This window comes from Bufo bufo, chromosome 4, assembly GCF_905171765.1.
Source record: "Bufo bufo chromosome 4, aBufBuf1.1, whole genome shotgun sequence".
NCBI classification, from domain to species: Eukaryota; Metazoa; Chordata; class Amphibia; order Anura; family Bufonidae; genus Bufo; species Bufo bufo.
Genome location: NC_053392.1, coordinates 234941895 through 235013983, shown reverse-complemented (window position 1 = coordinate 235013983; position 72089 = coordinate 234941895). Strand labels below are relative to the sequence as shown.

General features: G+C 42.9%; 1 protein-coding gene across 2 annotated transcripts; it reads left to right on the top strand.

Moving 5' to 3' along the window:
* The first annotated feature begins 13026 nt into the window (after positions 1-13026).
* Positions 13027-69262, top strand: CLDN16 (claudin 16). Of its 2 annotated transcripts, none has more exons than XM_040431078.1 (5): positions 13027-13393; positions 33128-33230; positions 51181-51345; positions 58317-58508; positions 69087-69262. In XM_040431078.1, the coding sequence occupies exons 1-5, from the start codon at positions 13250-13252 to the stop codon at positions 69215-69217; spliced, it is 735 nt and encodes a 244-aa protein (XP_040287012.1). In that variant the 5' UTR covers positions 13027-13249; the 3' UTR covers positions 69218-69262. The 2 variants fall into 2 exon arrangements, with proteins under 2 accessions (XP_040287012.1, XP_040287011.1); XM_040431077.1 differs by having other exon boundaries at positions 69084-69262.
* Positions 69263-72089: the final 2827 nt, after the last annotated feature.

Here is a 72089-nt window from a genome sequence, read left to right as displayed (position 1 = left end):
GGCTTCTGCTCATCGCCCAGGAGAATGTCATCCTCGGTCTCCTCCCCCCATCCATGGACAACACCAGGGATCCCAGAAAAGTTCAAAGTCTTCTCTTCGTGCTCCTCCTCCCCCCAGCCACCATCCTCCTCTGACTCCTCTTCAGACTCCTGCTGACTTGTCTCAGATGGAATAGCCCCCCTGGGAATTCATTCAGCATTGAGACTTCCTCATCTTCCTGCTCCTCGACGGCTTGATCAATGACACGACGCAATGCATGCTCCAGAAAGAAGGCGTAAGGTATGATGTTACCGATGGCGCCCTGGCTGCGACTGACCAGTTTGGTGATCTCATCAAATGGCCGCAGAAGTCTGCATGCATCGCACATAAGCAGCAACTGGCGCGGTTAAAAAAAAATAAGCTCCCCAGAACCTGTCCTGCCGCAGAGTTCATACAGGTAGTCGTTAACGGCACGTTTCTTCTGGAGAAGCCTGTCAAGCATATACAAGGTGGAGTTCCAGCGCGTCGGGCAGTCACAAATCAGATGTCTGACGGGCAATTGGTGTTCCCTCTGAATGTTAGCAAGGCGAGCCATGGCCGTGTAAGATCTTCTAAAATGGCCAGAGATTTTCCTGGCCTGCCGCAAGACGTCCTGGACCCCGAGGTGTTTGGCAACGAATCACTGCACGACTAAGTTCAGGATGTGTGCCATGCATGGCACATGTATCATTTTGCCCTGTTTCAGCGCGCTCAGCAGATTAGCACCGTTGTAGCATACCATTTTACCAACTGTCAAATTGATTGGGCTGTGACCACAGAGCTGAAAGGAGTGCAGGACCGGTGTGGCTCTTGGCTTCCAGGCACAACAGCCGCAGCACAGCATGGCAAGGTAACACCTGCAGCGGAAGAGGCAGTAGCAGTGGAAAAGGAGTAGTCAGCAGAGGAGGAGACAGAGGATGGAGTAGGAGGAGGAGAAGAAGAGGCAGGCCTGCATGCAATCCGTGGTGGTAACACCAAATCCACACGGGTGCCACGAGTTAAATGCTTGATGGCCGTCAGAAGGTTCACCCAGTGGGCAGTAAAAGTTATGTACCTTCCCTGCCTGTATTTGCTAGACCACGTGTCTGTGGTCAGATGTATCTTGGCACCGACACTGTGTGCCAGAGATCTATTAACTTGCCGCTGAACGTGGCCATATAGTTCAGGGATGCCCTTCTCGGAGAAATATTTCCTTTCGGGGACCTTCCATTGTGGTGCACTAATGGCCACAAATTTTCTAAAGGCCTCCGAGTCCACCAATTTATATGGCAGTAGTTCGCGGGCTAGCAGTTCTGGCGTCATCATTTTTTTACGCGCAAACATTTGGGCCACGGAAGCCTGTTTTGTGCTAGATGAACGCGACGATGGCATGGTGGAAGGTGTAGTGGAGGACAAATGGGAGGAGAGAGGAGAAGGAAAAGAGGCAGGACGAGGAGCACCAGGAGTGTGACTTTGTTGGTTCTGACGATATTGCTCCCACTGGGCTCGGTGATGGGAGGCCAGGTGCCTTCTTAAGGTGGTCGTCTATACATGAGTGTTGAGCTTACCACGACTTATGCGTTGACAGCACAGGCTGCAGATGGCAATACTATTATCAGCAACTGACACGTTAAAAAAAGTCCACACTGCGGAACCATGTGCCGGCGTCCTGGGAGCGCAAGATGTGACCGTGCATGGTGGATGGCTCGCTCCAGATACATTTACAGTCTGCTTTTTGCCTCCTGTGCACTGCGAGTTATGCCTGCTTCTCCTCCTTCTCCTCCCTATCCACTGCTTCATCTCTCTTTTTAAACTACCCTCCTCTTCCTCTCTTGTAGGCACCCACGTGACGTCCATCGACATGTCATCATCGTCACCTTCACCAACACTGACATTAGAGATCTCGGAGTAGGCAGCAACAGCGGGGACCACCCACTTTGGGCTGATCTGAGTACTGTCGTCAGACCGCTGGGTGGCATCCGATGCCAAGAATGTCTGCGCATCGGTAAAGTCTGGAAATTTATGGGAAACTAATACCTCTGACTGGAGTGGAGGGACTATGGTTGGTGGTGGTGGTGTCTTTGGGGGTGCACACAGCAGAGAGTGAGGAGGGTGCTGATACAGAGGATGAGGAGGCTGCAGAAGCGGAAGGCTGAGTGAGCCACTCAACCAAGTCTGGTGCGTCCTTTGACGTAATCACATGTACCTTCTTTAACTTCCCACTTAAGGCTCTGGCCTGGTGCACCTGCCCGACCCCTACCACCCCTGTGGAACGGCCTGCCTCTTCCTCTGCCTGTCATTTTCAAAATGACCGTGTGTCAAAGTCCCTAGAGAAGAGCAGTATTTGTGGAAGCAGGTATATAGAACTCCTTAATTCGTTTTTTGGGGGGGCAACTGGTATATCATGCTGCTGCCACCTCAACACTATGTCACTGGGCCACTCTATATAGTCTCCTCATACTACTGCCACATCACCACTCTGTGGTCTCCTCATGTTGCTGCCACCTCACCACTCTGTCATTGGGCCACTCTGTGGACTTCTCATGCTGTTCCCACCCTCCCCACTCCATAACTGGGCTACTATTTTGCCTTTTTGGCGTGGTTGACATCATCATTTATTTGACCCTTTTTCTGATCTTTCAGAAGGAAGGAAAAATTAGACACACAACCGATCCTGTCTATGTAGCAGCTGTAAGGCCTGTATGACATGGTCCCTATTTTGCATCAGAATTGGCTTATGATTTGACCAAAAGCAGGAGTGGGTACAAAACACAGAAGACATGCAAATATTCCATTCGCGTGTCATCTTTGTTTTGGATCCACTTCTGTTTTTTTTGGCTTTAGCAATACTGTTGGATTACTGACCAAATGCTGACCAAGTGAAGGTGGATGCTCAACAGACAGGATCCGTTTTTTGGGGGTTATTGTTCTGACAGATCAAGAAGGGCAAAAAAATCTGTGACGTCAACACAAACTTACTGCTGACACCCCCTCCACTCTGTCAGGGGTGCTCTACTTGTATAAGCATTTAATAGAACAGGTTCTGTAGACATCTATGTGGAATCAGCTGACGACGGTGTAAAAGAAGTGCGCTCCTTCATGCTATAGTAGGATCTTGGGCCTCTGCACGGTTCTTTATACCTGGCGCTAACATTGACCTGTAAGTCTGAGTTCACACTTGAGTTATTTGGTCAGTTTTGGCCCGTAACTGCCCAAATAAGTGTGCAGTGATTCTAAGTGCGACGCCTGTCATCTGCATGTCATACTGACTCACAGTATTGTTTCATTACCAGAGCAGACTCCCTATGTGTGTTACTGCAAGGCACTGTGTTCTACACCACTATAAAGGCTCTCTGCAGCCAGGAAATAGCCGTTTTTTAACGTGATTCGCCACAAATACATTCGGATTGAATTTAATCTTTTCAGAAAATTCGGCGAACCGACAGAATCGAATTTTTAAGAAATTCGCTCATCTCTATTAGTAAACACTAAAATGCTTTAATATGCATCTCAGATGCCGTGATCAGCGATGAACTGTGGTTCAGTGACGGGGGGAGGTGCAATCGACATTTCCTGTCATTACAGTCGCTATTTACAAAGAAATACGCTTTGTGACAAAGTAATTAATCACAAAGCAAATTTTTTTGTAAAATTCGGCAAAGCAGCCAAATCGAATATTTGGAAACTTCTCTCATCTCTACTGATGAAGGTAGACAGTTCACTTCAAAACAGTTCAGGAAATGGATGGCAGGACCAGCTATCAGGACTTCATTTCAAAACCTTTATACTAGTTGTAAGGCAGGACTCGTGATGTACAGCAATTGATGTGAATAGGGCAACCTAAGGTGCTATGGAAAATCCATGTGTAGCAGCCAGGAGCAGCTGTTACACACACTTTGGGTGTGTGTTCCTTATTCGCTTACTCAGCACAATTGGCAGGAGGAACAGCAGGGGGACTATGCAATAAGGTAGATTCCTTAGATTTCTTTCACATGAACTATACAGATTGTGTCGGGATGCGTTCAGGGTGCGTTCAGTGAAACTCAAACCATTTCGCAAGCAGTTCAGTCAGTTTTGTTTGCAATTGCATTTAGTTGTTCAGTTTTTTCCACGCGGGTGCAATCAGTTTTGGTGCATTTTTCACGTGTGTGAAAAAAACACGAAAAATTTGCAAACAACGTCTCCTAGCAACCATCAGTGAAAAACACATTGCATTTGGACATCATCCAGGTTACATCCCGATGCAATGCGTTTTTCACTGAAGCCCCATTCACAAAAGCCCAGGGCCACGTGAAAAACTCAGAATATACACCGCGTGCAGAATTATTAGGCAAATGAGTATTTTGACCACATCATCCTCTTTATGCATGTTGTCTTACACCAAGCTGTATAGGCTCGAAAGCCTACTACCAATTAAGCATATTAGGTGATGTGCATCTCTGTAATGAGAAGGGGTGTGGTCTAATGACATCAACACCCTATATTAGGTGTGCATAATTATTAGGCAACTTCCTTTCCTTTGGCAAAATGGGTCAAAAGAAGGACTTGACAGGCTCAGAAAAGTCAAAAATAGTGAGATATCTTGCAGAGGGATGCAGCACTCTTAAAATTGCAAAGCTTCTGAAGCGTTATCATCGAACAATCAAGTGTTTTATTCAAAATAGTCAACAGGGTCGCAAGAAGCGTGTGGAAAAACCAAGGTGCAAAATAACTGCCCATGAACTGAGAAAAGTCAAGCGTGCAGCTGCCAAGATGCCACTTGCCACCAGTTTGGCCATATTTCAGAGCTGCAACATCACTGGAGTGCCCAAAAGCACAAGGTGTGCAATACTCAGAGATATGGCCAAGGTAAGAAAGGCTGAAAGACGACCACCACTGAACAAGACACACAAGCTGAAACGTCAAGACTGGGCCAAGAAATATCTCAAGACTGATTTTTCTAAGGTTTTATGGACTGATGAAATGAGAGTGAGTCTTGATGGGCCAGATGGATGGGCCCGTGGCTGGATTGGTAAAGGGCAGAGAGCTCCAGTCCGACTCAGACGCCAGCAAGGTGGAGTACTGGTTTGGGCTGGTATCATCAAAGATGAGCTTGTGGGGCCTTTTCAGGTTGAGGATGGAGTCAAGCTCAACTCCCAGTCCTACTGCCAGTTTCTGGAAGACACCTTCTTCAAGCAGTGGTACAGGAAGAAGTCTGCATTCTTCAAGAAAAACATGATTTTCATGCAGGACAATGCTCCATCACACGCGTCCAAGTACTCCACAGCGTGGCTGGCAAGAAAGGGTATAAAAGAAGAAAATCTAATGACATGGCCTCCTTGTTCACCTGATCTGAACCCCATTGAGAACCTGTGGTCCATCATCAAATGTGAGATTTACAAGGAGGGAAAACAGTACACCTCTCTGAACAGTGTCTGGGAGGCTGTGGTTGCTGCTGCACGCAATGTTGATGGTGAACAGATCAAAACACTGACAGAATCCATGGATGGCAGGCTTTTGAGTGTCCTTGCAAAGAAAGGTGGCTATATTGGTCACTGATTTGTTTTTGTTTTGTTTTTGAATGTCAGAAATGTATATTTGTGAATGTTGAGATGTTATATTGGTTTCACTGGTAAAAATAAATAATTGAAATGGGTATATATTAGTTTTTTGTTAAGTTGCCTAATAATTATGCACAGTAATAGTCACCTGCACACACAGCTATCCCCCTAAAATAGCTAAAACTAAAAACAAACTAAAAACTACTTCCAAAAATATTCAGCTTTGATATTAATGAGTTTTTTGGGTTCATTGAGAACATGGTTGTTGTTCAATAATAAAATTAATCCTCAAAAATACAACTTGCCTAATAATTCTGCACTCCCTGTAGAACATGCTGTGATTCTCACGCAACGCAGAACTGATGCGGGAAAAACAACGCTCATGTACACAGACTCATTGAAATGAATGGGTCAGGATTCAGTACGGGTGCTATAGGTTCACTTCACGCATTGCACCCGCGCGGAAAACTCGCTCGTGTGAAAGCGGCCTTATACTTTCAGAACTGGCATAATTCTTTGGTCGTTTCATCATTTCTTCTCTTAGTATCTGCTTATGAATAAGGGTAAAATTGTTTCCTATGTATCTCGCACTAAGAGCCCATTTACATGGGAAGTTGCACAGGACAATGATCAGAAATGAGCCATTACTTCCGATAATTTCCTGATCATTCAGCTGTAGTAAAGCTGCTCAGAATAGGTCATCAGTACCTGATCGGTGGGAGTCCGACACCCGGGACCCTCGCCAATCAGCTGTTTAAGAAGGCAGTGGCGCTCACAGTAGTGCCACGGCATTCTCGCTGCTTTCTGTATGCCAATGATGACACGTCCATCAGTCATAAGGCCTGGGCACAGCTCAGCCCCACTGTGGGGTACTATATATTATATACTGTGAGGTGTTATACTATATATGTACTGTATACTTTGGGGTGCTATTCCACAGTATATACTGCATATTGTGGCATGCAATATACTATATACTGAGGTTCTGCAGATGTATTCGAATGTTCTGCAGCAGCTGAAGTATGTTATATTATGTTTTGCAGCTCATGAGGTGTGTATTATGATGTTCTGCAGCAGATGAGGTGTGTATTATGAGGTTCTACAGCAGTTGTGGTGTGTATTATGAGGTTCTACAGCAGTTGTGGTGTGTATTATGATGTTCTACAGCAGTTGTGGTGTGTATTATGAGGTTCTACAGCAGTTGTGGTGTGTATTATGAGGTTCTACAGCAGTTGTGGTGTGTATTATGATGTTCTGCAGCAGATGAGGTGTGTATTATGAGGTTCTACAGCAGATGTGGTGTATATTATGAGGTTCTACAGCAGTTGTGGTGTGTATTATGATGTTCTACAGCAGTTGTGGTGTGTATTATGAGGTTCTACAGCAGTTGTGGTGTGTATTATGAGGTTCTACAGCAGTTGAGGTGTGTATTATGAAGTTCTGCAGCAGCGAAGTTGTATATTATGATGTTCTACAGCAGATGAGGAGTGTATTATGAGATTCTGCAGATGTATTATGAGGTTCTGCAGCATCTGAGGTATGTATTATGACTTTCTACAGCAGTTGTGTTGTATATTATGATGTTCTGCAGCAGCTGAGGTGTGTATTATGAGGTTCTCCAGGTGTATTATGATGTTCAAAAGCAGATGAGGTGTGTATTATGATGTTCTGCAGCAGCTGAGGTGTGTATTATGAAGTTCAACAGCAGCAAAGTTGTGTATTATGATGTTCTGCAGCAGATGAGGTATATATTATGAAGTTATATTATATTAAGTATAATATGTAAAGGTTTAGGTACACGTTACATTCACTTTTAAAAAAGAAACAATGTGAGAACTTTATGTACTTTTTATTATAGATACCTCAAATGGATGTTGGAAATGCACATGTTTGCAGACTTTTTTGGAAAGTATACAGTATGTTATGGCAGTATCTGATAATAACCTCAGTCTTGCAATATATGTATGTACAAATAAGGAAAGAAAAGTCCTAAAAGTGACTGAATGAAATATTCAGTACATAAAATGATAAAAGAATGTGTGTGAAGGTCTGCATGCAGCAGTCATGGTGCCCCTCGGTGGTCACTCCAGAGAATCACATGTAGTGATGATCTGTGCTCCACCCTTGCTATAGAAACATGCAGTGCTCTGCATTAGAATCATGGATTAAATGTGAAGGGCGAGTTCACGTCTCCGTTCGAGGCCTCCATCACAGATTCCGTTAAAAAGGTTGAATGAAAAAGTTCTGCATGTGGGACTTTTTTGTTCTGTTAAAAAATAGGATTCCGAACAGAAGCTGTACAGAAGTCTTTTCAGCACCATGCGGGTCAGTTAACTATGTGAACTATCCGGTATTTTCGTTATTTCTAATGGAGCAGAACAATGTAAAAAATAGCGCAGGTGTGAGTGCGACCTTAGTCGTGTGTCATGAAAAGATGTGTATTTGACCACTGTATAAAATGACTCTGACTCGCGCTGGTTACATAAATCTGTTCGTTCACATGAAGAATCTGTGAATACAGATCCTTGTAATCTTTAGTATTTAATGATTTTACTGCAAACATAGCTAAACAGAGTTTATTACCCAGAATAAATCCTCATTCACATGGTCAGTATTTTGCATCAGGTATTGTAAGCCAAAACACTAAAGATTTTCTTTCCATTATGTTTTTTCAGTGAGTTTTGACTGAAAGGGGTTGTCTCACTTCAGCAAATGGCATTTATCATGGAGAGAAAGTCACTTACTAATAATGTGCAAGCACGACCACCACCGGTGGATTACAGGGTGGTCGTATCCATGAATACGAGCAGTATATAATGTGATGGAGAAACGAATGAACCCAGCAAAGGAGGCAACATGGACAATAACAATACATTAGTAAGTGTCTTGTATTAACTTTCTCTACATGATAAATGCCATTTGCTGAAGTGAGACAGCCCCTCTAAAGAGGACCTGTCGCCTTTCCTGACATGTCTGTTTTAGTAACTACTGCACTTCCCGTGTAACAATAGATCCAGGGAATTTATTCTTAAGACTCTCTATGTTATGTCGTCCCTCTGTTATTCATATTGGAATTATATGAATTGATAGAAGTCTTCAATAAAGGTCCAAGTGGGTGTTACAAGTCAGAGATGTGTCCCTGCACAGTTTGACACCCAATTAAATGTGTCAGACTGCACGGACGCACCCCCAACCGGTAAAATCCACATGGACCTTTATTGTAAATAGTCGCTAAAACAGACCCTTCAAGAGAAGTATCAGGTGCTCTTTAAAGGGGTTGTCTCAGCTCAGACATTGATGGCATATCACTAGGACAGAGGTCAGCAACCCTTGGCACTGCAGCTGTTGTGAAACTACAACTCCCAGCATGTTCCATTCATTTCTATTCGAGTTCTGAGAAGAACACAGCAAGTATGCATGCTGGGAGATGTAGTTTCACAGCAACTGGAGTGCCGGAGGTTACCTACCCCTAGAACAGAGCCTCTAATAGGGTGGTCCGGTTTTAGGCCGACAGTCTGGCTTTCTGAGCCCCCGTCCTCCGTCCAGTGCAGGGCCTGGACATACGCAGGGATGTCCTTTTTAGCAGCTCATGCTCAGATAGCAGCACTGTGCTGCCTGAGACTGAGCTGCAGGGAGAACGTCACCCTCCCACCCACCTCCTGCAGCTGACCTCGAGTTCCTTCTGCATTTCATGTTTTAGGCTACGTCTACATGACGACATTTGTCGCGCGACAGATAGGGCACAACTACACTGCAACATTTGTCGCTCTACATTTTTTTGCACCAATGTCGCACGACATTTTTTATAATGGCAGTCTATGGTGTCGCACGGCAACATGCAACATGCTGCGACGGTTACGCAGCAGTCGCAGAAAAATACATCTTGAATGGATTTTTTGCGAGCGTCGCAGTCGCAGCATGTTGCAGTGCGACACCATAGACTGCCATTATAAAAATTGTCGCGCGACATTGGTGCAACAAAATGTCGCACGACAAATGTCGTCCCGTAGAGCTAGCCTTAAATCTCCGTTGGCTGTGTGCATGGAGGGGGCGTGGCCTAACAGGATCGGAGAGTGGCTTAGCAGAGTCGGGGGGGGGGGGGGGGAGGTTGTAAAGTCCGGCTTTCGAGGGCGGTCTAAGTGGCCATCCCAGCCTCTAAGTAAATGAGAGCGCACCGAGCATGCACAGCCACTTTTTACAGCTTTTTTCCAGAACTACCATAGAAGTGAATGGAGGGCATCTGCTTATACTTGGTGTGCTCTGGTTCACGTTGGGGCCCCAGTTCTAGAGATAGGTGCAGGTCCCACAGGTGGCATAGACTAGAGATGTGAGGTGACACAACCCCTTTAAGGATAATGATGCATAATGCTGACCAAAATATGCAACCGTAAATGGTCTCTTACTGTAACATTTCATATTTTTAGAATGCTTTATATATTAAAGGTTTAAAGAGGCTGATGGGCAGCATGGTGGCTCAGTGGGTAGCACTGGTCCCTTGCAGGGAATTTGTCCTAGTGCAACATCTATATGGAGTTTGCAGGTTTCTGGGTTTGTGAGGGCGTTCTCTGGTTTCTTCTCTGACTCTATAACATACTCATTTCTTTGATAAATGAAGCCCCCAGTGACGGCCTAAGGGGATGCAAGCTGAATTTTATTACTTTTCCGTGTTCACAGCTGAAGTGGTTTATCATATTACATTTATAAGATACGTAATTGTGCTACTTGGATTTTATATCAGATACAGTTGGGGAAATATGAGATTGTAAAGGTTTATGAAACACAAGGAGCCAGTTATATGAAAAGCAGGATTTATTACCAAGCTGCTGCTACAAAGGGTTATAAAAATTGTAACAAGAAAAATACAAATGATAATGACAAATGTGAACATAACCCTACCGTTTTATAAATGACTGGAAATTAGAAATCTTATATGAAACAGAACCCCAGGAAGTCTTCAAGACGGCGTAAGTGTTAACTTTTGACAGGTCAGTAGTTATGATCAGTGGGGGTCTGGGTTCTGAGACCCCCACCGGTCACTAAAACAAGGAGGCAGAAGCACTCTCTCTCCTCCATAGCTGAACTGAGGCCTCATGCACACGACCGTTGTTCTGGTCCGCATCCGAGCTGCAGTATTTGCGGCTCGGGTGCAGACCCATTCACTTCATGTGCTGTCCGCATCCGTTTCTCCGTTCCGTAGCCCCGCAAAAATAGGCATTTCTACAATTGGCCGCCTGTTCCGTTCCGCAAATTGCGGAAGGCACACGTGCAGCTTCCGTGTTTTGCGGATCCACAATTTGCGGACCGCAAAAAAACGGAATGGTCGTGTGCATGAGCCCTTATTTCTGACACAAAGTCTATGGACCCGTCTTCAGCTATGAAGGAGAGACAGTGATCGGCTGAGCGATTCTGCCCCATAAGTTTGGTGATTGCTGGGGTTCGTAGCACCCAGGATCCCACCGGTCACACTTTCACAAGTCACTATGACATGTCAAAAGTTATTTGGAACGACTGTTCTGAATGATCTTAGGCTACTTTCACACTGCCGTTTCTGGGTCTGCCTGTGAGATCCGTTTCAGGGCTCTCACAAGCGGCCCAAAACTGATCAGTTTAGCCCCAATGCATTCTGAATGGGTAAGGATCCGTTCAGAATGCATCAGTTGGCTTTAGTTGCGCCTCCATTCCGCTTTTGAGGCGGACACCAAAACGCTGCTTGCAGAGCCAAACGGATCCGTCTTGACTTACAATGTAAGTCAATGGGGACGGATCTGTTTTCACTGACACAATATGGTGCAATTGAAAACGGTTTTGACTTAGACTTTTTTTGAAAGAATAATGCAAACGGATCCGCTCTGAACGGATACAAGCGTTTGCATTAACGGTGCAGATCCGTCTGTGCAGATACAAGACGGATCTGCACCGAACGCAGGTGTGAAAGTAGCCTAAGATGAACGGTTGTATTTCCTGTTGTGAATATTGCTGGTGGCGTATCAGAACAGATTATTTTCCGGAGTAGATTGTTTGACATGACTATCCTTTTTAGGGCTCATGCACACAACCGTTGGGTATTTTGCAGTTCTGCAAAACACGGATAACCGCCGTGTGCATTCCGTATTTTGCGATAGGACATGGTCTATCGTTTTGCAGAATGGCTATGCAGACACAGAATGCACAAGGAGTAGTTTCCGTTTTTTGCCGGCCCCATTGAAGTGAATGGTTCTGCATACAGGCCGCAAAAACACAAAACGGACATGGTAAAAAAATACCTTTGCGTGCAAGAGCCCTTAGGTTGAGTTAAAATGGTGATCAGCTGATTTATAATAGGTCCAGCTTCAGAATGCACAGGGGTAAGTTACCACCAGCCGTATATTTTTTCTGCAGTGGCTTAGGCCAGTTAAATGACCTCTTTCTGGAAATATACATAGGGGGAATTTATCATTTGCAGTGGTTTCGGTGTTAGTTTTAAGTTTGTCTTTGTTTTGTGAAGTTGCGCCAAATTTATGAAATGACACACGGTAATAATTTATTTGGCATAACTGCAATGTGGTGTAGGCCTATATCTGTACCACACCAGTGGTTGCCTGGGGGGTGGAGCTGCAACTTTTTTGCAACTTTTTAAAAAGTCCCACATCATAAAGGAGACACATGTTCGTAGAATGGGTCCGCGTCTGTTCCGCAATTCTGTGGAACGGGTACGGATTCATTAATTCTCAACGGGGACTGAAAGGATGCGGACAGCACATTGTGCTGTCCGCATCTCCGGTTCGAGGCTCCGTACTTCTGGTCCGCGGCTCCCTCAAAAAATAGAACATGTCCTATTCTTGTTCGCAATAGCGGACAAGAATAGGCATTTCTATAGTGGTGCAGGCCCGGTGTATTGCGAATCCGCAATTTGCTGATCGGCAATACACTACGGATGTGTGAATGGACCCTAAAAGGGGTTCTTCGGGCTTTTAATATCGATAACCTATCCTCAGGATAGGTCACCAATATCAGATTGGTGGGTAAATGAGCTGTATGAAGGGAAGGCGTCTGCGGTGCGCGTGTTCTGCCTCCTTTCTCTCGTCCTGCTCGCTGCTGCTTTGCCATAGACATATGGCGCGTGCTTTCTCTTCATACAGCTGATCGTCGGGTATGCCGGGTGTCGGATCCCCGCCAATCTGATATGGATGACCTATCCTGATGCACCAAATGTCGCACGCAGGCATCACTTGCAACTTTTTTACACCACAAAACTGGCATCACAGATTTGATAAATGACCCCATAGAGCATATCTATCTCATGTCTGTCTGTCTGTCTTTCTCTCAGATACATTTATAGTGGTTGTAAGCGCTCATGCAGCAGCTGCATTTGCATTAACAGTCAGTAGAGCTGTGAAGCAATACCGGTCAATAATTAACTGATCTTTCTAATGTGAATGTCTTTCTTTTTACGTATCCCCCATCCTACTCCCCTATGCCAAAATATATGTGGTGCAGTGTGAACCACACTGCTATTTCCAACTCAAACTCAATGTCTCATGACTACAGTGACTGACTGCTGTTTTGTAACCTACATCTTAAACCATCGCTTGCTCGCGGTTGTGGGACCTCTTAAGTGGTTTTCTTATTAGAAATTATCTTTTCACAGCTGCTATTATACATTGTAAACATTTAACCCTCATTTTTAAAGTGCTGCTATTCATCTGGTCACCGGATGTATGTAGTCTAATGATATGGACACCTCAAGTGCCAGTCTTGGCATTGTGAGGAACCTATCACAATACATGGGCTTTTTTCTTGCTTTTGTGTCTGCTGGCTTTCTGATTGTGGCCACTTGGACTGATTGTTGGATGCAAAACGCAGATGACTCTCTGGAGGTAAGACATAATAATACTCATCTAAAATGGGAATATTTAACTAGGTTTTTCATAATGAAGAGCAATTCTTTATATAACTTGGTGCATAGTGGGCAGCAGATGTGCCTCTAATTAATCTTTTATGTTGTAGATTGAAGTCCATTCAATTTTTGTCTGTACTCTTAAACAAAAGAGTAAAAAAAAAAACATGTCCTGTTTATCAGTATAATTATTTGATAGCTGATCTATGAAAAGTGTTGTTGAGGTCTTTTCAAATGAAGAGCTTGCATCAGGATGTTTAGTAAAATGTAAGAATTTTGAAACACAAAATTGGACCTTTTCTACTGAATTTAATACATGCCGCAGAATGTCTGTGAATTTGTTGGCAAATCATACCGGGGAGGGATATTTCAGAAATCTCAAAAATATTTGAAAATAATTCTTTGCATATGTCACATAGTCATATAGAAAAAGAAAACATTTTAAGTTCAATCTATTTACGCCTCCCACGACCATTGCAGCCAATTTTGTCTTTAGTCATGAGACACATATCTAGGATAAGGATGAACGAATTTCTCAAAAGTCTTTTTTATTCCTATTGGTCTGAAGAGTGGAACACAGTGAAAAAACTGACAATTTTCAGAGGAGCATTGCCTGGCCACAACATAAATGCTTCCTACATGTTATCCAATGGAGCTGAAAATTTTCAGTCTCTGTGTTGTTCTGCTGTGGAATTAACATTCTACGGTGTTGCGGATTTTCTGAAGCTGAATGTCTCCATTCATTACAGCATAGGATGTAGTCCGCACAGAAGTCCATCCTTAGATTTTTTTATCCTGTAGGAAGGAAAGTGAATTTGCATATTTCATTCCCCAAAACACAGAGACTTGCCTGGCCTATAATACTGCTCAAGCCTACTAGGTGCTCGGGTGCTCTCCATAAGGAGAAATAAGCACCCCCGGATCCCAACCAAGGCCTCTTGCCTAGCTAAGCCTGTTATCTTTGCACTCATGAGAGGTAATCTAAGTTATGCTCCAAGGTCTATTTAAAAGGATAAGTATTGACTCATTGGATTGATACCTAACATCTCGTGGCATCAGAAGCTTTCTGTTCCTTTTGGGAGGAAAGCTAATCTGTGTACCCACAAGAGGATTGTCTTGGCTTTAAAACTCTACACATTGGTGAATCTCTCTCCTGAATATTTTGGTTCAGTAGAATCGATTCGTTCATCTCCAGTCTTTTTTTATGCAGCCATTTTTGCCATTATTACCTCTTTGACTATGGCACTCCAAATATTTTCCACTTTCCTATATTAATGGAGACATATAAGCCTCCACACACAGCTTGTGTCTCCTAGTCACACAATTTAAAATAAAAAAAGGTTACTACAAATAAAACAATACAATTACAAATAAAAAGATTTTTTTTCTTTTCAGTTTTTGAACAATATATAACTTATTCCAGCATATAAAAAGGCCACATAAATATAGAATGTTCCTGTTATTATTGCAGATGGGCTAAGCACTGAAACAGCACGGGTACTTTAGGTAAACAAAAATGTCATGATCTTCATGATCCACTGGCTATCATAATAAGCAAAAAGATGCTGAACTATGTTTTCTTACTGAAATTCAGCACCATAATCCAGAAAAAATATGAGATCACGTTTCAAAACAATATAAGAAATACTAGGTTGTGCTGCTGCTATTACAATATAGAACAAACCATGATTTTCACTGGAAATGCAGCAAATAATTAATATCACATTTTGGAGATTTGTCTATTAAGTTGAACCACCAAAATAAATGTGTGCAAAGACTTTAGTAATCAATTTTCTTAAATCACTTTAAATCCATATAGCCAATGTTTATAGATGCAGAGTTGAGAAATATAGAAAATAAGACGAAAAAGAATAAATACAGTATTTGCAATAATATATAGTCATATTTGGCATGATAAAGGAGGTGACCAGCATACACAGTATATGATACAACTGAAAACCTGTCACACAGAATCTAGGCTAGAAAAGGGGAAGGATTGTTAGGTCTGTGATCCTTGCCCGCTGCCTTCCTACTGTCCCCTGTGGGCGCAGATGCCCTTCCACTTACCATGCTATCCAGTGTCTTAGTCGCTGATGTTCTTTCCATGCTACTGTCTCCATGCACCTGTCTGATGCTCCCCTAGGGTGCAAGCGCTCACCTTTGGCCTCTTAAAGGGCCAATGGCTGAGGGTCTCTGGGTATTTAAAGGGGTTATACAGGAAATGATAATAATAACCTATCCTCAGGATAGGTTATTATTATCACATCAACGGGGGTCTGAGTCTCTTCATCCTCACCAATTAGCTTTTTAGGAGCCACCGGAGCTCTGTGGACTCCCAGCAGCTTACCACGCACAGTGCCGTACGTAGTATAGCGGTTGTGCTTGATATAGCAGCTCAGCCCCATTCATGTCAATGTGGCTTAGCTGCAACTAGGCCATATGACAGATGTACGGTAACATCTCATGGGCTAGGAAGAGGCTGCAGCGCCCACGGAGTGCCCGACTTCTTCTAACAGCTGATCTGCAGTGGTCCCAGCAGTCGGATCCCACTAATCTGATATTGATGACCTATCCTAAAGATAGGAAAAAGTGTATAAATGGAGCAGCACAATAGTGCCTCACGGATTCTTTAGGAATGCATCAGCCAATCCACAACCCTGAATCCACGGTGGTCACCACAACAGTGAAGAAATAAAGAATGGTGGCAGCATCTCCAATCCAGAACAGTTTAGTCACATAGGGCCCATGAGACAGTACAAAAAAGGTCAAGCAAGGTGCGACGTTACGGCTTTAGCTTGAGAAAGGCTACCATGTAGCCGAAATATTGCACCTTGCTTGACTTTTTTTGTACTGTCTCATGGACCCTATGTGATTAAATTGTTCTGTAATGGAGATGCTGCCACCATTCCTTATTTCTTCATTATCCTAAAGATAGGTGATCAATATTATTTCCAAATAACCCCTTTAAGGTACCCTCTCCAGCAGGAGGATGCCTGAGCTTTAGGTTCCCTGGTGGCCAGCAAAGCTGTTTGATAGTCTAGTGCTATTGTCATTTACCTGAATTTATCCTGCGTTATCTTCTGTTTGTAATCTTTGAAGTGTGTGCCTTCCTGTCTGTGTGCCCATGCCCTTTCAAGTTCAGTTCTGTTCACTTTGTGTTTAAGTTAACTCAGTCTGTCTACCCTGTCTGTGCTCCAGTCATGTTTCTCATCACTATTCCGCATGCAGGTCTTTCCTGTGTCTGCCTGTACGCTGCCTGAATCTCTGAAAAAATGCATTCTAGTCTTTTTTAACTTTTCAGACTGTACTTGTTGTTTTCCTGCATTTTGGTGTGTTTTCTGTGCCCGGAGCTTCTGGTAATTGCGCCAGAGTCCCTGACTGCAGTGGTTCATCTGCCAACTATACTGGGACTTTTCTGTGCAGCGAATACCAGGTCCCTGTATAGCAGTTAAAGGGGGAATACCAGGAGAGCGCTGGAATAGCGCCCTTAGCCTAGTTAGTTTGTGCAGTGGGTTCAGAAAGAGGTGAATGGTCTTCTCAAAGAGGTGGTATTTTGGACAGATTTTACTGTACATGAAAATACCTTAGCATTCGAAACATGCCGAACTACATCGTATGTATATTGCGGTCTGCAAAATGCGAATCCACGAAATACGAAGGACGTCCATATGTCTGTTCCACAAAAGATGTCCTATTCTTGTCCACAAACCCACTGAAGTCAATGGGTCTGCAAAAAAAAATAAAAAATAGATGCAACACGGACATCAGATGAATATCATCTGTATTTTGTGGATCCGCCTTGTGCATGAGGCCTTATAATAATTTAATATTAAGCCTATAATAGTAGTTATCTTTGGTAAAGAAAAAATAGCAACCTTCTCAGCTACAGACAAAGGCACCTTTAGAGGGTATTGGGTGTAACAGCCTCATTAACAAAGTTCTTAGTTAATGACAGCTAATCTGGGAGTCGAATCAGTGCCAAAACCTCCAAGAACGGGCCCCAGGCATTAATATGTGATAGAGTGGGTTTCCTTCATTGCTGAATGACCTCAGAGACTTTTTACTAAGTACATGCAAGTAAATGACCCATAGCTGCAGCTCCTGCTGAGTTCTGAAACTACATCACATCTCTCGAGGATGGAAAGAAGTTTTCAGAATGTTCAGCCACCAACGGGTTCCCTATTATATTTACAATACTAATCTCATCAAGGTGCTAGGATTTCAATGTGCTCATTTTCTGCAGTAAGCAATGTGAATATTGATTATATGGAGTTACATGGTACACCAGGGAGACATTATTTAATACACCTGCTATGAAGGGATTTATAAAATGTGATACGGTCAGGCAGTACAGTCATTATGAGGAATATCTAGCAACAGGATGCATATTAAAACAGAGGCCTGCTCTGCTTGTTGCATATTTTTCCATCATGGCCACTGCTGTTTCTGAATTAGTATTAAAAACCTGCCATACTGGCAGATTAATGTTTAAAGACACTGTGAACATTATAACGACAAAGAATGCATAGGTTTTATATTAAACAGTATTCAAAGTTAAAATAAATGTTGGTGTGGGGGTGTGGGGTCATATATGAAATACATAGATTCAGAGCATTGATGAAAATGAGATTAAATGGTTTAGAATAGCAAGGTTTAACTATATAATGTCATTTCCAGAACTGTTTTGGATTCACGCAGGTTATTTTATCTGTTGAACTATAGTGTGCTGTATCTACAGTATATATAGTGAGGGGTGTAGATGCATCAAGGGTGGGTCATTGTATATATGTTGCTGTGCAGTGCTAGTATATTGATGGCCTATCCTCAGGAGAGGTCATCATTATGAGATTGGGGAGGTCCAACTTGGGGAGCCCCAGCCGATCAGCTGTGTGAAGAGACCATCGTGCCCACACAAGTACTGTTTAACTGCATGCTGTCTAACTTGTATTGGCGGTGTGTTGGGAACAGGACGAGCAGGTATACACTGTGTGCACAATTATTAGGCAAATGAGTATTTTGACCACATCATCCTCTTTATGCATGTTGTCTTACTCCAAGCTGTATAGGCTCGAAAGCCTACTACCAATTAAGCATATTAGGTGATGTGCATCTCTGTAATGAGAAGGGGTGTGGTCTAATGACATCAACACCCTATATCAGGTGTGCATAATTATTAGGCAACTTCCTTTCCTTTGGCAAAATGGGTCAAAAGAAGGACTTGACAGGCTCAGAAAAGTCAAAAATAGTGAGATATCTTGCAGAGGGATGCAGCACTCTTAAAATTGCAAAGCTTCTGAAGCGTGATCATCGAACAATCAAGCGTTTCATTCAAAATAGTCAACAGGGTCGCAAGAAGCGTGTGGAAAAACCAAGGCGCAAAATAACTGCCCATGAACTGAGAAAAGTCAAGCGTGCAGCTGCCAAGATGCCACTTGCCACCAGTTTGGCCATATTTCAGAGCTGCAACATCACTGGAGTGCCCAAAAGCACAAGGTATGCAATACTCAGAGACATGGCCAAGGTAAGAAAGGCTGAAAGACGACCACCACTGAACAAGACACACAAGCTGAAACGTCAAGACTGGGCCAAGAAATATCTCAAGACTGATTTTTCTAAGGTTTTATGGACTGATGAAATGAGAGTGAGTCTTGATGGGCCAGATGGATGGGCCCGTGGCTGGATTGGTAAAGGGCAGAGAGCTCCAGTCCGACTCAGATGCCAGCAAGGTGGAGGTGGAGTACTGGTTTGGGCTGGTATCATCAAAGATGAGCTTGTGGGGCCTTTTCGGGTTGAGGATAGAGTCAAGCTCAACTCCCAGTCCTACTGCCAGTTTCTGGAAGACACCTTCTTCAAGCAGTGGTACAGGAAGAAGTCTGCATCCTTCAAGAAAAACATGATTTTCATGCAGGACAATGCTCCATCACACGCGTCCAAGTACTCCACAGCGTGGCTGGCAAGAAAGGGTATAAAAGAAGAAAATCTAATGACATGGCCTCCTTGTTCACCTCATCTGAACCCCATTGAGAACCTGTGGTCCATCATCAAATGTGAGATTTACAAGGAGGGAAAACAGTACACCTCTCTGAACAGTGTCTGGGAGGCTGTGGTTGCTGCTGCACGCAATGTTGATGGTGAACAGTTCAAAACACTGACAGAATCCATGGATGGCAGGCTTTTGAGTGTCCTTGCAAAGAAAGGTGGCTATATTGGTCACTGATTTGTTTTTGTTTTGTTTTTGAATGTCAGAAATGTATATTTGTGAATGTTGAGATGTTATATTGGTTTCACTGGTAAAAATAAATAATTGAAATGGGTATATATTTGTTTTTTGTTAAGTTGCCTAATAATTATGCACAGTAATAGTCACCTGCACACACAGATATCCCCCAAAAATAGCTAAAACTAAAAACAAACTAAAAACTACTTCCAAAAATATTCAGCTTTGATATTAATGAGTTTTTTGGGTTCATTGAGAACATGGTTGTTGTTCAATAATAAAATTAATCCTCAAAAATACAACTTGCCTAATAATTCTGCACTCCCTGTAGTTACACTGCACCACCGCTATGATCTAGACAGGGTGCAGTTAAACTGTGAAGAGGCCGCAGCACTTGTATCTTCAAAGAGCTGATCAGCAGGGGATCTCATGAGTCAGACCCCACCGATCTTATATTGATGACCACAATATACTAGCGCTGCACAGCCCCTTTAAGCTGCTTGCCTGAGCCAAACATCTGGTGCCTGCCAGTCTCTGGCAGCCTGGGACCCCGTAGAGAGGCGAGATGTTTTCAACACCTCTGTCTTTACCACTTTCATCACAAAATGAGGTCAAGGTTGTCATGATCAGGGGGATGCCAATAGTAAAGGGCCTCTGCAGAGTCCAACAGTACAGTGTTCATTTTAGGACATGGTCAGATATTAGCCTGGGCTGCCACGCAGCCCCACTTACAGTGGGAAAGTATAGTGTAAAAAATACGGATAAAAAACATTTTTACTTTAGGATGAAAGGCTATAGTGGGGTCTAGTAGATGTCCATCATTTTCACTAGAAGAATAACATTACATGGTGACAGAAAAGTGAACATTTAGTCTTTGTAGTTTCATGTTCTTCCATTTTGGGATGAGTATGTGTACTATGAGATCCAACACCAGAATGCATGAGTATGTGTACTATGAGATCCAACACCAGAATGCATCCAACACCAGAATGCTCCCTTACAGGGCTGGCCACAAGGCTTTGGATGGTTGAACAGGATGCAGCATTTACCAGTACCAGGGCCGTCTTTAATATTGATTGGACCCTGGGCGAGAATTTACTTGAGCCCCCTGGATCCCGTCTTCCCACACCCTAGCATGCAATCACTCCGTCCACCACAACACACACACAAAAAAAATCCACACACCTGGTAGAGTACAGTGAATGACTGTAAATACTTAAAGTTCTGAAGACTCCAGCGGCTCAGTGCTCTGGGCAGCTGGGCTCAGGCTGGAAGTGGGCACCGCTCCGCAGGAAGGAGACCGGGCTTGGCTCACCCTAGCGTTACAGTGCACCCCAGCACCCCACAGTATGCAAGCAGTATAGCACCCTTTAGTATACAGCACCCCACAGTATGCAAGCAGTATAGCACCCTATAGTATACAGCACCCCACAGTATGCAGTATATCACCCTATAGTATACAGCACCCCACAGTATGCAGTTTAGCACCCTATAGTATACAGCACCCCACAGTATGCAGTATAGCACCCTATAGTATACAGCACCCCACAGTATGAGTATAGCACCCTATAGTATACAGCACCCCACAGTATGCAGTATAGCACCCTATAGTATACAGCACCCCACAGTATGCAGTATAGCACCCTATAGTATACAGCAACCCACAGTATGCAGTATAGTATCCTATAGTATACAGCAACCCACAGTATACAGTATAGCACCCTATAGTGTACAGCACCCCACAGTATACAGTATGCAGCACCCCACAGTATATAGTAGAGCAGTATAGCACCCCACAGTATACAGCACCCCATACTATACAGTATACAGCACCTCACAGTATACAGTAGAGCAATATAGCACCCCACAATATACAGCACCCCACAGTATACAGCATCTCACAGTATACAGTATACAGCACTCCAAACTATACAGTATACAGCACCTCACAGTATACAGTAGAGCAGTATAGCACCTCACACTATACAGCACCCCACAGTATACAGAACCCCACAGTATACAGTATATGGCACCCCAAACTATACAGTATACAGAACCTCACAGTATACAGTAGAGCAGTATAGCACCCCACACTATACAGCACACCACAATATACAGCACACCACAATATACAGCCCGCCACAATATACAGCCCCCCACAGTATACAGCCCTCCACAATATACAGCACCCCACAGTATACAGCACCTCACAGTATACAGCACCTCACAGTATACAGTATACAGCACCCCACAGTATACAGTAGAGCAGTATAGCACCCCACAATATACAGCACCCACAGTATACAGTAAAGCAGTATAGCACCCCACAGTATACAGCGCCCCACAGTATACAACACCCCATAGTATACAGTAGAGCAGTATAGCACCCCACAATATACAGCAACCCAACAGTATACAGCACCCCACAGTATACAGCACCCCACAGTATACAGTAGAGCAGTATAGCACCCCACAGTATACAGCACCCCACAATATACAGCCCCCCACAGTATACAGCACCCCATAGTATACAGTAGAGCAGTATAGCACCCCACAATATACAGCCCCCCACAGTATACAGCACCCCATAGTATACAATAGAGCAGTATAGCACACCACAATATACAGCACCCCACAGTATACAGCACCCCATAGTATACAGTAGAGCAGTATAGAACACCACAATATACAGCACCCCACTGTATACAGCACCCACAGTATACAGTAGAGCAGTATAGCACCCCACAGTATACAGCACCCCACAATATACAGCCCCCCACAGTATACAGCACCCCATAGTATACAGTAGAGCAGTATAGCACCCCACAATATGCAGCCCCCACAGTATACAGCACCCCATAGTATACAATAGAGCAGTATAGCACACCACAATATACAGCACCCCACAGTATACAGCACCCCATAGTATACAGCAGAGCAGTATAGAACACCACAATATACAGCACCCCACCGTATACAGCACCCCACAGTATACAGTAGAGCAGTATAGCACCCACAGTATATAGCACCCCACAGTATACAGCATCCCACAGTATACAGCACCCCACTATACAGTAGTTTACAGTATATTAGCATAACAGCCCCTGTCACCTTTTCTTGATGTAATCTTCACAACAAAAGCTCCACAGTTAAGGCAAACTTCTCCTGCAGCAACACTCCTGGTAGAAAGGACCTTTGATTACCTCATAGCCATGTGACCAGTAATATTGCTAGGTTACTGGTCACATGGTAATGATGTCATCTAAGGTCCTTTCTCCTAAGAGAATCGCAGCTCTTACAGTTTGCTGCCTGGAGTGCTGGCAGGCAGGCATGGCAGCACCCCCCTGTGTAGCTGACAGCCTGACTCCCGGGGCAGTGGCTAGCAGTGCTCAAGAGGGAGCTGCCTTGGGCCCCCAGGAGCAACTGGGCCCGGGGCAGCTGCCCCTTTTGCCCCTTGTTAAAGACGGCCCTGAGCAGTACTGAAGGGGAGTCACTGAACACATTCTGAGCTTGCACTCAAATCATGCACTTGAACCCCAAAACAATAGAAAAGCACTGAATGCACTTTCATTTTATTGTTGTATTATTTGGATGCATTTGGTTATACCATAGGAGGGAGTACTTTACAAGGAACCACCAATCCAAGGCAGCCTTAGGCCTCATGCACAAAGCCGTATGTATTTTGCGGTCCGCAAAAACTTTTGCAGAACGGAACAGCTGGCCCCTAATAGAACAGTCCTATCCTTGTCCGTAATGCGGACAATAATAGGACATGTTCTATTTTTTGGCGGAACGGAAATACGGACATACGTAAAAGGAATGAACACGGATTACCTTCCGTTTTTTTGGCGGACCCATTGAAATACATTGTTCCACATACGGTCCGCCAAAAAAACGGAACGGACTTAGGACTTTGTTTTGATTCAAGGACTCCTTTTTTTGCACCACAGGTCTAAACATACCACTGAGCTAGACAATTATACTTCCTACTTGTTTTACAACATGAAGGCTTTCTTTAATAACCTTCTATAGTTCATCCTTCTATAACACAGTATCCTAATGATCAAGAAAATACAAGATAAGTCCAGAATCCACAAGCTTGACTTGGACGCAAAACAACACATGAAGAAAGAGGAAACAGATCCGATCTTTTAAAATCACATTTATTTAATAGGAAGAAAAAAACACAATGCAACAGCACTCTGCAAACCAAATAAAGTACAATAATGCCATTGTTATAGAAAATATTCTGATGCTAATGCTACGTTTATTTAGTAAATTTAAGATTCTTGGCAAATACATTTTGTGCAAAATTATTTGGTCCTATCTGCCAAACGTCAAGGTGATCTCTGTAAGAAGGGAACCTAACACTAAATACTGTTATGTGCCATGACGGCTACCATACAACTCAGGAAGTGTAGGTTCCACATGCATGCTGGGTCCACTGCTTTTTACCATTTTTGGTGCCATAATGGCCTCCATTAAATCCAGGGAATGCAAGTACCAACATGCATGCTGAGCCCGCTCCATACCTCTCCTGGTGCCAGACGGCTTCCAATGAACGCCCATGTGCCTTACGCAATTTTAGAACAGGGGCAGGGGGCAGTCATGTGCACAGTTCTCAGTATATTCTAACTTGAAGCGTCCCCATCACCATGGGAACGCTTCTGGGGAGGGAGGGAGGGGGAGACCGCACTGCTCATATTTAATACTGGGGAGGGAGGGAGGGGGAGACCGCACTGCTCATATTTAATACTGGGGAGGGAGGGAGGGGGAGACCGCACTGCTCATATTTAATACTGGGGAGGGAGGGAGGGGGAGACCGCACTGCTCATATTTAATACTGGGGAGGGAGGGAGGGGGAGACCGCACTGCTCATATTTAATATCCGCACTGGCCACCGATGAATATAGAGGGAGGGGGGCCGCACTGGTTACAATTAATACTGGGGAGGGAGGGGGGGCCGCACTGGCCACCAATAAGTTAAATACAGGAGGGGGGGGGGGTCTGCCCCCTGCTGCCTGGCAGCACCTGCCAGGCAGCAGGGGGCAGTCATGTGCACAGTTCTCAGTATATTCTAACTTGAAGCGTCCCCATCACCATGGGAACGCCTCTGTGTTAGAATATACTGTCGGATTTGAGTTTCACGATGTAACTCAAATCCGATGGTATATTCTAACATAGAGGCGTTCCCATGGTGATGGGGACGCTTCAAGTTAAAATATACCATCGGATTGGAGAAAACTCCGATCTGATGGTATAATCCTGACTTTACATTGAAAGTCAATGGGGGACGGATCCGTTTGAAATTGCACCATATTGTGTCAATGTCAAACGGATCCGTCCCCATTGACTTGCATTGTAAGTCTGGACGGATCCGTTTGGCTCCGCACGGCCAGGCGGACACGAAAACGCTGCAAGCAGCGTTCGGGTGTCCGTCAGCTGAGCGGAGCGGAGGACAAACGGTGCCAAACTGATGCATTCTGAGCGGATCCGCATCCACTCAGAATGCATTGGGGCAGTACGGATCCGTTCGGGGCCGCTTGTGAGAGCCTTCAAACGGAGCTCACAAGCGGAGCCCCGAACGCTAGTGTGAAAGTAGCCTAACCTACATATTCACACTCTTCTTTCAGAAAATGCCGCAATTTTTCATCTTGATTTATGACTGGGAGATATTTCAAAAATATCTGTCTGATCTAATAACTTGGTTACTATAAGCTGTAGAGAAAACAAGTTTATTTTTTAGATGTAATAAAATTATTTGAAGAAGATTGAAAAGTAAGATCCTGTCTTGGTTTATTCATTGCAGTAAGTGATGCTCTGTCAAGCTTCCATTTTTGTGGTTTCTCCTACGTAATCTGTCTCATTATTCTCCTACTTTTGTATACAAGTTTGATCATTTGCTCCCTTAATGCTAGTAAATTCCCCTACAGGGACGGCTTTAATAGTATGTAGGGGACGATTAGAGGTAGTTTCCAGGGTAGTATTTCCTGCTTGTGAATTTGTATAGATGGAAGTGGAAATGCATGTATGATATTTGTAGAATCATCAACCAACACTAAATCCAAAAAATGCATTTCATTGGGGAACCATGTACCAGTAAAGCTCAAATTCAAACTATTGTTATTGACATAGTCCAAATATGCTGGCATGGGCGCAACATTGTGAAGTCAAATAATAAGCAAGTCATCGATGTAGTGCCCATACCAGACAATGGCATAAGGAAAAAAAAAATCCTCCCAATAAATAGGTTGGCTTATGATGGGAAGCATTTAGACCCCATGGGATTATGTAATCAGAGAATTTCAATTGATAATGAACTGGCAGAATTCTGGAGACTACTGACTGTATTTCTAAGATGATATTGTGCAGCTTCAATGGCCAACAAATGAGGAATACAAAAGTATAAACTGGTAACATTTGAACTGATCCAGCAATAATCCGACTGCCAATTAACATGATATAATGAAGCTAACACTCGCTTATAGTGTTAAGCGAAACATTCAGAGTGGAATTCGGTCCGAAGTTTATGAAAATTTTGATATGCAACAAATATGAAGTTTCTCGCCTTTCGTGGTAACGAATTAGTTTTTCCTAAAATGGCGACTGCACATTGTTATAATGTGAAAGTAAGAAGCCAGGGAACTTGAGATCACCCATAATGCTGTGCAGCCAGCCATCCACTATGATGTCAAAGCCCTATAAAACCTTCATTCCGCGTGGTCTTTTCCATTTCATTGTGAGCTGAGCGTAGGGAGAGACGTGTCAGGTGCTCATGCGCCAGGAACAGTGTTGCAGAAAATGATTAATCGAAGAATATTGGAGAGGGAGAGTGCAGGGAGACTTATTCTACATCAGTTTTATTATTCCTTACTATCCTCATCTTTTTCTGGCTTTACTTCTTCTTAATCATCCTTCAAAGTCTCCATGTCCTGAAAAGTCAGCAAGATGCAGAGAGAGAAATAGCTGGATGCTCCTGATGACATATTCTCATCGATGTTAAATGATGTGGAAAAGAAGGAAAAGCATATGGCAGAATAAGTGCTCCCACCTGCAGGGCAGGAGAGCGCTAGGGTTGGAGAAATGGGTATGCCAGAGCTGATTAATATTCAGTGTTAACTGTCAAATAACCTACAGGAGATTGCAGAGAAGAACAGCAATAATATGCATATAGTACCCCCACCTAAGCAGCCAAACCCCATACCAGCGACAGCCCCTATTTAAAGGTGCAGCGCGGCCATTAACAATGAAGAAGAACTACACTGAGCAAAAATATAAACGCAACACTTTCAGTTTTGCTTCCATTTTGCATGAGCTGAACTCAAAGATCTGAAACATTTTCTACATACACAAAAGACCCATTACTCTCAAATATTGTTCACAAATCTGTCTAAATCTGTGTTAGTGAGCACTTCTCCTTTGCCGAGATAATCCATCCCACCTCACAGGTGTGGCATTTCAAGGTACTGATTAGACAGCATGAATATTGCACAGGTGTGCCTTAGACTGCCCACAATAAAAGGCCACTCTGAAATGTACAGCTTGATCACACAGCACAATGCCACAAATGTCGCAATGTTTGAGGGAGAGTGCAATTCGCATGCTGACTGCAGGAATGTCTACCAGAGCTGTTGCCCGTGCAATGAATGTTCATTTCTCTACCATAAGCCGTCTCCAAAGGCGTTTCAGAGAATTTGGCAGTACATCCAATTGGCCTCACAACCGCAGACCACATGTAACCACACCAGCCCAGGACCTCCACATCCAGCAGGTTCACCTCCATGATCGTCTAAGACCAGCCACCCGGACAGATGCAGCAACAAAGAATTTCCGCACAAACTGTCAGAAACAGTCTCAGGGAAGCTCATCTGCATGCTTGTCGTCCTCATCGGGATCTGGACCTGACTGCAGTTTGTTGTCGTAACCGACTTGAGTGCGCAAATGCTCACATTCGATGGCGTCTGGCACGTTGGAGAGGTGTTATGTTCATGGATGAGTCCTGGTTTTCACTTTTCAGCGCAGATGGCAGACAGCATGTGAGGCATTGTGTGGGTGAGCGGTTTGCTGACATCAACATTGTGGATCGAGTGGCCCATGGTGGCGGTGGGGTTATGGTATGGGCAGGCATATGTTATGACAACGAACACAGGTGCATTCTATTGATGGCATTTTGAATGCACTTAGATACCGTGACGAGATCCTGAGGCCCATTGTTGTGCCATTCATCCACGACCATCACCTCATGTTGCAGCATGATAATGCATGGCCCCATATTGCAAGGATCTGTACACAATTCCTGAAAGATGAAAACATCACAGTTCTTGCATGGTCAGCATATTCACCGGACATGTCACCCATTGAGCATGTTTGGGATGCTCTGGATCGGCGTATACGACAGCGTGTTCCAGTTCCTGCCAATATTCTGCAACTTCGCACAGCTATTGAAGAGGATTGGACCAACATTCCACTGGCCACAATCAACAACCTGATCAACTCTATGCAACGGAGATGTGTTGCACTGCGTGAGGCAAATGGTGGCCACACCAGATACTGACTGGTTTTCTGACCCCACCCCAAGTAAGGCAAAACTGTGCACATTTCAGAGTGGCCTTTTATTGTAGGAAGTCTAAGGCACACCTGTGCAATCTTCATGCTGTCTAATCAGGACCTTGATATGCCATACCTGTGAGGTGGGATGGATTATCTTGGCAAAGGAGAAATGCTCACTAACACAGATTTAGACAGATTTGTGAACAATATTTGAGAGTAATAGGTCTTTTGTGTATGTAGAAAATGTTTCAGATCTTTGAGTTCAGCTCATGCAAAATCGGAGCAAAACCGAAATTGTTGCGTCTATATTTTTGCTCAGTGTATATAGTGTGTTCTTCATTATTAAATGATAATTTGCAGCGTGGTTCTCCACCGCAGCATGGCCACAACCCACCCATAGCATAGCCGCTCCGTGTGGCCGTACCCTAAGCAAGAGTTGCCTCGGTATACCTGATTTATAGCGATTTGTGACAAATTAATTTGGTATGAAGTTGCCAAATCAAATTTTTCAAAACTTCGCTCATCTCTACTGCTTACTACCTTGTCAGTAAACTGGTGGCATTAGAAGAAAATAACTGGTGGGGGAAATGTTTTTTTTTTTTTTAAGTTTAGGTAACTTGTGAAATACAGGTGTAATGGGATGAGACATACATATACAGTCAGGTCCATAAATATTGGGACATAGACACAATTGTAACATTTTTGGCTCTCTACACCACCACAATGAATTTGAAATGAAACAAACAAGATGTGCTTTTTACTTCAGACTGTCAGCTTTAATTTGAGGGTATTTACATCCAAATCAGGTGAACGTTGTAGGAATTACAACAGTTTGCATATGTGCCTCCCACTTGTTAAGGAACCAAAAGTAATGGGACAATTGGCTTCTCAGCTGTTCCATGGCCAGGTGTGTGTTATTCCCTCATTATCCCAATTACAATGAGCAGATAAAAGGTTCAGAGTTCATTTCAAGTGTGCTATTTGCATTTGGAATCTGTTGCTGTCAACTCTCAAGATGAGATCCAAAGAGCTGTCACTATCAGTGAAGCAAGACATCATTAGGCTGAAAAAACTAAACAAACCCATCAGAAAGATAGCAAAAACATTAGGCGTGGCCAAAACAACTGTTTGGAACATTCTTAAAAAGAAGGAACGCACCAGTGAGCTCAGCAACACAAAAGAACCCGGAAGACCACAGAAAACAACTGTGGTGGATGACCAAAGAATTCTTTCCCTGGTGAAGAAAACACCCTTCACAACAGTTGGCCAGATCAGGAACACTCTCCAGGAGGTAGGTGTATGTGTGTCAAAGTCAACAATCAAGAGAAGACTTCACCAGAGTGAATACAGAGGGTTCACCACAAGATGTAAACCATTGGTAAGCCTCAAAAACATGAGGGCCAGATTAGAGTTTGCCAAATGACATCTAAAAAAAGCCTTCACAGTTCTGGAACATCCTATGGACAGATGAGACCAAGATCAACTTGTACCAGAATGATAGGAAGAGAAGAGTATGGAGAAGGAAAGAAACTGCTCATGATCCAAAGCATACCACCTCATCAGTGAAGCATGGTGGTGGTAGTGTCATGGCGTGGGCATGTATGGCTGCCAATGGAACTGGTTCTCTTGTATTTATTGATGATGTGACTGATGACAAAAGCAGCAAGATGAATTCTGAAGTGTTTCGGGCAATATTATCTGCTCATATTCAGCCAAATGCTTCAGAACTCATTGGACGGCGCTTCACAGTGCAGATGGACAATGACCCAAAGCATACTGCAAAAGCAAAGAGTTTTTTAAGGGAAAGAAGTGTAATATTATGCAATGGCCAAGTCCATCACCTGACCTGAATCCGATTGAGCATGCATTTCACTTGCTGAAGACAAAACTGAAGGGAAAATGCCCCAAGAACAAGCAGGAACTAAAGACAGTTGCAATAGAGGCCTGGCACAGCATCACCAGGGATGAAACCCAGCGTCTGGTAATGTCTATGCGTTCCAGACTTCAGGCTGTAATTGACTGCAAAGGATTTGCAACCAAGTATTAAAAAGTGAAAGTTTGATTTATGATTATTATTCTGTCCCATTACTTTTGGTCCCTTAACAAGTGGGAGGCACATATGCAAACTGTTGTAATTCCTACACCGTTCACCTGATTTGGATGTAAATACCCTCAAATTAAAGCTGACAGTCTGCAGTTAAAGCACATCTTGTTAGTTTCATTTCAAATCTATTGTGGTGGTGTATAGAGCCAAAAATGTAAGAATTTTGTTGATGTCCCAATATTTATGGACCTGACTGTATATTTACTTACTATAAAACTGAGTTTCCTAAAGACGTTAACATTATTGAGCATCAACAAGCCCATTAGAGAATGTAAATTAACATCCAAAATTACCACTGCACCTCCCTTGTCTGCCTGTTGCACCACAACATAAATGTATTTTTCTTATAGGTGTCATAGGCAGATAAGAGAGGACCCACTTACATCTAACCGTTTAAGATCTTAGTCAGCAAGAAACTGAAAGTCATCCAATGCTGGTACCTTAAAAACTATGGGGGAGATTTATCCAACTGGTGTATCCTACTAGAACTGGCTTAATTGCCCATAGCAACCAACGAGATTCCACCTTTCATTTTCCAATGAAGCTGTGAAACATGAATAGTGGAACCTGCTTTACACCAGTTTTACACCTCTAATCGTCCCCTACATACTATTATAGCCGAAACTGTAGGGGTTTTTACTAGAATTAAGGGAGCTGGTTCAAATGATTGAACTTGTATATAAAAGTAGGAGAAGCATCAGACAGATTACGTAGGAGAAAGTACAAAAATGGAAGCTTGACAGAGCATCACTTACTGCAATGAATAAACCAAGACAGGATCTTATTTTTCAATCTTTTTCAAATAATTTTATTACATCTAAAAAATATACTTGTTTTCTCTACAGCTTGTGAATATGTAGCTAAAAAAGACAAGACCTTAGGCAGTTTCCTATCACCTAGTCTGTTTAGATCTCTACCAACAAACAAAATATGGTTATCACAAATGGGAGTGTTTCCTTGCAGTGACTGTGACTGCAATGTCTGAATATACAGAAAAAGGCTTGATTTTCTGTCAATGAACTCACGTAAAACATACACAATCAATTCATTCATCTAGTGATTCTACCTACGTCGTTTACATATTTTTTTTTTTATAAAATGCTGTTTTCTGTGTGGGTTGCACCACTAGAAAACTAAAAACTCACATACTGTAGCTGAATATATTGGCTATGTGAATAAAATCCAAAGAAATGCCCCTGGTGTTTCGAAAAACTTTTTACAGCAATACAGAGGAGACTAGTTTTTTGTTTTTTGCTGCGGCTGCCTCTCGCAAGAGAAGTGTTCTGAATACACACTCTCAATACAAGAGTTTTATGGGTCTGAATTGGAGAAAAGATCTTATTTATTTTTAACATAATTTCATGTAGATTAGTACATATGATTTTATAGTTGATATTTAACATGTAATTCATGTTTGCATTTTTTTTCTTCCTCATGACATGAGACTTAAGGCCTGTTCTTATTGGTCCAATGTTTTTTTTTTTTTTTTAATCCGAAGTGTTCTATACGAATTGTATTCCATGACTAAGCACTGACAGTGCAAAGTGTGTAGGCTAAATTAGGGACCTTTTTAGAATATTCTGGAATCTACTTGTCTTTTATAGTAACATAGTAACATAGTATATAAGGCCGAAAAAAGACATCTGTCCATCCAGTTCGGCCTGTTATCCTGCAAGTTGATCCAGAGGCAAAAAAAACCCTGTGAGGTAGAAGCCAATTTTCCCCACTTAAGGGGGAAAAAATTCCTTCCCGACTTCAATCAGGCAATCAGAATAACTCCCTGAATCAACGACCCCTCTCTAGTTGCTATAGTCTGTAATATTATTACACTCCAGAAACACATCCAGGCCCCTCTTGAATTCCTTTATTGTACTCACCATCACCACCTCCTCAGGCAGAGAGTTCCATAGTCTCACTGCTCTTACCGTAAAGAATCCTTTTCTATGTTTGTGTACAAACCTTCTTTCCTCCAGACGCAGAGGGTGTCCCCTCGTCACAGTCACAGTCCTGGGGATAAATAGATGATGGGAGAGGTCTCTGTACTGACCCCTGATATATTTATACATAGTTATTAGATCTCCCCTCAGTCGTCTTTTTTCAAAAGTAAATAACCCTAATTTTGATAATCTTTCAGGGTACTGTAGTTGCCCCATTCCAGTTATTACTTTAGTTGCCCTCCTCTGAACCCTCTCCCGCTCTGCTATGTCTGCCTTGTTCACAAGAGCCCAGAACTGTACACAGTACTCAATGTGTGATCTGACTATGATTGGCCTTGGCAGCAGCTGCCTGACACTGGTTTCTACAGCTTAGTTTGCTGTTCACTAAAATTCCTAGGTCCTTTTCCATGTCAGTGTTACCGAGTGTTCTACCATTTAGTATGTATGGGTGACTTGCATTATTCCTTCCCATGTGCATAACCTTACATTTGTCAGTGTTAAACCTCATGTGCCACTTATCTGCCCAAGCCTCCAATCTATCCAGATCTCTCTGTAGCAGTATACTGTCCTCTTCAATGTTAATTACTTTACACAGTTTAGTGTCATATGCAAAAATTAATATTTTACTGTGCAAGCCTTCTACAAGATCATTAATAAATATATTAGAGAGAATAGGGCCCAATACGGACCCCTGAGGTACTCCACTAGTGACGGTGACCCAATCTGAGTGTGTACCATTAATAACCCCCCTCTGTTTTTATATTCAATTACATACTGTAAATGGAATTTTAGAAGATCAGATCTACTTCCTCTCTCTTCGTGTATAATAATGATCATTGATTTTCCTCAACTGACAACAGAAAGCATTCAGTTGTCATATTAAAGGCCTGTTTACTTTTGTTATAGGTGAGTACCAAATGCCGTGGTCTTTGGTGGGAATGTGTCACTAACGTATTTGATGGAATCACAACCTGTGATGAATATGACTCCATATATGCAGAGCACCCATGTAGGTATATTGCTTCAGTATGGACAATCTGCTAATTTGATATTTTTCTTTAGCTTGCAGTAGTACACATTGTTCAGTCTGACATTCAGTATAAACCATTCCTGTCTTCCAAATAAGAGGACTGTTTTCTGTAGTCTAACTTGTTTTTTTGGCAAAACAGGAGTATTGATGTGGTAAAACTATAAGAATACAAATGACATGTATAAGAATAAAGCATAGCATGTATCAGCATACAGTATAGATGGCATGTATTATAACATTAACAGAGAAAGCAAATGTCCCAAAATGGCTGCCTGTACATAGGATTGCATAACTAACATCTAAAAGCTACAACATGTTCTCAGAATAATACTACAGCTATCTAAACATCACTGCATAATATAATATCCCTGAGACTCACCAGATATACGTGCACAAAGATGGCGGAGTTTAAAAAGGAGAGCTGCATGGAACAGCTCTGCTGATGTCCTGTAAAATGGAGACTGGGATTCTCTTTCCCAGAATGCCTTGCACTACCCACAATGCTTAGCACCTCCCAACAATACAATAATATTTATTAACAAGAAACAGAAGTGTAATACATTTTACCACCGCTAGATGGTGCTGTTACCTAACTAATAACAGGAATAGCAAACAGAATTGATCGGTAATGATACTGAAATTAATCTCACTGTGTTGGGACAGAACACACATGTTTAAAACTGAAAGTCATGTATGATAAAAAATGGAGGCTGGAGCTTCTACTTTTGTTAGGTAAAATGCCTTAGGGCCTTATAGAAATATGTAACTTCTGGCAACAAATCATAATACAAAATCTACACAATATACAGTGCAAACAAACATAAGGACTATTCTTTAGGGCAAGGCCACACGGTCAGGTTACACATAAGCAATCATTTGTCCCACACAGAAGTGTAACTTGAATGTTCTGGGCCTCAATATAAAATCAGTAACTAACCCCCACCTACCATGCTTTGTATACCTATGCGGCAGAAGGACTTTTTGGCCTACGCGCGACTGCTAACTCTGCACCCTGCTATGCAGCTGGTTGCACAGGCCTTTTTGTCTGTGGCTGAAGCAGTCCCTGGTTTAGCAATATAATATAATATGATAATATATAATATCACTCCTTTTGAGCTTATTTTAAAGGGGTTTTCTGGGTTCTGGATATTGGTGGCCTGTCCTCTGGATTGGTGGGGGTTTGACACCACCCTGCTGATCAGCTGTTTGAAGAGGATGTGGTTTTGTGCCAGTACTGTGGGCTCTTCATTGTGTACATGGGGTCATCTACCTGCATGCCATCTATTTAGTACAGGATATTGCAGCTTTGTCTTATTCAAGTGACAGTACAAAAATCAGACAAGCTCTACTCCAACTGGCTTGCCTATATATTTATAATAAAAAGATAACCAAAAATACCATGCATAATTGCCTATATTTCCTCAAACGTAAACCTTTTTCCTGAAGTCTGGCTGCCTGAACAACAAACAGTAAACCAACCACACTGTGTATACACACCACTTCTCTAAACTGACCAGGTATCGGGAATTAATAGAACAACAGAATCACTTTCAAAATTGAAATCGAGGATCTTGTACAATTTAATTTACATCCCTACAATCTGCAGTCCTTCAGATCAATCTGTTGTAATGGATTTGACTACATTAAAGATTCTCAATTAGAAAGCCACTCCATCATAATCAGAGGTGACTTCAAATTGTATTTACACTGGGCATCTAATTTCACTGTCTGTCAGACCCACTGACTGACAGATCAATGAATTAACCCAACCAATTTGTGTTCTTGGGAGAATTCAGTGATGTTCTGGACCACAGCGAAAATTGCTTTGTGGTTTAACAAACTGCTGGCGTAATGTATATTCCATAATTTATGGTGTGGTTTGTTTAACGGTATAATATATTTATATGCACTGTTTGTACAAATGTAACCTAAATGTACTTTTAAAATTTTATGTACCTGATCCTATCTCTGATGCTTTTCCCTTTTTTTTCCCTTTCTATTTAAAGAGCACCTGTTACCATGAAATGCAGTGCAATCTGCAGAGAGCATGTTCTAGAGCTGAGCACATGGCACATGGTTTTATGGATAATAATTCAGTATAACCTGTAATTTATTTGGAAAAATCTCTGCTCTTTCTGAGCTCAGTTAAGCAAGTGGGTGGTCTTATAAGTGATCGACAGCTAATACATACACACTCGTAAAGTCTATCAATCACTGATAAAAACTCTCATTTGGACAACTGAGCTTAGAAAGAGGAAAGATTTTAATGAATAAGATACAAGTTTTACTGAATCTCTTCCAAAGAGCAAAGGTTTTGTTTATGGGTATTAACTTGGTAAAGCCACCGACAAGGGGTGGCCGCTGGGACAGAGAACTTCTCCAGCGCGAAGCTCGCTGGATTTTCTATCTCCGAACCTCACCCCCCCTTGGACTGAACGAGCGGCTTAACTTCAGCTGCTTTGTCTAAATTGCCAACATATTTTCCTTTTGCTATTATCCCCAGGACTCTTGATGCATTAATAACAGATAAGGAGTTCCTTATTGCATACATCCCTCCCCACTGAGCCATTCATCTTGTCCTCATTATTGAACCTATTATAGCTTCAAAGTTTACTTTTTACTTGAAGTCCGCTTTAAGTCCTTGATACCATCACTCGTCATATAAAGACGAGGATGAGTGAATAAAATTGTGGTATATATTTCTTCTTTTTTACCTTCTTTATTTTGCTTCACTACAATTTGTGAATTTTTTCAGCATTTTTCTTTATTTTTATTAATTTCAGCAGACCGAAATATAAGTATCAACTCCTATGCCACTATAAGACTATTGGCATCGAGCCTAACTAAAATGACCTGCCAAATATGCCTCTGCTTTTATAAAGCCCCAAATGCTGGGGTTGTTGCTATGGACGTGCATCACCAGTCGCGTCACTCTGGCTTCCGGGACGCTGTTGGTATGCTGGATACTCTGCAGTTTGCGTGTCACCTTCCCCTATCGCCTATTTGATGTTCCGTCCCACGTGACCTCGAGACATGTATGTGATGTCACGTTCCTGCGACGAGACCGGAGGAGGCAGATCGACATGGGAGGCGCGCATACAGCGGTCTATTTTTAAACGCCACGATCAACTGCATGAGGCTGCTGTTGGGCCCACCCCTTGACCTAAGGGGCAGATACCCCGTCTTTTTCAACGGGCATGCTACTTTCAGGGACATGCCACTGATATGCCCGATCCCACTGGAGGGCTAGTGCACTGGCACACGGCATATTACCCTGACAGTTTGTTTTTAATTTTTATTTTGACTAATTAATTGTTAGTTTTGGCTAATGTAATATCCCAAACTATCGATGTAGCTTATTTATTTAATTATTGCCATAGTCTCTGACTCCCCCCCCCCTGATGAGTCACTTTTTACAGAAACATGCCACATCAGGAGTGGGTACTAGGGACTATAGTTTAGGGAATTGGCAGAATATAGGGGCAGGTATCCGGACGGGGTCGCCCCTTTCGGGGTGGATGCTCTGTATGAATAGGCAGGACCTAACTAGTTCCCTCCCTCATTGTTAGGGCAAACTAGGGACAGGATCCCTCCCAGTGACATCTACCACTGCTACACAGACACCAGGACTTTCACGGTATCCTCAACCGGATCTTATCTGATTGACATGCACTGGATCCGGTCACCTGCATCATACTGGATCTTATTTGACTGATCTGCATTGGATCCGGTAAGATTGTTCATATATATATATTTCATTTTGGACATCTCTATTCTTATGTGAGTGCTTAACTACCAGTATAGGGGCATATCTGACTATTATGGCCCCTACCTATATGTTCTGTATCAGTGGTGTTTTTGCCATTTTTTATTGCATACCTAGTAAAAGTTAGATTTTAATTTATATTTCCCCTTTACTTTTTGAAGGCAAATTTTCGTTTCGTTTTTGGGAGTGTTTTGGGAGCCATTAACTAGTGCGTCATGGTCATTGTCCTGCTGCAGAATACACTACATTTAAATTTAACCTATCACTTTTATTTTTGAAAGCATTCTTACTTTGCAGCACTTTTCTACACATGCCTAAAACTTTATGTATGTGCAGTGATCTGTATCTGTAATATGATTATATTTTTTTTATGCGCAAATTCCATCCTACGCCAAGTCTATCCCAACTCCGGCACCTGAAAACCAATACATTGCATGCTATCTACTATAGGGCCTGAGGACACAGTATGCAACTTCTCCATTTAGTGCTCTTTGAGTCCCCTTGTCATGCACCTCCCCCTGAAGCCCTGTACCAGGTATAATACAGTTTAACAGTTTTACCTGGTGCATTCTTTCAAACTGATATCACAAACTATATAATCTAATGTACTTTTCAGCAATAAGGGTATGTAAGGCCCCTGATTTACCAAACCAGCAAAAAAAAAACTAATGTCAAACTGTACCCTATGAACACCACCAAAGACATGATCTACAAAGTGTATTTTAGAATTTCGCCCCAGATAGTAGAAGATCCGCAGTATATCGGATCAGAATCTGCAGCAACAAAATCTGCACCAAATAGTGCTGATTTTGCTATGGACATGGTGTGAAAAATGTTATGGATTTGTCTCAGATTTGACCCTCTGCATTGCAAAGGACAACATTTGCGGGATTTACACATTCAATTTAAATGCAGATTCCAGTGCAGGCACTATCCACAGCATGTGGATGACATGGTTTAAAAGCTCATCCACTTCTCTGCTCCTGTAAATATGGCATATTGTACAGTGAATCTGCAACGATTTCGCTACATGTGACCGTACCTTTAAAGAGGACCCATCACCTTCCTGACATGTACGCTTTACCAAATACTTGCATTCACCATGAAATGGCAATTCTGGATCATCTTTACTTATAACTAGGGAAGAGCGGACCTGTGGATGTTTGGTTTTGCCGGGTTCGGCCAAACTTCGGGTCAAAGTTCGGGTTCGGGACCCGGACTTGACCCAAACTCGAACCTAAACCCCATTGAAGTCAATAGGGACCCGAACTTTGGTACACTAATATAGCTGTAGAATAGTCGTAGTAAGGGCCAGAAGGCTGCAAAAGAAAGCAAAATGGGGGTAAGAGAAGGATGATTGCCCTGCAAACAAATGTGGATAAAGAAATGACTTAAAATAACATAGAATATAAAAAAAATAATAATAATCTTGAATTCGGAGGTCAAAGTGGAGTAGGAGGTTGAGAAGGAGGTGGACATGGCAGTGTAAGTTGTTTTTTTTCCCTTTATTTTATTATTTTTTTTAAATACATTTGGGAAAGCCCCAAAACATTGGGAAATGGAAAAGAGAACGTAAAGAGAAAGTGCTCTGGAGTATAACAATGGCTGGGTGCGGCCGGTATACTTATCTACTCAGCATAAGGTACGGACAAGTCCTGTGGGATCCATGCCTGGTTCATTTTACTGAAAATGAACTTGTCCACTTGGCTGTGGACAAGCAGCTGCCCTTGTCTGTGTTCACCCCCCCTGCCATGTTAAACACACGTTTGGACAATACACTGGCCGGAGGGCAGGCCAGCACATCCAAGGCGTAAAGGGCAAGCTCAGGCCATGTGCCCAATTTGGAGACCCAGAAGTTGAATGGGGCAGATGTAACACCCCAGAGTTGTGTTACTACACTCCTCTACCCTGCTACTATCTTCTAAGAGCTTTTATATTGTCATGTGATATGATTTTGCTCATGTTTTACAACTGTGCATCTAAACACTGTATTAAATACAATTATTGTTGTAATTTTTCAGGTTGACCAGCAGGTGGCAGCAACATTGGCAAGGTATTAGTTTCAGTTTAGCATATCTAGGCTGGAATGGATCATTCCAGCTTAGCTCCCCCTCCGCGGCGGTGTGGACGGTTCCCACATCCTGCACCTTGGGTAGAGAAGGAAGTAAGAGGCAGTGTGCCAGCCACCCCTGTTGGGGAAGGCTGTGTGATAGAGTTCAGGAGTCCCCCTGTATAGGGAAGAAAGCCAGGATCTTGTCTCGGCTGAGACATTGATCATATTCCCAGACTGAGCCCTGCAGCCTCAGCTGGATGACAAGAAAGCAGACAACCTCCAGAGTTCCAGGACGAAAGCATTCCCTGAGAAACTGTCTGTGAGTAAAGTCCAGAGACCTAGGAGAAGCCATATTCCTCCTCAGCTGGTCTGTCCCCACAAAGCAGAAGATATAGAGAAGTGCAGAAGATAAATTCCTGCCACAGTTTCAGAGCTACTAAGCAGACGTCTTATCCTGCAAGCTCCAGATTTATAGTGCAGAAGATTTATTCCTGCCAACCATTGTCAAAACCTGCTGGGACCAAAAACCAAAGCTGTATTTTGTTCGGATTCAAGTTATCATCAGTAAAGAAAAGTTTAAACTTCATCTAAAGGTCTGGACATCATTTCTGCTGCAAAATTCCTGTATTACTCCTACTATCACTACACTCAAATTTATTGCAAGTGAGCCAGGAGTCCAGCCGTACCCAGGTAGGAGACACCGTTGACACAATTATCACCACCTATAGAGACATTATAGGCTATTACACTACTCTGGCATTCCTAACCTGGGACATGCGTTATAACACCTTGAAAGGGCCCTGTGATAGTACCCTGTGCCCCACATGCTAACCCTCGCTTCTGAGGTGCTGGCAGTGCCCCAGCTGCGTTGGCGACTTCTTACTCCTCCTCCTCCTCTGCGTTCGTCTTGTGCTTCCACTGAGCCCCCGCTGTCAGGTGGGAATGCCATCAGCAGCGAGTCTACCAGCATGCGCTAGTACTCGTGCATCTTCCGATCACACTCCATTGACAGAATTAAGGACAGCATGTTGTCCTTGTAGCAGGAATCCAGCAGGGTGGCCACCCATTAATCAGCACTGGTTAGAATGTGGGCAACTCAGCAGTCGTTGTGCAGGCACTGCAGCATGTAGTTGCTCATGTGTGCCAGACTGCCCAGAGGCAACGATAAGCTGTCCTCTGTGGGAGGTGTATTGTCTGTGTCCTCTGTATTCCCTCAGCCACGCTCCAGTTATGCCCATGAGCTGCTTTGAGTGCCACGCTACTGTGAATGCAATGTGCCAGTCCGCAGGGGTAGAACGCGCGAGGTTCACAGTGGGCCGAAGTGTACAAACAGTTCATTGGTTACTCACAGTTTAGCAGGCGCCTCCCTGGGCCAGCAGTGCAGTGAAGGGGAGAACAGCACTGATTCTCTGAGGCACACTCTGATATGAAGGACACAGGTCAGATGGTGGCTTAGGTGCCCTTGGTGGTAACTTGGCTTTATGTGCTTATGGCTAGGTCCCTTTAGTCGTAATGCCAGTACTGTTGTGGTACAACAATGATGAGAGTAATAGTTGAATTAAGGAGCAAGACAGCAGTTGAATCGAACTCACAACTTTTACTGTTTTGCTGGTTCTCAGTAGCAATGACATTCACAGATAACACAGTCTCTCTCTTGTATGCAGAGGTAATACATTGTAATCCAAGGTAACAGGCTTCTTGTAGATAGGGATGTAATGGATTCAAGTTATGAAATTGTCCTTACTGATAGGTGGTCCTATCTTCCCGTTCCTTTCCTTCCAGTAGAAATTGGTGAGGTTGCCGGAGGCTAATAAATCCTTCACCTGGTCACAAAGGTCCTCAAAGCCTGTTAAGATGGCTGTTACTCTTTGCTTGTATACTCCTACTTCTCCTCCAATTGATTAAGGAGCTGACTGACACAGAGTCTCAGCTCTTACCCCTCCTGAGGCTAAATCATAACTCTCCCATGACTAACCTAGACCTCAACTCTCCTCTCTCGTCTAGGCCTGAGCTGGGGGTATATATATAGTGAATGTTATCCCCATCTAGTGATGAAATGTGTGTACTGCACCCAACAGCCTGTTAACAATGATTAAGAAGCAAATATATGCAGTATACAATACAACAACTTGGCAGTGCCCATGTTCACTAGTGGGACGCTGCATGAACACGGTTCTTACTCCTCATCATTCTCCTCCTCCTCATCCTCCAGAACTGTTCCCTGGCTGGACAGTTATGTACCTGGCCTCTGTTGGTGCAGGAACCCACCCTCCGAGCCACTTGTGAATGACTGGCCTGATAATCATGAAAATGATCCCTCTTCTTCCTCCTCTTCCTTCTGTGCCACATCCATCCATAAAAGTGGGATAGTAATGCTGAGGACGGTGTCATCGGCACTGGCCACGTTGGTGGAGTACTCGAAACAGCGCAGTATGGCACACGCGTACCGCATGGAGGGCCACTTGTTGGTAGTGAAGTGCTGCTGTTCTGCAGAGCGACTCACCCATGCGTGCTGTAGCTGAAATGCCACTATCGCCTGTTGCTGCTCGCACAGTCTCTCCAGCATATGCAAGGTGGAGTTCCACCTTGTGGGCTTGTCACATATGAGGCGGTGAGCGGGAAGGCCGAAGTTATGTTGCATTTTTCAGGAACCTCTGCACCACCAAATTCAGCAAATGCGCCATGCAAGGGGTGTGCGTCAAACCGGCTAAGCCCAGAGTTTCTACGAGATTTCGCCCGTTATCACACATCACCAGGCCAAGCTTGAGGCTCAGCGGCACCAACCACTCATCGGTCTGTTGTTCCATGCCTGTCCACAGCTGCTGCGCAGTGTAGGGTTTGTCCCCCAAACAGATGATTTTACTATTCCACTAAATAGGGCATATAGGTAGAATGGTCACAGAAGTAAATTACAGTTAAAATATAACTTTTATTAAATGCGATAATAAAATAGATATTCCCTCAATAAAGTGATGTATATATATACACATATAAAAATCTGCCTAAATAAATGTGATTTAGTGATCAATCCAAAATACCTCTAATATTGATAAACAGTTGCATAGAGGTAAATGCGGATAAGTAGGAGGATGCAGGGCACCAATAACATAATAAACAGATGAGTTTCAAAACAGCCTGCTGTCGTTTACACCTGGCTGTGCTGAAATTGGTGGTGCAGGTGTTACACTGATCGGATGAGGAGGCGGTAGAGGAGGAAGCAGAGTATGAGGTGGAGGCAACGAGTAACATCCTGCAATCCTGGGTAGCGGTAGGACATGCGTCAAACTGCTATTCGCCTCATGTGCAGCCCCCACTGCATTTAACCAGTTTGCAGTTGAGGAGATATAACGTCCCTGCCCGTGCTTACTGGTCCACCTATCGGTGGTTATGTGGACCTTGCCACAGATGGCGTTGCGCAGTGCACACCTGGTTTTGTCCGCCACTTGGTTGTGCAGGGCAGGGATGGCTCGCCTGGAAAAGTTGAGAACCACCGTACTGTGAGACAGCCACTGCCAGACGGAATGACAGCATATCAAAGGCCAGGAATTTTGAAATGCTGGCATTCAGGGCCAGGGATTGTGGGTGGATAGGGGGGTACTTCCGATTTCTCTCCAGTGTTTGGGGATGGACAGCTGAAGGCTTGAGACAGTTTGGAAATGCTTGGCGACGGTGACAGTGGTGAAGGTGGTGGTGTTGCTTCCACATCCTCTGTTTGTGGAGTGGCAGGTGCCACTGTCACTCCAGAGGGGAAGGAAGAGGCTGAGACCATAGCAGAAGAGGAAGCAGGAGGAGTCTGAGATCTTTTGTGGTTTTTCAGGTGTCTACTCCACTGTAGCTCGTGCTTTGCATTTAGATGCCTGGTCATGCAGGTTGTGCTCAGGTTTAGAACATTTATGCCTCTCTTCAGACTCTGATTGCACAGTATGCAAACCACTCACGTCTTATCGTCAGCACATTGTCTGAAGAAATGTCATGCCAGGGAAATTCTTGGAGCTGGCTTTGGTGTGCTCAGTCCCTGGGTGGGCAGTAGCATGCGTACTGGCTAGGGGACAGCCACTTTGCTTTTGCACCCTGCTCCCTCTTTTGCTATACGGCTGGCGCTGTGTGACCACCTCTTCCTCCGAACTGCACACGTCACCTGCATGACCTTGATTCCATGTGGGGTATAGGACCTCATCATCCACATCATCTTCCACCCACTGTTCACCCCTGCCTCCTTGCCGGTCTGCACACTGCAGAAAGCCACAGCAGTTGGCATTTGTGTTTCATCATCATGCTGCAGTGGTTCTCCCATGTCCACATCCTTAAACATAAGTGGTTGGGCATCAGTGCACTCAATCTCTTCCACTTCTGGGGCAGGGCTAGGTGGATGGCCCATGAAAAAAATCCCTATAGGTCACCCACAGAATAAATAGCCAGATGAAATTCCTAACACTCTCCCTCACTTCAACTACCTGCTTCCTGTCCCTGCACTACTCAGAGCTGATGGGTGGTGCTTCACGTGATCCAGCTTATATAGAGGCTGGGTCACATGATGCAACGGCCAATCACAGCCATGCCATTACTAGGCATGGCTGTGATGGCTTCTAAATGCCCACAGCATGCTGCAGTATTTTCTCCGTCTAAAATTCCGGAACACTTGCCGGAATGCCGGATCCGGCATTATTTTACATTAAAAATGCATTAATGCCGGATCCAGCCCTAAGTGTTCCGGAAAAACGGATCTGGCTTTGCGCATACGCAGACCTTTAAAAATGTGAAAAAGATAAATACTGGATCCATTTTTCCATATGACAACCGGAGAGACGGATCCGGTATTGCAATACATTTGTAGACAGATCCGCATCCGGATCGTCTACAAATGGTATCCGTTTGCATGCAGATTGCCGGATCCGGAAGGCAGTTCCAACATCTAATTGTCAATGTATTGCTACATTTAGAGGAGCAACAACAGAGGAATGGCACAATGCAGAGATATAAGATGTTCCACAATTGCTATACTGTGCAGAATACAATTACTACTTAAGATATATCAGGTTAAAAATGTTGTTTTGTTTCGTCTCCCTCTAATTCTATAACTCGCCCCTAAGCTTTGGGAGATGTATTAAATGTATTATAATTACAGATATTGCAAAAGGTGCAACAAGTATAATTATTCTTATGCTAATATGGTTAAGTGTTAATGTGAAGTGTAATTTTTACTGTTGATGTGTGATTGAAAATAAAAGTATAAACCTGTCAATCATAGCTTATTACTATGAATTATACAGAAAGATTAATTTGAATTTATTTTCACATTCTTTTACCTGTAGATATGAAAATCAATACAAAGGCTTTCATCTTAGAGACATTGGGGGGTAATTTCCTAAAGGCATTTCACATGTCAGTGCTGGAGGAAGATCCACACGCCTCGGGATAAATATGTTGCATCTTCTGCTGTCAGTGTGTCAAAACTGAAATCAACAACAGCCAGGAGCTGGAGTAGATTTCTGGTGCCATGTGCACCAGTTTTCTGTCATACATGGTATTAAAGGGGTTATCTGAGCCTGGGAATGCCCCTCCATATGCCCGTGCCCCTCACACTGATTCTACTTACCTGGCTCCCTGCGCCGCTCCTGGTCCCAGCACGGCCGCCACTGCTTCTCCCTGTGCGCAGATGAAAACATCTGGTGTCGGGGGGGAGAACAGCCAATGGCAGGCGGTGACGAGAGGAGCCTTCCTAGCGTCACCCGCGATGCTAGAGAGGCTTGTCCCCGTCACCGCCTGCCATTGGCTGCCCCCCTTCATACCCGAGCCCTGGTGCCTAAGAAGGGGACATTATTAATGGCACAAGGCAGATAGGGACTTTGTAATTGATTTTATGTTGGGGACCAGGAGTTTCAAGTTACAACTCTACCTCTGTTCAGGGCTGTATTTTCAATTAGGCACCCAAGGTCATGTGGCTAGGGTGCTGCACCAGAGAGACAAATTTTCACCACCTGTGAATTGGTTGGGGTTTTTTCATTATGGTTGGGGGGGAGCAGTCAACTATTACCTGATGGACTTCTTGAAATTCAGGGCAATCACTGCCTGGTGCACAGAAAGAAGGAATAAAACAAGCAAGTAAGTGTAAAGCTGATTGTAGGAACAGTAGTCAGTTAGCAGGGACTGCTCCTCCACCAACTAACACACAGTCCCAGAACTTTTTTTTATAGTTATGTCTACAAAGCTGTGAGGGGGTTCATTATTTCAAGAACGGTCTGTAGTTTTTATTTATACCATTTTGGGGTGTATATGACTTTTTCATCTGTTTTTATAAAATTTTCTAGAGGAGGTGATTTTTCCCCCCTTATTTTTATTCACCATATGGGTTAAATACATTCAAATTTTAACCTTACGGGTATTTTTGGGACTTTATGCCTATGACGTTTATTTTTTGCTTGTTTTTAATATGTAGATATGGAGTGATTTGAATTTTTATATGTTTTATTAAACTTTTATACATATATTAAGTTTCCTTAAAGGACTTGAACATGTGATCATTTGATCGCTTCTCCACTATACTGCAATGAATTACCATTGCAGTCTATAGGGGTGAAGTGCTCCCATGGTTAACCCCTCAGATGATGTGGTCAACTGCAACCATGGCATCCAAGTGGTTAAATGTCCCAATGTGAAACAACAGAAACCCAGCAGCTATGGTGCCTACTCAGCACCATGGGTTAAATGGGCCTGAAAGTACTGCTTACTGGGGAACAAAAGATGTAGTATATAGATATACAGTATACAATGTATAGATAGATATGAGAGAGATAGATACTGTATTTTTTGCTTTCTAAGACGCACCTGATGATAAGACGCATCTAGGTTTTAGAGGTGGAAAATAAGAAAAAAATATTTTGAACCAAAAGGTGTGCTAAAAAATGTAATAGAATAACAGAAAAATATTTCACACTGTTATGAGGGATCTATTGCTTATCTGAAAAGAAAAGGGGGTTAGTCAACACATCCCAATGCGCAGGTGCACGCTGCCATGGCTGAAAACATTGAGAAAAAAGGACAATGCAACAGCACCCTGCAAACCAGATACACCAAGTACAATAATGCCATAGTCACAAAAAATATATTATAGTGCTAATGCTACGCTTATTTATAAAGTGAGATGTTTGGCAAATGCATTTTGTAGAAAACCATTTGAGCCCGTCTGCTGAACGTCAAGGCGATCTCTGTAAGACGGGAACCTAACACTAAATAATACCTGTTATGCGCCATAATGGCCGCCATAAAGTTCAGGAAGTGTTGGTTCCACATACATGCTGGGTCCACTCTGCCTTTTACCATTTTTGTTGCCATAATGGCCTCCATTACTTCCAAAGGATGCAGGTACTAACATGCATGGAGTGGGCTTGGCATGCTATAGTGCTGGCCAGCTTGAAGTCAAGGGAGCAGCGGCCTCCTTGCTTCAAGTCAAGGTAACCACGCCTAACCATCCCCTCTTGCCTGAGAGTGACAGCCTGCAGTGCGGCCGCGATTCCCCAAGTCTCGCGCATGCGCATTGTGCCGCTGAAACCCGGCTAACAGCGGCAGCAGGAGATGGGATAGCGCATTACTACAGAGCGCACCGCGCATGCGCGGGACTTGGGGAATCGCAGCCGCACTGCAGGCTGTCACTTTCAGGCAAGAGGGGACGGTTAGGGGGCGTGGTTACCTTGACTTGAAGCAAGGAGGCCGTTGCCCCCTTGACTTCAAGCTGGCTGGCACTATAGCGCTGATGGAGAATTAAACTGCGTTTTTTTAACTTATGCAGCATCGGACAACAGGATGAAATATATGATTATTAACAGGCTGCAGGCTACTATGAGGTACTGCTGGCGGGTGTAGATGCATTTTTGAGGTGACAGGTTCCCTTTAAGGCCCAACATCAGCATTGCAGCATCAGTGACAGAGAGCAGTATAGAAAAAATGAAGCTCAAGAGAGCTGGTAAGAAGACAGCGCCCCCTACACTTTGCAAGTAGCATGCGCCCTGTACCTCATCACAATATTGCAGCGCAGCGGCCGGCTTAAAAGACAGGAGGAGAACCTGAGTTCCAGCTCCCTCGCTCCTGCATGGTTATTTAGGTGGCCAGACACTGCAGTTTAAAGTGCAACTGTTCAGCTGTCCGCCCGCTCGCTTCCAGGGATGTCCAGCTGAACAGCAGCACTGAAGGAGGGGGCCCCTTAGTCGATGCCCAGTTTGTCCCCCCTAATGCTGGCCCTGCTGACACCACCATGGAGAAAGAAAAAGGAGCTGCACTTTGAATCTTGTGGTGTCTGCCTGGTCCAGACAGCACAGGTCTCCGTTGTCAGTGAGCTGTGCCCCTCGCCTGCCCACTGCCCAGGTCAGGTGCCCGACTACCCCATCTTCCTGTCTGCTGAGCGTGTGGGTGAGTGTCAGTGATTTGGTGTGATCCACACCAGGCTGCCGCTCCCAATCAGAAGGTTGACGGTATTTTCTCTGGGGAGTGGGGGTGAATATCTTTCATAATCTCCAGAGCCCCCACTCCCCAGGGGAGAGGATTTGTGACGACTGATGCTGGCTGCTTCCTGGGTTGACCCTGTGTGCAGAATTCTCCTGTCCCCCTGACAGCACCCTAGCTGGGAACAAGGAAACCCATCTGATTTGTTTTTTGATGAAAACCCTGGTACAAATGATGATTACATTAGGTGGCCAGTAAAAAGAATTTTGCTGGCACAGCTTCCTTGGTGAAAGCTTTATTTGGCTGAACACCTGGCCAAGGTTTTGAGGATCAAAAAGCGGGTTGCTGTTTCCAATTTATCCTCGGGCAGCATGAGGGCAATGTGCTTCCCTGCCCCTGGCTACAAAGCACTGCGGGAAGGGGGGCATAAGCTGAACCCTTGCACCAGGGCCCATGAGCCTTTAGCTACACCTGTCTATCTATCTATCTATCTATCTATCTATCTATCTATCTATCTGTGTGTGTGGGGGGATCTGGTAGGCAGAACAGTATATTCCTACTGTGAGGTAGGGGTCTGGAGGGGAGGACTGCACAATTCTGGGGGGATATACAGCACAGCATAATCCTGAGGTTGGGGTGCACAAAAGGCAGCACAAAGCACAATCTTGGTGTACAGGGAGGGAGTTGTACATTTTTTTCCTCTTAATGACGTTATAAGACATTCGCTGTTGGTGAAAGGCCTTAGATGACCATTTTAAAGCAGTATTAAATAAAAGTGAATTAAATGAAAATTGTGAAAGATGAAAACTGATTTATTGCCAAAGAGAAATACCCCACTTTTCTTTTGTACTGGTTTTGATAAATCTCTTCAACTGTGATTTTTGGAGTGACAGGAAGGAATATAAAACATGTAAGATAAAATTATATACCATGGAAGAATACAAACAGTAGTACCATCACAATAATGTATTGAGCACTTGGTGGAGTGGGCATGATTGTCAGTATTGGGTCCGTGTCCCCACCGCAGGGTGACAGATCCCTATCTGCACATCTCAGCTCCATGGGTCCCATGGCTGGTTTATCTGGCAGGAGACGCAGGAGTCTGCCAGCATATCGCCACATCCGTCCTCACTGCCAGGTGTCATCTGATGCGCTATAGCACACGCGCGCGCCCCTCTCCCTGTCTTATGGGAGTAGGCAGCTAGGTCCTGATTATCGTCCCCCCTCGGAGGCGGGACTTTGAGTATTTAAGGCAGCTTCACTTAGGAGGAAGTACCCAAGCGTGGTTGTTGTACCTCTTGTTTCCCACTGAAGTTTCCTACTGTGTTCTGGACTGTCTGTTTATTGGCTTTCCTGGACTCTGACCTCTGCCTTGTTTGACCCTGACTCTGCTTACTGTCTGCTTGCTGGATTGCCTGGACTATTGACCTCTGCTCTGTTTGACTACGAATCTGCCTGCCATCTGTTTATTGGATCACCTGGTATACCGACCTCTGCACCGTCTCACTACGCATCTGCCCATCGCCTCCTGTAAGTCTGCCAGGATTCCTGACCCTGCACCGCCTGACAACGAGACCGCTTTAATCTGCACACTGCATTACTCTGAACTGTCTTTGCCTCTACTGCAAGTGACTGTTATTTTCCGTTTACTAGTAAAGTTCTTCTGTTCCGCTTACCTGCAAGTGCTAGACTTTATTCACACTGCTGCGGTTAGCAGCATCCTGGGTGACTGGTGCAAACACCAGTATCCTGACTCTGAGAGTCAGCAGTCAGCAATACAGGGCTAAAGTCCAGTCCTCTATCCGCTGACCCAGAGGATCCACATCCTCTGGTTGTAACAATGATTCATACCTTTACATAGTGGAGCTACATCAAGGTCTGTGGAGGTCACTAATCCAAACATGCTTGTCCCCTCAAACGTATAAAAACAGTAATACTGCCCAAGTAATAGGGTTTAGTAATGAGCAAATTTCTTGAAATTCGATTCAGATTCGATTCATACGAATTGGTCTGGCGATTCAATTTGGGTCTGAATAAATTTGATCCAAATCAAAAGTGCTTGAATTGCCCTGAGAAACTGTGAATGAAATTCTGGGGTCATGTAGGACTGTAGGCAACTTATTCCAAGCTCTTTAATTCCAAGCCAGCTTTAGGAATCTTAAAGTGACAGAATGAATATGGCTTTGCACATGGCTGCTGATGGTAAACAGACTATTTAAAACAATCTGCACTGCATTATTCTATATTTAGAAAAAAAAGTGATCACCCTACTTCATCTTTCCTGTCTTCTGATCTGAAAAATTGCCTGATATCCATTTTGAGAAATTCACCCAAATCAAATCCAAAAAATTTGTTTTTAAAGTGTCCCTTGATAAAAAAGCAGATTACAGGACATTCTAATACTGGGAACTCCAATAATTAGCTTTAATATATGGCACAACTAAGTGAAAAATTGTTCCAAGTCAAGGCAGAGCAGATGAAGGGAAAATACAGAGCAAAACTTTTCTTTTCTTGAGCAAAAAATGCCAGATGTTACAATGTTGGCCAATAGGAAATTATTAAATGCTCTAAAAACCTTGTGTTTTTTTGTGTTTTAGGACAGCTTTTTTAAAGTTTCTTGGGGTTTATTTTCGAGCCTAAGCATGATCTGGGTGTACGTTTTTTCCCCCCAATCATTTCCCCATAGATTTTTCTATAAAAAAAAGACAAAGGATGCAAAAAAATGACAATCCCTTCAAAAAGCCAATAAAAAAAAGCACATTCATTTCATGTAAGCACCCTAACGAAATCGCTCATTTGACTTTATATTCTTGAAATTTAAACAGTAAATTTAAAGAGGTTGGCCCATCTCTGACATTTATTCTGGTCCCACGTCAGGCAGTCATGGAAGCAGTGTAGCTTATTTTGGTATGCTTTCTGCATAGCTCCAGTTCACTACTATGGGACTTACAGAAACAGTGGAGTGTCAGCCCACATGTCTGTTTCGGTAAGCCTGGTCATCTGGGGCCAATGCTTAGTTCCATCCCTCTGTGCAAACAGTAAAATGGGACAACCCTATACAAACCAAAAATGTATCTTTCATCTGTGCATGGAATATTACTGGAAGTTGCCTGTCCCTTTATATTTGCAACATTTTAACTTGTTCATCAGTTATTTACAAGATTAGCAGCGAGTTCAAGCTCATATTTACAACCAGAAACTACTGTTTTCATTCCAATGAAGTGTCTGAATGTTTCATTTGCTGATCCCTTGACCTTTTTTTTTTTTTATTATTATCATGGCCAATGCTGTCTTAAAAGCTTTATGTTAGCCTTGGAACCCTTTGTATAATTCCACAGAGGTACTGAATCTCCCAAACTACAAGCTATAAACCGTTATCCCTTCCTGACATTCCGCACCCCTGGCCTGGATCCAGCCTATTCCTCTAAGCATCATTCTGTGAGCACATTTCAAATTTACTGTAGTTTTACAAAGAGCGGTACATCACTAGGAAAGCATAGATTGCCGCTGTTGCACTTCTCTTAAGGAACATTAATGATAATGTCAGACATGATCAGTGCATTAAACTGTGTAATCTTATTATTTGTAATCCTAAAACACACACTAGAACATGACTACTTGTGCTACAAAATTTCCCATAAACTTTACATTTTTATTTTTTTATTTTTTTCCAGTGAAATTGGTCGCGACACGAGGTCTTATGATAACAGCAGATATTCTGGCAGGGTTTGGCTTCATTTTCCTTCTCCTGGGACTCGACTGTGTCAAATTCCTTACCGATGAATCACACATCAAGTTAAAAATCTGTTATGTGGCTGGAATTACCCTCATTATTGGAGGTAAGGCTGAGATAATTAGGGCATGCTAATAGAAATCATAATATCAGTGTGTCAGATGCATGGATGCGCTATTTCTCCTCCAGAAGTACTAGGGCAAAGAATTACAGATGTCTTGATGTGGCTCATAGTTTGGCTTTATGCTGTTTCAGAATTTTTTACCTGTGGCATTTTTATTGGCACTCTTCACTGCGCCTTTTTAGTTGAAAGACACTGCAGCCAGATGTTACTTTAAAGCCTGTAGCAAAATATTGGAAAGCCTACATACACAGCATTTGGGCACATTTCCATTTTTTAGGTCTGCTTTTCAAACCTCAGCATGCTCTAGGTATGTCATTTTTTTCTGGCATTTTCCCATAAACTTCTCTATAGAACTTTGAAAATGCTTTAAAGAACGCAAAACGTTTTTCAATGTTTAAAAAAAAAAAAAAAAAAAACAACAACATTAAAAGAGATTGCTAATATGTACTTTAAATATCTGAAAAAAAATGTGTAGAGGGTTCCCAAGAGGTAAAAAATATCAGTCAGTGATATCATTATTCACAGTATGTAAATCCTGAGGTGGGTTCCTGAGCCAGGTGTGCCCATAGTCCCCCCACCTCTTGCACAAGTGGCACAGCACACTTATATTCAGTGTACAGCATTTTAACCAACATACAGTCAGGTCCATAAATATTGGGACATCGAAACAATTCTAACATTTTTGGCTCTATACACCACCACAATGGATTTGAAATGAAACGAACAAGATGTGCTTTAACTGCAGACTGTCAGCTTTAATTTGAGGGTATTTACATCCAAATCAGGTGAACGGTGTAGGAATTACAACAGTTTGCATATGTGCCTCCCACTTGTTAAGGAACCAAAAGTAATGGGACAATTGGATTCTCAGCTGTTCCATGGCCAGGTGTGTGTTATTCTCTCATTATCCCAATTACAAAGAGCAGATAAAAGGTCCAGAGTTCATTTCAAGTGTGCAATTTGCATTTGGAATCTGTTGCTGTCAACTCTCAAGATGAGATCCAAAGAGCTGTCACTATCAGTGAAGCAAGCCATCATTAGGCTTAGAAAACACAACAAACCCATCAGAGAGATAGCAAAAACATTAGGTGTGGCCAAAACAACTGTTTCGAACATTCTTAAAAAGAAGGAACGCACCGGTGAGCTCAGCAACACCAAAAGACCCGGAGGACCACGGAAAACAACTGTGGTGGATGACCGAAGAATTCTTTACCTGGTGAAGAAAACACCCTTCACAACAGTTGGCCAGATCAAGAACACTCTCCAGGAGGTAGGTGTATGCGTGTCAAGTCCACAATGAAGAGAAGACTTCACCAGAGTGAATACAAAGGGTTCACCACAAGATGTAAACCATTGGTGAGCCTCAAAAACAGGAAGGCCAGATCAGAGTTTGCCAAACGACATCTAAAAAAGCCTTCATAGTTCTGGAACAACATCCTATGGACAGATGAGACCAAGATCAACTTGTACTAGAGTGATAGGAAGAGAAGAGTATGGAGAAGGAAAGGAACTGCTCATGATCCTAAGCATACCACCTCATTATTGAAGCATGGTGGTGGTAGTGTCATGGCGTGGGCATGTATGGCTACCAATGGAACTTTATTTATGATGTGACTGCTGACAAAAGCAGCAGGATGAATTCTAAAGTGTTTCGGGCAATATTATCTGCTCATATTCACCCAAATGCTTCAGAACTTATTGGACGGCGCTTCACAGTGCAGATGGACAATGACCCAAAGCATACTGCAAAAGCAACCAAAGAGTTTTTTAAGGGAAAGAAGTGGAATGTTATGCAATGGCCAAGTCAATCACCTGACCTGAATCCGATTGAGCATGCATTTCACTTGCTGAAGAAAAAACTGAAGGGAAAATGCCCCAAGGACAAGCAGGAACTGAAGACAGTTGCAGTAGAGGCCTGGCAGAGCATCACCAGGTATGAAACCCAGCATCTGGTGATGTCTATGCGTTCCAGACTTCAGGCTGTAATTGACTGCAAAAGATTTGCAACTAAGTATTAAAAAGTGAAAGTTTGATTTATGATGATTATTATGTCCCATTACTTTTGGTTCCTTAACACGTGGGAGGCACATATGCAAACTGTTGTAATTCTTACACCGTTCACCTGATTTGGATGTAAATACCCTCAAATTAAAGCTGACAGTCTGCAGTTAAAGCACATCTTGTTAGTTTTCATTTCAAATCCATTGTGGTGGTGTATAGAGCCAAGAATGTTAGAATTGTGTTGATGTCCCAATATTTATGACCTGACTGTATGTGAGCATATAAAAAACATGCTAGATTTTATTTTTATAAAACTACCCTTTTTTTTTTTTTTATCATAGAATAGATGCATCATGTGGCTGAGATGACAAGACAGAACAGTCTGAGGTACAGGCTAGGTAGTAGGCTACTACTGAAAATAAATGTGTGTTGGGGTAGTTTTAGGGATCTGTGAATGGGGATCAGGTGATCATGTTCCTCTACTGTAGGCCCTTAGAAATAATTTTACTGGTGGGCCCTACATGCTTCCATCCAACACTGTACACACTCATTAGGTCCCGCAACAACTCATCACACAATGGCCCACATTTACTCATGTGAGTACACTTATATTTTAGTGAAAATTGTGTCAAAATGTGGCATAATTTGGCAGATCTAGGTTTAGAGAAATTATCTGAGTCTAGTCTGACAAGGTTGTGTGGCTTAATGGGAGAAAGGACGTGGTCTAATATGTTCACATTCAGCACCAAACTTGCTCCACAATTCTGGCATATCATTCTGTCGGAAACTAAGCCAACCAATAATTTTTATAAAGTTAGACGAAAGTGTCTATCCCTGCACCACATTCATCACCCAGCCTGACCCTCTGTGATAATTCTACTGGGACAGCCTCTCTACAGTGCATTTGTCTCACATTTTATGTTGCCACCTTGTGCTTAAATTTAAAAAAGTTGACATTTTCACCATCATTCTGCACTCATCTGTAACCCAAAATGACAAAGTGAAAACAGAATGTTAGAAATCTTTGCTAATTTATTTAAAGGGAAAAAATTTAAATATTGCATAGTTGAAGCACCATTGGCAGCAATTACAGCCTCCAGTCTTCTTGTATGTATATTGTCCTTGCTGATAAAATTGTGTGAAAAGCACGCAACGTGACATGCGCAGTCTGTTTGGATAGACGTAATGTACGTGATACAAAGACATGCGCAGTGGATTAACTGAGATGCTCAGGAGACATACGGCAGTGGCCATCTTGCAGCTCACACATTCATGAATATTCCTGAGGGGACATGTAACAAGCTGTTTTATGTATGGAGGAATTTACAATTCACATAATGCAAATGCCTATGATTGGTGGAAGAATTGTTAAAACCCCTTATTTTATATGTATTTAAACTCACAATGTGTGGTGTATACTATGGCTTGAGAAAGGCTTAGTATAAGCCGAATCTTTGCCTTGTCTGATGTGTTGATCAAAATAAACTTGCAAAAAGAGAAGACGCTGGTCACAATTGCTTTATTAATAAGTGTGTTGAGTCAGGCATCAGCTACTTTCCAAAATGAGAGAGAAAATAGAGAGAAAACATTTTCTAAATAAGAAAGCAGCTAACTGACTGAGCTCACTTACAAGTCACATACAAGTATGCTGGAGAGGTCGGGTGGGAGGAGAACATACAGTAGCAGCATTATGCATGGCTTACAAGTCACTGATAAGTGTATGGACTGGGCTGCTTCAAACAATTCTTTTACTCAGCGACCTTGCTGGGGCTGCCCTCCCTTGGTCTTGGCTGCACCAAGGGCACATGCCTCAGTTGTTGTCCCCACCCACCTAGGTATCCACCCTGTAATCAGTTAAAATAATCCCACTTGGCTGCACAACCACAGCCACGTTATGTGGCTTATTTATATATTGTCATGAGGAATAACAGAGCAAATTAGAACAGATGATTTTGTACAGTTATATTATTGGAAATACAGTTTCTACAGAGGACCCTATTTGGGAAGGGCTACTAACCACTCTTGTCCCAGACACTAAAACGTAACTTTTACTTCTTTATTAAAACAAGGGAACAAATATGACAAGTGAGCTAACTGAAAGATTAAAACTAACTGTACCCCATATATAGATGCTATTATTGACTGATATAAAGTGTATATCTGCAGGCGGGGTGCACTAAACCCGCACTGCCTTTCAACACACACCCTGCTCTATTTGCTAGGGTATTGCACTGTGCTTGATATCGAATATCCCCCCACGATTGGGGTGTAATTGTGGAACAGGCGTGTTCACTGTTCACACAAAATTTTGTTGCATCAAGCACACAGATTGAAGTCTAAAGTCAAATGGAGTGCAGCAAATTAAAACCTAAATTCCGCCCCCCCCCAACATGTTTCGCCAGCTAATCTGGCTTCATCAGGGGTAATGGGCAGTCTTGAATGGCCAACACTGGTATGAAGGATTTATAGGCTACCTTCTAACCTTCTCAAAGGGACCCTTTAAAGCAATTCTCTGGTTCAAGAGAAAAAAAAAACTACCGTATTTTTCGCCCCATCAGACGCATTGCTTTTCCCCCCAAAAGTGTGTGTGGGGGGGGAATGCCCCTGCGTCTTATGGGGCGAATACTAATGAGCACTCCCATTATGGATGCGCTTATTAGTACCGGAGGACCAGGAAGCGGTGAAGGCTCTGTACTCACCGCTTCCTGGTCCTCGGCTGTTGGCTGTGAAGGCTGCGCACAGCGGGAGTGTGCTCTGTGATCTCACCCTGTGCACAGCCTTCACAGCACAGCTGACAGCAGGATTAAGAGGATCGCGATGTAGGTGAGGAGCGGCGGCGTCCAGGAGCAGGAGAGGTAAGTGTTTATTTTATTTTATAAAACATGAGGCAATATGGAGATGCTGGGCACTGATGCTGGGGGCAATATGGTGATGCTGGGGGAAATATGGAGATGCTAGGGGCAATAGGGAGATGCTGGGGCAATATGGAGATGCTCGGGACTGATCTGGTGGCAATATGGAGATACTGGCGGCAATATGAAGATGCTGGGGACTGATGCTGGGGCAATATGGTGATGCAGGGGGCAATATGGAGATACAGGGTACTGATCTGGGGGCAATATGGAGATGCTGTGGGCAATATGGAGATGCTGAAGACTGATCTGGTGGCAATATGGAGATACTGGGGGCAATATGGAGATACTGGGGACTGATCTGGGGGCAATATGAAGTTGCTGGGGGCTGATATGGGGCAATATGGGGCTGATGTGGGGCAATATGGAGCTGCTGGGGGCTAAACTGAGACAATATGGGGCTGCTGGGAGCTGATCTGAGGCAATGGGAGCTAACATGAAAGGCAATGGGGGCTACTGGGGCTGATATGAGGCAATGGGGGCTGATATGAGGTAACGGGGACTGCTGGGGGCTAATATGAGAGGCAATGGGGGCTGATATGAGGCAAAGGGGGCTGATTAGCGGCATGGGGCTCTTATTGAGGGGCTGATATGATGTCTTGTTGGGGTCTTATTAACATTAGGGGTCTGATTGCTGGTCTGATCTGAGTTCTGATGAAAAATATTTGTTTTCTTGTTGTCCTCCTCTAAAACCTAGGTGCGTCCTATAGGGTGAAAAATACGGGCCAACGAACAGAGCATCTACATGATATCCTCCTTTTCATCTTTTCAGCTGCAGATCCATCAGTTGCTGGTCCCTTTTACCATCCAAGATGACTATACTGCTTCACAGACTAGTCCAAGTAGTCCAAGACACTTCTTGCTCGTTTTCTGTTCATTTTCTTAATCTTGAGGGTCACTTTAATAACATATGTTTACTGCTATAGTGATAAATGGCTACTGACTATATCCAATCTAAAATGTGGATGTTTTCATCAATTAACTGGATTTATAGGTAAAAAAAAATATAATTAACACATTAATCACGTCTCTTTTTTTTATTTTTTATAAATTATCTAAAAATTTAAGATTATTGGAGGAACATCACTGGCACTAATCACTAAAGGGCCCTATACACGGGCTGATAATCGTTAACTAGCATTCATAGGAATGCTCGTTAGTGATTATCCGAAATGCTCATTCATCGGGTAATAGATCATTTATGGAGTCACAAAAATGATTTGCCGTGTAAGGGCTGTTTCACACGAGCGGATGCCGTGCGTGACATCCGCTGCGTGATTGACAGCCAAAACCCGATGCGGACAGCAGAAGCACGGAGCATTAACATGACTGATAATGCTCCGTGCCTCTCTGTGATCTCTTTACTACGAGATCACAGTGACAACTTTATCTCACTGTGATTTCGTAGTAAAGAGATCACAGAGAGGGACGGAGCATTATCAGTCATGTTAATGCTCCGTGCTTCTGCTGTCCGCATCGGGTCTTGGCTGTCATTCACGCAGCGGATGTCACACACGGCATCCGCTCGTGTGAAACAGCCCTAAAGGTCCCTTAACATGGTCCTCTTTCCCTTCTCAGTTAGTGGTCCCATGGAGATACAAAAACAACGGCGTGAGAATCCCTTAGGATAATTATAATGTAAATTTAATTGCAGAGCCTTCCAGTGTTCACTTTTTAGTTTAGTAATTTTCATCTATGTGAATGTCTTAACATCTTTGCTTTCAGGTTTTTCCTCATTAAGTCCACTATTATGAGAATGATCCCTCAGATTGTACTGCCGCTATTACAAAGAATATAAAGTGCACCAGACCTTTTCATCTCTGGTAATAAAACAGGGCGTAACAAGAAAAGACTTGTCTTAAACCTTAATAATCTGGATTACTATGATGTAATTCAAAGGCTTTCCCAAGTTTGAAACCAGCGTGTGAATTATTTTATGTTTTCCATCACAATCATACTTATTATTTGCTTGCACTATTGAGTGAATGTTGCAGTATTATATATCTACTAATATTATTGGTGGCTCGCTTACTCCTCCAGGTGTCCCTGGGATCATTGGCTCGGTGTGGTATGCCATTGACGTTTATGTGGAACGGTCGACTTTGATTATAAATAATGTTTTTTTGGGAATCCAATACAAGTTTGGTTGGTCTTGCTGGCTTGGAATGGTTGGATCTCTGGGATGCTTTTTATGTGGTGCTCTACTCATTGCTTGTCATTACTTTTTTAAAGGTAGGTTTTACATGTACTAAAACAATCGACATACAGTGCCTTGCAAAAGTATTCACCCGCGTGACTTTTTTCGTGTTTTGGTGCCTCACAACCTGGAATTAACATGGATTGTTTGAGGATTTGCATAATTTAATTTACAGAACATGCCCACAACTTTGAAGATGTATATATATTTTTTTATTGTGAAGCAAACAACAAATAGGACAAAATAACACAAAAAGTCAATGTGTTTAACTATTCACCCCCCTAAAGTCAATTCTTTGTAGAGCCACCTTTTGCGGCAATCACAGCTCCAAGTTGCTTTGGATAAGTCTCTATGAGCTTGCCACATCGTACCACTGGGATTTTTGCCCATTCCTCGTTGAAAAACTGCTCCAGCTCCTTCAAGTTGGATGGTTTGTGCTTGTGAACAGCAATCTTTAAGTCTGACCACAGATTTTCTTTTGGATTGAGATCTGGTCTTTGACTAGGCCATTCCAACACATTTACATGTTTCCCCTTAAATCACTCAAGTGTTGCTTTAGCAGTGTGTTTGGGGTCATTGTCCTGCTGGAAGGTGAACCTCCGTCCTAGCCTCAAATCACACCCAGAGTGGTACAGGTTTTGCTCAAGAATATCCCTGTATTTAGCACCATCCATCTTCCCCTCAACTCTGACCAGTTTCTCATTCCCGGCTGCTGAAAAACATCCCCACAGCATGATGCTGCCACCACCATGTTTCACTGTGGGGATGGTGTACTTTGGGTGATATGATGTGTTGGGTTGCGCCAGACATAGCGTTTTCTTTGATGGCTGAAAAGTTCAATTTTAGGCTCATCAGACCAGAGCACCTTCCTCCATACATTTTAGGAGTCTCCCACATGCCTTTTCGCAAACTCGCAACATGCCTTTTTGTTTTTAGCTGAAAGTAATGGCTTTCTTCTGGCCACTCTGCCATAAAGCCCAACTCTATGGAGCGTACGGCTTATTGTTGTCGTATGTACAGATACTCCAGTCTCTGCTGTGGAACTCTGCAGCTCCTCCAGGGTTACCTTAGGTCTCTCTGCTGCCTCTCTGATGAATTCCCTCCTTGCCCGGTCTGTGAGTTTTGGTGGGCAGCCGTCTCTTGGCAGGTTTGCTGTTGTGCCATGTTCTTTCCATTTGGTTATGATAGATTTGATGGTGCTCCTGGGGATCATCAAAGATTTGTATATTTTTTATGACCTAAACCTGACTTGTACTTCTCAACAACATTGTCCCTTACTTGTTTGGAGAGTTCCTTGGTCTTCATGGCAGTGTTTGGTTAGTGATGCCTCTTGCTTAGGTGTTTCAAAAAAGTGTGTATATGTAATGACAGATCATGTGACACTTAGATTGCACACAGGTGGACATCATTTCACTAATTATGTGACTTCTGAAGGTAATTGGTTGCATCAGAGCTTTTTATGGGCTTCCTAACAAAGGGGGTAAATACATGCGCACATGCCAATTTTCTGTTTTCCATATCTAAACAATAGTTTTAATTATATATTTTTTCTCATTTCACTTCACCAACTTAGACTATTGTGTTCTGATCCATCACATAAAATTCAGATTAACAAAACATTGAACTTAAGGCTGTAATGTAACAAAACACGAAAAAAGTCAAGGAGGTGAATACTTTTGCAAGGCACTGTACATACAGCCAGGTCCATAAATATTGGGACATCAACACAATTCTAACATTTTTGGCTCTATACACCACCACAATGGATTTGAAATGAAATGAACAAGATGTACTTTAACTGCAGACTGTCAGCTTTAATTTGAGGGTATTTACATCCAAATCAGGTCAACGGTGGTGGAATTACAACAGTTTGCTTATGTGCCTCCAACTTGTCAAGGGACCAAAAGTAATGGGACACAATAATAATCATAAATCAAACTTTCACTTTTTAATACTTGGTTGCAAATCCTTTGCAGTCAATTACAGCCTGAAGTCTGGAACGCATAGACATCATCAGATGCTTGGTTTCATCCCTGGTGATGCTCTGCCAGGCCTCTACTGCAACTGTCTTCAGTTCCTGCTTGTCCTTGGGGCATTTTCCCTTCAGTTTTGTCTTCATAAAGTGAAATGCAAGCTCAATTGGATTCAGATCAGGTGATTGACTTGGCCATTGCATAACATTCCACTTCTTTCCCTTAAAAAACTCTTTGGGTCATTGTGCAGGAGTTCTGAAGGATTTGGCTGAATATGAGCAGATAATATTGCCCAAAACACTTCAGAATTCATCCTGCTGCTTTTGTCAGCAGTCACATCATCAATAAATACAAGAGAACCAGTTTCATTGGCACCCATACATGCCCACGCCATGACACTACCACCACCATGCTTCACTGATGAGGTGGTATGCTGAGGATCATGAGCAGTTCCTTTCCTTCTCCATACTTTTCTCTTCCCATCACTCTGGTACAAGTTGATCTTGGTCTCATCTGTCCATAGGATGTTGTTCCAGAACTGTGAAGGCTTTTTTAGATGTTGTTTGGCAAACTCTAATTTGGCCTGGTTTTTGAGGCTCACCAATGGTTTACATCTTGTGGTGAACCCTTTGTATTCACTCTGGTGAAGTCTTCTCTTGATTGTTGACTTTGACACACATAATCCTACCTCCTGGAGAGTGTTCTTGATCTGGCCAACTGTTTTGAAAGGTGTTTTTTTCACCAGGGAAATAATTCTTTGGTTATCCACCACAGTTTTTTTCCGCGGTATTCCAGGTCTTTTGGTGTTGATGAGCTCACCGGTGCATTCTTTCTTTTTAAGAATGTTCCAAACAGTTGTTTTGGCCACGCCTAATGTTTTTTGCTATCTCTCTGATGGGTTTGTTTTGTTTTTTTCAGCCTAATTCACTGATAGTGACAGCTCTTTGGATCTCATCTTGAGAGTTGACAGCAACAGATTGCAAATGCAAATAGCACACTTGAAATAAACTCTGGACCTTTTATCTGCTCATTGTAATTGGGATAATGAGGGAATAACACACCTGGCCATGGAACAGCTGAGAAGCCAATTGTCCCATTACCTTTGGTCCCTTAACAAGTGGGAGGCACATATGCAAACTGTTGTAATTCCTACACCGTTCTCCTGATTTGAATGTAAATACCCTCAAATTAAAGCTGACAGTCTGCAGTTAAAGCACATCTTGTTCGTTTTATTTCAAATCCATTGTGGTGGTGTATAGAGCCAAACATTTTATAATTGTGTCAATGTCCCAATATTTATAGACCTGACTGTACAGTAAAAATACTGTTACATTAATTTACAGACTGTTTATTTACCTTCCTTTTTGGTTATTATGTTGCCTACCAACCATTAGTTATTCAACTTGACTGACCACCATTTCTGTACATGGACTGAAGTAGCCTTAGGAAAATCTACCTAGTTTTCAACAAACAGCCTCTGTCTTTTATATGATCTTGATTAGGTTCCTCCCACGTGCAACACGAAACATAAAACAGCACTACAAATCATTGATACAATTGAGGATTAAATTGATAAGTGACAAGAAGTCAGCTTATTATATGAGTGTGTATGTGCTCTCAAGAGAGGAGAGAGAAGAGTTACAGGTCAGGCCATCATTCAGGATTTTACTGTGAAAGAACAGCCTGGAATATACAGTGAGGAACAGAAGTATTTGAACACCCTGCGATTTTGCAAGTTCTCCCACTTAGAAATCATGAAGGGGTCTGAAATTCACATTGTAGGTGCATTCCCACTCTGAGAGACAGAATAAATTAAAAAAAATCAGGAAATGACATTGTATGATGTTTAAAGAATTTATTTGTCTTGCACTGCTGAACATAAGTATTTGAACACCTCAAAGACCTGTTACTGTGCCTTTAAAAAGTCCATCTCCACTCCACTCATTAATCTAACTTAGTAGCACCTGTCTGAGCTTTTTAAAGACCACTGTCCACCCCACAGTCAGTCAGACACCAACTACTACCATGGGCAAGACCAAAGGCTGTCAAAAGACACCAGATAAAAAATTGGGGACCTCCACAAGGCTGGAAAGGGCAGCAGGGAAATTGCCAAGCAGCTTGGTGAAAATAGATCAACTGTTGGAGCAATTGTTAGAAAATTGAAGAGGTTAAAGACAACTGTCAGTCTCCCTCGGAATGGGGCTCCATGCAAGATCTCACCTCGTGGGGTATCACTGATGATAAGAAAGGTGAGGAATCAGACCAGAACTACAAGGGAGGAGCTGGTCAATGACATGAAGAGAGCTGGGACCACAGTTTTAAAGGTCACTGTCAGTAGAACACTACACCGTCATGGTTTCAAATCATGCATTGCACGGAAGATTCCCCTGCTCAAGTCATCACATGTCCAGGCCCATCTGAAGTTTGCCATTGACCATCTGGATGATCCAGAGGAGGCATGAGAGAAAGTCATGTGATCAGATGAGACCAAAGTAGAACTTTTTGGTCTAAACTTCACTCGTCGTGTTTGGAGGAAAAAGAAGGATGAGTTGCATCCCAAGAACACCATCCCTTCTGTGAAGCATGGGGGTGGTAACATCATGCTTTGGGGGTGCTTTTCTGCAAAGGGGACGACTGCACTGTTGTAAGGAGAGTATGAATGGGGCCATTTATTGTGAGATTTTGAGCAACAACCTCCTTCCCTCAGTCAGAGCATTGAAGATGGGTTGTGCTGGGTCTTCCAACATGACAACGACCCGAAGCACACAGCCAGGATAACCAAGGAGTGGCTCCGTAAGAAGCATATCAAGGTTCTGGAGTGGCCTAGCCAGTCACCAGACCTAAATTCAATAGAACATCTTTGGAGGTAGCTGAAACTCCGTGTTGGTCAGCGACAGGCCCAAAACCTAACAGATCTAGAGAAGATCTATGTAGAGGAGTGGGCTAAAATCCCTGTTGCAGTGTGTGCAAACCTGGTCAACTACAGGAAACGTTTTACCTCTGTAATTGCAAACAAAGGCTTCTGTACCAAATATTAACACTGATTTTCTCAGGTGTTCAAATACTGGGTTCAAGTGGGTTCAGCAGTGCAAGACAAATACATTCTTTAGAAATCATACAATGTGATTTCCTTTTTTTTTTTTTTTTCATTCTGTGTCTCAGAGTGGGAATGCACCTACAATGTGAATTTCAGACCCCTCCATGATTTCTAAGTGGGAGAACTTGCAAAATCGCAGGGTGTTCAAATGCTTCTGTTCCTCACTGTATGGCCTCATGCACACGACCGTTTTTTTTTTTGCGGTCCGCAAAAACGGGGTCCGTAGGTCCGTGATCCGTGTCCGTTTTTTCTTCCGTGGGTCTTCCTTGATTTTTGGAGGATCCACGGACATGAAGGAAAAAGTCATTTTTTGGTGTCCGCCTGCCCGTGCGGAGCCAAACGGATCCGTCCTGATTGACAATGCAAGTCAATGGGGACGGATCCGTTTGACGTTGACACAATATGGTGCAATTGCAAACGGATCCGTCCCCCATTGACTTTCAATGTAAAGTCAGGAGTCCCTATTATACCATCAGAGTTTTCTCCAATCCGATGGTATATTTTAACTTGAAGCGTCCCCATCACCATGGGAACGCCTCTATGTTAGAATATACCATCGGATTTGAGTTAGATCGTGAAAACTCATATCCGACAGTATATTCTAACACAGAGGCGTTCCCATAGTGATGGGGACGCTTCAAGTTAGAATATACTAAGAACTGTGTACATGACTGCCCCCTTCTGCCTGGCAGCACCCGATCTCTTACAGGGGGCTGTGATCCACACAATTAACCCCTCAGGTGCCGCACCTAAGGGGTTAATTGTGCGTATTATAGCCCCCTGTAAGAGATCAGGTGCTGCCAGGCAGGAGGGGGCACACCCCCCTCCCTCCCCCGTTTTAAATTCATTGGTGGCCAGTGTGCCCCCCCTCCCTCCCTCCCCTGTATTACATTCATTGGTGGCCAGTGCGGCCCCCCCTCCCTCCCCTGTATTACTGTACATTCATTGGTGGCCAGTGGGCCCCCCTCCCTCCCCTGTATTACTGTACATTCATTGGTGGCCAGTGGGCCCCCCTCCCTCCCCTGTATTACTGTACATCTATCGGTGGTCAGTGGGCCCCCCCTCCCTCCCCTGTATTACTGTACATTCATTGGTGGCCAGTGCGGCCCCCCCTCCCTCCCCCTCCTAATTAAAATCCCCCCCTATCATTGGTGGCAGCGGAGAGTTCCGATCGGAGTCCCAGTTTAATCTCTGGGGCTCTGATCGCTAACCATGGCAACCAGGATGCTACTGCAGTTCTGGTTGCCATGGTTACTTAGCAATTTTAGAAGCATTATACTTACCTTCGCTGTCTGTGACCGGCCGGGCGCTCCTCCTACTGGTAAGTGAAAGGTCCTACTTACCAGTAGGAGGAGCGCCCAGCCGGTCACAGACATCGCAGGTAAGTATAATGCTTCTAGAAATTGCTAAGTAACCATGGCAACCAGGACTGCAGTAGCGTCCTGGTTGCCATGGTTACCGATAGGAGCCCCAGCGATTAAACTGGGACTCCGATCCCCCATTGACTTTCAATGTAAAGTCAGGAGTCCCTATTATACCATCAGAGTTTTCTCCAATCCGATGGTATATTTCAGGTATGCTCAACCTGCGGCCCTCCAGCTGTTGCAAAACGACAACTCCCAGCATGCCCGAACAGCCTACAGCTTTCAGCCTACAGTAGGGTATTGTGGGAGTTGTAGTTTTACAACAGCTGGAGGGCCGCAGGTTGAGCATACCTGGTATATTTTAACTTGAAGCGTCCCCATCACCATGGGAACGCCTCTATGTTAGAATATACCATCGGATTTGAGTTCGATTGTGAAAACTCATATCCGACAGTATATTCTAACACAAAGCTTTTATGCAGACGGATCTGCGATCCGTCTGTGTGAAAGTAGCCTACGGCCACGGATCACGGACGCAGATGGCAATCTTGTGTGCATCCGTGTTTTTTCACGGACCCATGACTTGAATGGGTCCGTGAACCGTTGTCCGTCAAAAAAATAGGACAGGTCATATTTTTTTGACGGACAGGAAACACGGATCACGGCCGCGGATAAACAACGGTGCATTTTCCGAGTTTTCAACGGACCCATTGAAAGTCAATGGGTCCGCAGTAAATCACGGAAAACGGAACAACGGCCACGGATGCACACAACGGTCGTGTGCATGAGGCCTATATGAAAAGATGCAGGTTGCAGGGGAAAAAACCGTTCAAAAGTAATTTTTTTTATTAAGCTCTATTAGAAAAACATATTTAAGCTAAAAAAATATACACAATTTAATAATTAGAAAATGCACTTAAAAGCGTCCATAGCGTCCTATTATTATTATTTTTTTTTGCATTTCAAATTTTGTGCCCTTTTCTGTGCAGCATAAATAGCATGCTACCTATATTCTATGCATTGGTATCATTACTGTGATAACAGTACCAGTATTATTTTTCCTTTTTTATATTTATTTTAATTTCATTGCACAATAGCATATTTCATAGGAAAAATTGTTACTTTGCCACATTCCAAGAGCTAAATCATAACCTTTTCAAGTAATATTTGGTAATAAAAATATTTAAGGGTATATATCGTATTATTTATGCACTTTTATTTTTTGGGGGGTGTGGAATAGAAAAAAGAAGTTCTACATGTTTAGAATTGATTTTTTTTACATTATTTGCTGTGTAGTTTAAAGAATGTGTTAACTTCATTAAACTAGTTGAATACCAGGATATGTGTATTTTTTTACTGTGCATATTTTATATTAATAATTTTTTTTTTTTTTTAAAGCCTTCTAGTGGACTTCACAATGTGATTGTTTGATCGCCTCCATAATACTTTGGTATACTCGGTATACAAAATTATTACTGCCTGTCAGTAACAAACTGCAGTCTATTAGGCTGTGCTTTTATCTTTTGTTGTTAGGCTCCTGGATGCCCTGCTAACCTATCGGCAACGAGAGACCACATCATGGGTTGCCAAAGGGTTGACATAGGGATACCTCTCCCAATGTCTAACAACTTAGATGCCACAGACGTTATTAACTGTTGCATCCAAGGGCCCCTTTACACCGCCCTAACTAGCAATCTCTAATGCCATTGCTCTTCCTCATACAGCTGCATTGTTTATGGGCAGCAGAGTGCTGTTTAGATAGCACAATCTGCTGCCTAGAAATGATAATTTAGGTTACCACACTAATGGTTGTATTACCCAATGAACAAGGGTTTTCCTTGGTCATTGGGTGATTGGTTTACAGGGGCAGATTCCCAATAATCTGCCTGACCACCGGGCAGTGTAAAAAGGCCTTAAGGGTTAAATGCCCAAGACTGGATATTACAGGCAGCACCCACTGTGGATGGCATGGGAACAGTTCCAGTTCCTGTGTCATCCACTGGATGTAGCTGTATGCTCATTTGCAGGAATACGCTCCTAAAATAAAAGTACAGTTAGATGACCCACCTTCTCAGGTAATCAACTTCTCTCTGGTTGACTTGGATCTGAGATGGGATTGTTAAAAAAAATCCCCTTAAAGGATAATACCTTTCTGATTTCTATTATTGTTGATTGAAATAATACATTTTCTTCCTGCCTTCAACTAACGTGGAGCACTCTCCCAAGCACATTGTACATAAAAACATATAATTCATTCTGGAATTTTAGATTGCATCAGCAAATTGAAGCTCCTGTACTGTTAACTATAAGTTCTGCCAGCTGGCTTGATAAATGCTGCAGTGAACTTGATCTAAACCTTGTATTATAGCTAGCACCCAAGTGTTATTCAAACACATTTCCGTCTTCAGAAAACAATTTATTTCTACCACATAGGCACTTCATTGCCAAAGTTCACTTCAGGAAAGTTAGCACAATTATAAAGAATGCACATATTTGAGGGACAGGGACCTTAATAGAGTTCTAATATTTTCTCTCCTTTCTTTTTCTTTCTTGCAATTAAATTCATTATTTTACATTTTATGCTTCTTATGATGATTAACGTTGGTACTAAACCAGTGTTAGGATGATAGTATTGCAGATCTGTATGGTATACATCCATTATATATTGCCCACAAGATTCATGAGCCCATACTGTTCTTCGATGTAGTTCCTTTAAAGGTTTTGTCACAGATTCAGCGACACCACAAATCGTGGCACAATCTGATGCATAATATGTTATGGAGGTCCTCCTTTCCCCCAGTTCCATAGTATCTAGGGAGAACTGCCTTACAGAGCAGGATTTAATATGGGAGAAGGAGTTCCAAGCACATTGGTGCCCACAGTGAAGATGACATGCATGCAGGCCTTTTTTTCCATCAAAAATAACGGATCTCAGATGGAAACAACTAAAATGGATGCAAAATGTGCATAACTGAGCATAATGGATGCTTTAATGCAGGATCCTTTTTTCCCCTTTATTTTTCTGATCTTATAACAGATCAGAAGAACAGAAAAATAAGTGGTGATGTGAACCCGGCCATAGTTGGTCATGAAGATCTCTCCACTCAGCAATTGGATATCTCCGACAATTTCAGGAAAACCAAAGGTTCTCACATATCGACATTGGCATCTACTCCACGTTGCTAACATGAACCACCTCCAGCTTTCAGCTCCATAAAGATTATCCAATGGTTTCCAATGATCATCTCCAATCTAATCAGAAATAGGCGAAAAAAAGTGCCTCCATGATAAATGATAAAAAGGGTTTTGTTATTCTTACAGTTAAAATTGTAAATGCGCATATCAAACAAATTAAAATCACAATGTATAAAATGTGCGTATCAAAAAATGTAAAGTATGCTGCAGGGTTTTAATTTGTTTGATATGTGAATATTACTATTCTAATGTGAGTATACTAGAACCACTTTCATCTTTTATCATGGAGGCAGCCTACACTTCCTGTCCACCTATTTGTGATTCGATTGGAGTTGGTTGTTGGAAACGACTGGATAATCTTTATGGAGCTGGAAGCTGGAGGTGTTTCATGTTGGCAACATAGAATGGATGCCAATTTGGATATGTGAGAACCTTTGGATTTCCTGAAATCGCTGGAAATATCCAATTGCTGAGTGGAGAGATCATTTCTACAAAACCAGCTAAATATAAGTCTAGGTTATTCTTTTCTTTAGCATTAAGCTATTGGCTTGTCTTCCATTCGACTTATATGGTTGGTACTTTGAGATGCAGGTTTTATGTGTTGTTTTTAAAAAATTAAGGTTGAAGCTCTGTTTTCTGAGACATAGCTTCAAATCCCCTGCTTCACTTCACACAGGTATAGTTAAATAATAAAATTCTGATTTGCAGTCACCACTAGGAAGAGCTCACTGCATAAGTATTTATACAACTTCCAGGTACTGTACTCTATACTAAACTAAACTACTGTATGTTGAACCCTGTGAATCCATTATAGCAGCACATGGAGTGACATAATACAGTCCTTCTATACAAACTCTGCTCATGGCATGCACTCTTGTGCAAAAAATAAAAACAAAAGTAAACAGCATAAACATAAGTGAAACACAAAAACTTTCTAGTTTTTGCAGAAGTTCATTTATGTACTGTATGTATTTATTCCAGAAGCAAGATATGCAAGGAACCATTCATATCTTTCCAGAAAAACCTACCTTCGTGCAAGAAGTTCCGTAAGCAAGTTGTATTCTCCACCTCAGACAGAAACTGCAAAGATGTATGCTGTGGGTACGAGAGTGTAATTCAGTGGATGGCATCACTTTGAGCAGAATCCTTTGTTTTTCAGTGGGGAGCATGCAGGTGTGTCTGGAAAGTGTCTAGGAAAACCTCAATTTGCACCTAATTTGTATGTTGTCTACAAATTTTATAATGTAGATGAAATGTAATGTAAACGAATTACATAAAGAAATGGATGCAAATACTGTGTAAAAATCAATATCGCAAACATTGCTGAATCTGGCAACTGGGCCTATGAATAAAAATATTGAAGAGAATATGAATATGTACTCTGTCTAAACTAAAAAAATTATTGACAATTGCTGAAAGGTTCATTGGACATCTAATTTTTTTATGGGTCTCCACAGCTTCTGGTCATCATAACTGGTACATTATACTATACTGTATCTGTAATACTTCGCATCTAACACCGTCTCTTAATTCATCACTTGCTAAAATATTGTCTGGCATGGTATAGTTAAAAAAATCTGTAGGTAGAACATTTCTTCTTTCAGGACATTGCCTCATATTTTTGAATATGGGGGCCATTTACAATACAAATTGCCTCTAGGAAACGGTTAAATTAAACAAAAAGAATCTTTATTGGTTGTTGATTAAAATGTACACAGGGGCAGACAAATAGGAGTGGTATATGTGTGTCATAAAAAGGGGAAGATGTGTCTAAATAGGGGAAGATCCAGCCCTCAGGTGGAGTCAACAGGCGAATCAGAAGGGAGGAGGGGGACCCACCCGTGGAAACACTGCTCTCTGCCCGTCTCTGGGAATGTTGTTTGCAAAATGACCGATATAAAACCTCCTAGTATAAGTGCATTAGTGACCAAGCTATCTGTTGTGTTGGTGTGATACCCGCTTGCTAAATACTATATTAATCTGTGACAGGAAGCAAGCAAGGTGCGGGCTTAATTCTGCAGCCTACTGTGACATTATTAAACATGATTGACTGTGTCTTAAATGGATATCTATGTCACTAACTACAGTAATTATCTCCATTCTTGCCTCCGTTTTTCTTCTAAAACACGACCCATCATCCAACTGGTCATGTAAGGATTGGTATATAGCTAGTTACGTGGATACACTGTGAACTGCGTCAGGCAGGATCCTATTATGAAGTCCTGCCGATACAGAGACTAGTCATTTGAAGGTCCAAATTTTATTCATGATCGTAGAATTTACTGAGGAAATTGACCACTGGGTTACTTTCCATAGATCATAGCCCCAGTGCATTACTGGCATTTGCAAAAGTTACTGAAGGCTAGCCAAGAGGTCACATAAAGATGATGGCTGGCGTGACTATGTTCCTACATATACAATATGTGTTCATTCAAACCCTTAGTGCACAGCCTCCATTGGCCTCTTTTTGTAACAGCTTTTTGTCTAAGTTGCCCCCCCCCCCCCCCATGGGGACTGTCTGACAACCTCCAAATCTTGGAAGCAGATGACCCCCACATTTCCTTGACGGTCCTGGGCAACATGATGTGCAATGGAAGTATCAGATTCGTTTCTGATGTCACTAAGATGTTCCCCTATGCAACTCTCGTATTGTTTTGCCTACATATTGTAGGCCACATGCACAAGTGGCTAGGTGTACCAATCCGGTGGTTTTACAACTGATGAATGTCCTGATAAAAAAAAATACTTTTGCGTGACTGTGCTTGTGAACATCTTACCAGTCTTAATAAAGTCACAGTGGCTTCGTTGAGCGAAGTGCGCATGCGCCGGCTGATGCGCATGCGCACTTCGCTCAACGAAGCCACTGCCAGGAGTCCGCGGCGCATCAGGCTGAGCCTAGTGCGCTGGCGCGGTATCTGGCAGAGGGACGGGTAGGATTGCGGAGGCGGCGCTGAGCTAGGGTAAGGCGCGCTGGGCACCGGACGGCGAGGGGTGCGGCCGGGCACCCTGTATTAACGGACCTTCCCTTGGGCACCTTAAGTGAGTGATTGACAGTTTATAAAAACCTGTTTTTTGTGCAGATAGAGCCACAGTGAAGTTTAATAATGCCAGCTTAGGATTCTTATTATTACTCCGGACATGAGCATATGTTTAGGTTATAGGGGAAAAATCTCATGACAAAATCCCTTTAAAGTGAAAATTATACCAAAGGGGAGTACAAAAAAGTGAACCCTTAATCTCCAACCATTTTCTAATCGCGGTCCAAGATTTGGAGAGGAGTAATCTAGTCATCTTTTATCCCTCTTGCTCATTAGTTAATTGTCCAGGATTCTAACAAAGTAAATATCTTATCATATGGAGAGCCATCTACTAACAGTTTACAAAGAGAACTTTTTTCGCACTCACTCCACATCCATAACTGCGCCACGACAAAATATCCCTTAAAATATGGAAGATTAAACCCTCCCCCCCTCCAGGGACTTATACATGTACTCTAGTTTCAGCCTTACTCTCTTCCTTCCCCAAATGATATCATTAACTAATCTCTCCATTAATTTAAAAAACTTATCTCCAATCCAAATAGGTGAATTTCTTATAACATACAGGAGTTGAGGGAGAATTACCATTTTAACCAGAGAGATTTTAGCCGCTCTGGATAAAGGAAGCCTATTCCAGATTGTAATCTTAGATCTTACTTTGGTAATTACTGGGGAGATATTAAGCTGTATGTAGTCCTGAACTTTGGAGGAGACTTTCACTCCAAATGACTCCGAAACATTAATCTTACTTAAAGACCCGTCAGTAACTAAATCAAATCTGTCTAATAACATCAGGTTAGTTTTGGACCAGTTAGTGTCGAATTGAGAAACTTCTCCAAATATACTAACTGCTTGAATTATTCTTGGCAGAGTTGTATTGGTATGGTCTATGAAAAATAACACATCATCTGCGTATAGGGAGATACGTTCCTCCGCCCCCAAAACTCCA

What these genes read in the sequence shown, in the direction of transcription:
- CLDN16 (XM_040431077.1), top strand. Translation starts at nt 13,250, where the DNA reads ATGGACACCTCAAGTGCCAGTCTTGGCATTGTGAGGAACCTATCACAA. An exon ending in ACGCAGATGACTCTCTGGAG is followed by an intron (nt 13,394 to 33,127) that starts GTAAGACATAAT and finishes CTTTTGTTATAG; the next exon opens with GTGAGTACCAAATGCCGTGG. An exon ending in CATATATGCAGAGCACCCAT is followed by an intron (nt 33,231 to 51,180) that starts GTAGGTATATTG and finishes ATTTTTTTCCAG; the next exon opens with TGAAATTGGTCGCGACACGA.